The sequence below is a fragment of the Macrotis lagotis genome, chromosome 5 (assembly GCF_037893015.1).
Source record: "Macrotis lagotis isolate mMagLag1 chromosome 5, bilby.v1.9.chrom.fasta, whole genome shotgun sequence".
NCBI classification, from domain to species: Eukaryota; Metazoa; Chordata; class Mammalia; order Peramelemorphia; family Peramelidae; genus Macrotis; species Macrotis lagotis.
This window is the reverse complement of record NC_133662.1, coordinates 206,873,428-206,945,516: the sequence shown is the minus strand read 5'-3', so window position 1 is coordinate 206,945,516 and position 72,089 is coordinate 206,873,428. Positions and strand designations below refer to the sequence as shown.

At 34.0% G+C, this 72,089-nt stretch overlaps 1 pseudogene; it reads left to right on the top strand.

The window, feature by feature from the left end:
- The first annotated feature begins 12,755 nt into the window (after positions 1-12,755).
- On the top strand, positions 12,756-53,557 carry LOC141489458 (ubiquitin conjugation factor E4 A-like; annotated as a pseudogene).
- Positions 53,558-72,089: the final 18,532 nt, after the last annotated feature.

Genomic DNA, 72,089 nt, shown 5'->3' with positions numbered 1-72,089 from the left:
TGGAAGAACACAAAAAAGATTTTGAAAATCAATTAAAGGAGGTAGCAGAAAAATTGGAAAGAGAAATGAGATCAATGCAGGAAAATCAGGAAACCAAGTCAACATTTTGGTGAAGGTGATACCAAAAAAATACTGAAGCAAACAACAATTCAAAACTCATTTTAGGTGAATTTAAAAAAGTAATTCAAAAGAATAAGGAAAAGAATGGCTTAAAAAGCAGAATTGGTCAGATGAAAAAGAAGGTAAAAAAGATCTAGGAAGAAAATAATTCCTTCAAATGAAGAATAGAGCTAAGGGAAACTGATGACTTTGTTAGAAATCAAGAAAAAATACAGACTTCTGACCAAGTTGGCCAAAAGTAGACAGGCACTGAGATAAGATCTCCTGGTTGCCCCTCAGAAATAATATGAAACAAACATCTTAACAGAAATCTTATTGACAAAACCCAGAAATAGAAACTAAGAGAAGAACATCTACCAAAATTCTTGACTCAAGAGTCAAGAACATGGGTGAATCAGGGACAGAGAGCAGAGTGCTAGTGGGGGTGAGTTGAGAGTGGGACTAACCTAAGATCAGCCTTGGAGCATTTCACTGTGGGAGCAGAGGTCTGGGGAGCCCCAGCACAGAGAGATACAGAGTGCAACTGGACATCGATCTGCTCATCTCATACCCTGAGCTCCATACTTTCAGCAGAGTGCTGTTACCAGAACAAATACAGTAACAGCACCCCCCCCCCCCCAAGGATCAGTGGGAGGGCAGCAGAGTTCCCTTAGCTGAAATGGAGATTAACATTCTTGTTCCAGGGCACAGTCCACATTTTTCAAGGATAATTCAGACACTGTTACCCCCCACCCCACCCCCCTGCAGATGTAGGAAGAGGGCCTCAGATCAATGCCACAGACACTCCAGAGAAAGTAAGATACTTCTACTGACCAACCCATGTGGAGTAACTAAACCCAGTGAGTAAAGCCTCTCGGGATTTCAAAACCAAATCTCTGTGAGCCAAACACTCCCCACTGCAATACAAGATCTTAGGAAAATGAAGAAAGGCCAGCTCAAAGGGGGGGCCCATAGACAACTACCTAGAAAGTAAAGACCCTGGCTCAGACAAATCTAGAACATCTGAGGAGAATGTGAATTGGTCTCCATCCCAGAAAGACTTCCTAGAAGAAATCAGGAAAGAGATTAAAAGTCAACTGGAAAATTTGGGGAAAAAGGAAACTTAAGAGAAAAATAGTACCTTGCAAGACAAAATTAAAATCTCAAAAAAGAAAAAAAATTCTTGGAAAATACAATTGGACAAAGGCAAAAAGAAAATAATTCTCTCAAAACTACACTTGGTCAAATAGAAAACTCCCTCAAAGATAGAATTAATCAAGTGGAAAAGGAGTTGCAAAAGATAAATGAAGAAAATTCTTCTCTCAAAAAATGAATGGAATCTGTGGAAACTAATGACTTCATGAGACAAGAGTCTGTTAAACAAAATGAAGAAATTGAAAAAAATAGAAGAAAATGTAAAAAAAACCTCATAGGCAAAACCACTGCACCTGAGAATAGATACAGGAGAGACAACCTAAGAATCATTGTACTTCCTGAAAACATTGAAGAGAAAAAAAAGCCTGGTTTTAATATTACAGGATATAGTGATGGAAAACTGCCCGAATACCATGGAACCAGAGGGAAAATAGTTATTTTTTTAGGTTTTTGCAAGGCAAATGGGATTAAGTGGCTTGCCCAAGGCCACACAGCTAGGTAATTATTAAGTGTCTGAGACCAGATTTGAACCCAGGTGCTCCTGACTCCAAGGCCAGTGCTTTATCCACTAAGCCACCTAGCCACCTCCTGGAAAATAGTTACTGAAAGAATAAATTGATCCCCTCTGGAAAGGGATCCCAAAAGGAAAATCCCAAGGAATATTGTGACCAAATTCCCGATCAGATAGAAGAGAAAATCCTGCAAGCAACCAGAAACAATTTAGATACCAAGAAGCTACAGTAAGCTTTACACAGGATCTGTCTGCATCAACAATAAGGGATCAAAGGTCCTGAAATGAGATATTCAGAAGAGCATGGGGACTTGGAATGCAGCAAAGAATATACTATTCAGCACAACTTAGTCTTCTTTTCCAGGGCATAAGATGCACATTTAATGAAATAGGACACTTTCATCTCTTCTTGATGAAAAGGAGAGCTCTAAATAGACAATTTGGACATCTAACAGGAGACTCAAGAAACACATGAAAAGGTTAAAAAAGGGGGGGTAAAGAAAAAAACTAATATTCAATAAAATGAAACTGGCTATATCCCCACCTGGGAGAAAGATTCTCATAACTCTTGAGAATTGTAACTCTATTAGAGAGAATAAACTTAGCCAGAAGTGATGGACACTCATAACTTATCCATAACATTGATAGAATGATTTAAAAAATATCTCCTTAAAAAGAGGGAACAATAAAGAGACAGGGGGAGGGAGGAGATTGAATGGGGTAAATCACATTACATAAAGAGGTATAAAGTACCTATTGCAATAGAGGGTAAGAAGGGAGGAGGTGAGAACTGCCTGAATTTTATTCTCCTGAGACAGGCCTAAACACACTCAGTTAAGTTTAGAAGCTTATCTTACCTTTCCAGTATAAGGGGGGAAATGGGTAGGGGGGGAAAAGAAACTAACAGAAGGAAGAAGGGCCAAAGGGAAAGGGGAAAGGAAGGGGTTAGATGCAAAGGAGAAAATATCCTGAAGGTTGTGGTATTCAAAAACAAAATACTGGGTAATATGGATAAAGTGAAAAAAGGGGAAAAAGATAAACAGATGGAAGAATTCATGGATGGCAATAGAGTCATTATAACTTCGAATGTGAATGGGATTTATTCTCCCATAAAACATAAGTGAATAGCAGAGTGGATTAAAAAACCAGAATCCTACATTATGCTGCTTACAAGAAACTCATTTGAAGCAGAGACAAAATACACAGTAAAGGTAAAAAGGTTGGAGCAAATTATATTTTGCTTCAGCTGAAGTGAAAAAGCAGGGGTAGCAAACTTTATCTCAGACAAAGCAGCTACAAAAATAGATCCCATCAAAAATATGAGGAGGGGCAGCTAGGTGGTGCAGTGTATAGAGCACTGACCTTGGAGTCAGGAGGACCTGAGTTCAAGTCCGGCCTCAGACACTTAATAATTACCTAGCTGTGTGATCATGGGCAAGTCACTTAACACCATTGCCTTGCTAAAAAAAGAGACAAAGAAGGAAACTATATACTCCTAAAAGGTGGCATAGATAATGAAGCAATTTCAATATTAAATATGGATGCACCCAAGTGGTATTGCCTCCAACTTCTTAGAGGAGAAGTTGAATGAGTTACAGGATGATATAGACAGCAAAACTCTATTTGTGGAAGTTCTCACTTTCCCACTCTCAGATTTATATGAATCTAAACATAAAATAAACAAGGAAGTTAAGGAGGTAAATAGAATTTTAGAAAACCTAGACATGATGAGACCTTTGGAGAAAGTTGAATGGAGACAGGGATATACTTTTTTCTGGTAGTACATGGCAAGTACACAAAATAAAACACTGATCATATACTAGGCCATAAAAGCCCAACACTCCAATGCAGAAAGGCAGAAATAGTGGATACATCCTTCTCAGATCATAATGCAATAAAAATCACATGTCATAATGGGCCAGGGAGAGATAGACCTAAAACTAATTGGGTAATGAAATAATCTCATTTTAAGAATGAGTGGATAAAACAACAAAGTATAGAAAGCATTAATGATTTCATCCTAGATAATGATAACAACAAGACAACATGCCAAAACTTATGGGATACAGTCAAGGCAGTTGACAAGGAATATATTATATCTTTTAAATGCTTACCTGAATAAATTGGAGAAAGAGGAAATCAATGAACTAAACATACAACTGAAAAAAATTAGAGAAAGAATAAATTAAAAACCCCAATGAAATGTCAAATTAGAAATTCTAAAAATTAAACAGGAAATTAATAAAATTGAAAGAAAGAAAACTATTGAATTAATAAATAAAACCAAGAGGTGGTTTTATCAAAAAACCAATTAAATTGATAAACCTCTGCTTAATTTGATAGAAAAGTAAGTAGAAAACCAAATTATCAGTATCATAAGTGAAAAAGGTGAACTCACCACCAATGAGGAGGAAATTAGAGTTACAATTTAGAATTATTTTTCCCAACTGCATGCTAATATATTTGATAATCTAAGTGAAATGGATGGATATTTACAAAAATATAAGTTGCCCAGGTTAAATGAAGAGGAAATTAAATATTTGAAAATCCATCTCAACAGAGAAATTCGATAAGCCATTATTGAACTCTCTAAGGGAAAAAAAAAAAACTCCAGGGACAGACAGATTCACAAGTAAATTCTTTCAAACATTTAAGGAACAATTGGTTCAAATTCTATATAAACACTTTGGCAAAACAGGTGAGGAGAAAACTCTGCCTAACTCTATGACACCAATATTCCTGTAAGGGCTTGTTGTGTGTGGGAGTACTAAGTAAACTTTTGACACCTGGTGTCTACAGATACTGGGGCATTATTTGACTTATAATTTGAGAATACCTTGGGATTGGAAGTGAAAAAAGATATTCAAGTACTTGCGTGGGGTTGAATAAACAGAGAACTTTTCATCTTTGTCTCCCATCTCTTCAATGTTTGTCGGAGTAAAGGATAAACTAACCATCAAGGACACAACAAATGGTACCCCATGTGGGGCACAAAGTCAAGGAAAAAAATTGATTTTAAAGTTGTCTGATCAGAGTTCAGGATAAGGACCAGTAGATTCAAGCAAGCAAAAAAAAAAATGCAGGCAATATCCTGGAAAAAAAGACTTTGGAGAGGTAACAAGTTACCATGGGGTAGGTATTAAAGAAGTTCAAGCAAGGAAGTGTGGAGGAAAGCAAAGGTAAAGGTAAAGTGTATTCACCTCCATGGTTTGAGGAAGAAGAAATAAATAAGTATTATCAAGAAAAGCCTAGGCTTATTCCTACATCACCTAGTGAAGAAACTTCAGCATTACAAAAGGCCATTGAAAGATCGCAAGAGAAGGGAAAAATTTGGGAGATTAAGGAGATGAGTTTCAGTCATATCCTGTTATTGAGGAGCCAGATCCTTTTACTCCGGGAAACCTTAGGAAAAGATATGAACCAGTAAATATAAAAGCAGTCAGAGATTTAAAGCAGGCAGTGGAGGAATATGGGGCAAGATCACCTTTTGTCTGACTACAATTTTATACTCTTTCCTTCTCCATATTAACATCTAATGATTGGAAACAGATAGAGTATGTTTATCACATGGACAATATGTCCTTTGGATGACAGAGTTTATACACCAATGGAGACACATGACTTTGAGGCATGCAAAAGGTCCCAATACCACCACATATTATATTCAATTAAGTGCCACAGGTCAATTTTTCAACAATGCAGACAAACTAACTTATGCATTGGAAACATGAAAGAATTGCTACCCATGTAAAGAATGCTTGAGGACATATTCCAATACACAATGAAAAGACAAAAAGATTTGCACTTATCAGACAAAGAAATGATGAGACTTTTGTAGATTTCTTTACCAGATTGCATGAAGCAGTAGGAAGAATTTTAGGAGATGTAGCAGGAATAGATTTATTAATATAACACTTAGCATGGGCTAATGCAAATGCTGATTGTCAGAAAGCAATGATTTGCTTAAGAAAGGGTGCTACCCTTGAGGAAATGATTCAAAGATGTTGCAGACTAGGATCTCAGGTGTATCATACAGAATTAATAGCATAAACATTTGCTAATATGAACATGGGAAATCAAGAGAAGCAGACTTGCTTTGTTTGCGGAAAACTTGGACATTTAAAGAAATATTGTTGGAATGCCCAAGCAGCTAAACCTAGAAAGATCAGGACACAACATCCTAAACCTCTATGTCCAAAGTTTAAAAAGGTAGGACACTGGGCATCAAAATGTAGTCAAGGAAATTTAAATGGTGAAAGGGGCCTTATACCAGGGGCTTGTCAAAAACAATCATAGGGTATAATAGTTCAAGACCAGCAGGAGATGGAGTGGAAAAAACAGTATGCAGCTTTGGCAGCAAGCTTGATGGTCAAAAGTGCTGGGAAATTTAGGGTGCCTCCCCATGCTTCTACAAAAGTGCCTATTCATCCTTCATGATTAATGGATGAGGAGTTCGCAATCATTTTGGCTCCACCAAATCCAGAATATACTCACATTATACCTTCAGTAAACATGTCAGTGGAGAAATTTTCTCTATTGTTATAGTGAATGTTAATGATGATGATAGCTACATAAATGAGAACCAATGCATAACTAAGTTATGTGTTTACTCAAGATCTGGTATAAATTGGAAGGAAAAGGAGTTGACGAAAGGGGCCAAAACTGAGAAACAACAAAATTATGTTTACTACTATGATTTCTTCAGAAAAACCTCTTTGTGTTATCCAAGTACGAGGAATTGCTTTTCTAGTCTTGATTGACACTGGAGCAGATCAGACTGTGTTCCCCATATAGTGCTGGCCACAAGCATGGCCTAAACAAACTGCCTATACTAATCTAATAGTCACTCAAGTTCCACAAGAAACAGAAATTTCTTGTAAATCTGTGAAATGGAGAAAAGATAAAGTAGGGACTATCACTCCTTTCATAGTTGAAGGATTCCCTATAATATGGGAAGAGATATATTGTGTCAAATAGGGGCAAAAATTAGTATGAATTCTTTGATTGGGACTGTTGTTGAGTTGGGAAGTGAAGTCTCTGAAGTGGAAGCATGGGGGGCAGAGCTTGCTCCTCAGTGCCAGTCTGTCGCCAAGCACCAGGGCCAAGAATGGGATGTGGGGGACCTGCTGGCCACTGCTTTTGGTTGTTGCTTCCTGCCTGGCTGCACTATACGTGCTAAGCACAACCCAAACCCCTAAACCTTCTGCCCATTTCAGAGACTCCTCATCGGTGCTACTGACCCTGACATCCACTCTAGTACTCACAACGAATTCCACTCCCCAAACCACTTCAAATTCCACTCTCCAGCCCACAACAAAGCATGCCACAACCCTTGACCCAGCGTCAGAAAGCTGTGAAGTACACACTAATTGAACTTCCTGTGTTGAAAACAAAAATGTCACATGATATCAGACAATTTGCAATGGTGCTTGCTACTGTTCAGAAAATGTGATAACTCCAAATTGTACTATTGTTAACAATGTTCTCTCTCATTTTCTGCTGCCCCCACCCGCTGCAGAGGGAAGGAGGAGGGAGAAGGTAAATCTTTCTTTTTAGAACTTGAAACACAAACCTATGTCTCAGAAGGTATGCATGCTTCACTGCAGGAAGGGTAAGACCCTCCCCACCAAAAAACTTATTTTATAAATCAAGGGACCCCCATGCCGTCTTCCTGTTTTGGGGAAGGGGGGCATTGGACAATGACCAGGTTTTTCTTAGGCTATTGATTGGGAAGCTTCGTGGTCAATTAGTATGAAAAAAAGGGGAAGAAGACTTTTTTTTTCTGGGATTTACATTTTATCTTTTGAATGAAGCCTGTGCTTATGGCTAATATTTCTGTAATAGAATATTTAACTTTGAATTTTGTGAATTTGCTCAAGGATGTATCCAAATTTTTTGACTGGCTATTTCAAGATTTTAATGTATGCACATACACACACACACACACACACACACACACACACACACACACACACACATATGAGTTTCCTCAAGAAATTCTGATTCATTCCAAAAGTTATTTTTCTTTACAGGCTTAATTGGTGCATTATGTGTGTGTATGTGTATTTAATCATCAATAGGACATTTTCACATCTCTCTAGGGGCCTGGAGAGGTAGTAAAATGTTTTTATATTCTGAGATCTGGTACTGGCCAAGGTACCAATCTCAGCTTGGTAAATGTGTTTCAAGAGAGTTGATTCTGTTGTTTGTGCCTATGTCTGTCTCTCTCTCTCTCTCTCTCTCTCTCTCTCTCTCTCTCTCTCTGTGTGTGTGTGTGTGTGTGTGTGTGTGTGTTTGCATGTGTGTGTGTTTGTGTGTGTGTATGTGTATGTGTAATTTAGAAGGAAACTATATTAGGATAAATTTTATTTCTAGGATTTGGGGAATATTGAATTATATCATTTAGTGATTTCGTTTGAGAAATATATATATTTGTACTACCTGGTCTGTTTTGATGTAAAATTGACATAAAGGCAAGATAGTTACTTATGTTAAATATTACTCCTTTTGGTTTGGGTTTTGAATTTAATTAATTTAGGGGAAAATAGCAAATTGATAATGCTTCAATACAAGATCATACTCCTGATCATGCTGAATATGAAAATAATCTGTGCTTTTGTGGATAACTTACAGGAAATTCACCTCAAAAACTAAAAGGGGGAATTGTAAGGGACTGTTGTGTGTGGGAGTACTAAGGACGCTGTTTGACTGGTAATTAGAGAATACTTTGGGATTGGGAGTGAAGAAAGATTTTTAAGTACTTGCTTGGGGATCAATAAATGGAGAACTTTTCATCTTTGTCTCCTGCTTCTTCAACACTAGGAGTAACAGATAAACTAGCTGGCAAGAACACAACACATTCCTAAACAAGGAAGAGTCAAAACAGAGAAAGAAAATTATATTCCTATCTTCCTAATGAATATAGATGCAAAAATCTTAGATAAATCTTAGCAAAGTGATTACAGCAAGTTATCAGTAGGATAATATATTATGATCAAGCAGGATTTATCCCAGGAATGCAAGACTGGTTCAATACTAGGAAAAATGATAATGTAATTAACTATATCAATAACAAATCTATGAGAAATCATATAATTATATTAATAGATGCTGAAAAAATCCTTGGCAAAATAAAGCCCCCATTCCTACTATAAACACTAGAGAGTGTAGGAATAAATAGATTCTTCCTTATCATTCTGATAAGCAGTATCTATCTGAAACCATTAACAATCATTATATGCAATGGGGATATGCTAGAGGCATTCCCAATAAGATTAGGAGTGAAACAAGGATGCCTGTTATCACCACTACAATTAAATAATGTTTTAGAAATGTTAGCTTCAGCAATAAGAAAAGAGAAAAAAATTGAAGGAATTAGAATTGGGAAGGAAGAAGCAAGACTTACACTCTTTGCAGATGAAATGATGATATACCTCGAAACTACTAGAAACTACTACTAGAAATAATTAGAAAGTTGAGTGAAGTCATAGGATATAAAATAAATCCTCATAAATTCCCAGCATTTCTATATATTAATAGCAAGTTATAGCAGAAAGAGGTAGAAAGAGAAATTACATTCAAAAGAACTTCAGACAATATAAAATGCTTGGAAGACTACCTGCCAGGGAAGTCTCAGAAATTCTATGAAAACAACTACAAAATACTTCTCTCACAAATAAAATACGATTTTAAAAACTGGTCAAATATTAACTGTTCATGGATAGACTGAGCTAATATAATAAAAATGACAATGCTCCTGAAACTAAACTACTTATTTAGTTGTCCTACCAATCAGAATTCCAAAAACCCACTTTAATGAGTTAGAAAAAATTGTAAGTAAATTAATATGGAGAAATAAATAGTCAAGAATTTTCATGGATTTAATGAAAAAAGTAGAAAAGAAGGTGCCCTAGACCTATTAGATTTAAAATTTTATTATAAAACATTAGTCACCAAAAGTGTTTAGTATTGACTAAGAAATAAATTGGTGGATCAGTGTAATAGACTTGGTGCAAGAGCAGGAAATGATTATAGTACTTTGTTGTTTGATAAGCCCAAGGGGGCCAGCTATTGGGATAAAAACTCTCTCTTTAATAAACACTGTTGGGGAGCGGCTAGGTGTTGCAGTGGATAAAGCACTGGCCCTGGAATCAGGAGTACCTGGGTTCAAATCTGGTCTCAGACACTTAATAATTACCTAGCAGTGTGGCCTTGGGCAAGACACTTAATCCCATTTGCCTTGCAAAAACCTAAAAAAATAAAAATAAAAAAATAAATACTGTTGGGCAAATTAGAAGTTAATATGGCAAGAACTTGGATTAGACCAACCTTCACACCTTATACCAAGTTAAGATCAAAATGGTTACATGATTTAGAAATAAAAGACAATATTGTAAACAAACTAGGAGATCAAAGAATAGTTTACCCATCAGATCTATGGAAAGGGAAGCAGTTTATGACCAACGAAGACATGGAGAACAACTTTAAAAACATACTAGATAATTTTAATTACCCGAAATTAAAAAGCTTTTGTATAGACAAATCCAGTTATCTAAATCAAAAGAAATGTAGAAAACTGTGAAACAAAATTTATAGCTAGCATTTATGACAAAGAACTAATTTCTAAAATATAGAGAGGACTGAGTGAAATTTATTTTAAAAAAATCATTCCCCAATTGACAAATGGTCCAAGGAAATGCAAAGGCAATTTACAGATGAGGAAATCAAAATGATCCATAGTCAGATGAAAAATTCCTCTAAATCATTATTTATTAGAGAAATGCAAATTAAAGCATCTCTGAGGTGCCACCTCACACCTCTCAGACTGGCCAATATGACCAGAAAAGGCAGTGATCAATATTGGAAGGGATGTAGGAAATCTGGGACTCTAATGCATTATTGATGGAGCTATGAACTCATCCAACATTTCTTGACAGCAATTTGGAATTATGCTCAAAGGGCAATAAAAATATTCAAAACCATTGATTCAGTAATACCACTACTGGGTCTATACCTTGAAGATATCATGGAAAAGGGTAAAAATATCATTTGTACAAAAATATTCATAGTAGCTCTATTTGTGGTAGCAAAGAATTGGAAATTGTGTGAATGTCCATCAATTGGTGAATGGCAGAACAATGTAGATATACATTATGGAAGATAGGTTTCTTAACTTGATTAAGTTTATCTTAGTTAATTAGTTAATTTTAAGCCAAATCTGATGAGATGAAGATTCAGGTGGTTCTCACTTCCTCCCTTCTTCCCCTCTATTACAATAGGTCTTTTGTACCTCTTGATGTAATGAGATTTACCCCATTCAGAATCCCTCCATCCTCCCTTCTCCTTATTGTCCCCTTTTTAATGATGTATTGTTTTAAAGTCATTCTATCTGAGTCACAGGAAAAGTTATGAGTATCCATCACTTTTGGCTATGTATATTCTCTCTAATAGAGTTACAATTCTCATGAATTATGAGATTCTTTCCCCCAAGTGGTTATATCTGATTGCATAGCAGGTTTTTGTTTTCTTTAACCTTTTCGTGTGTCTCTTGAGCCTCCTATTTTATGTCTGAATATTCTATTTCACTCTGGTCTTTTCATCATGAAATCTTGAAAGTCTCCCAAGTCTCCCATTTCATTAAATGTCTGTCTTTTCCCCTGGAAGAGAAGGCTCAGCTTTTCCAGGTAGTGGATTCTTGGCTGCAATGCAAATTACCCTGCTCTTTGAGATATCTCATTCCTGACCCTTCAATCCCCTAATGCTGATGCAGAGAGAGCCTGTGTAATCCTTACTGTACCTCCTTGGTGTTTAATTTTTTTTCTTTCTGACTGCTTACAGGATTTTTTCTTTTATCTGATAGTTCTGGAATTTGGCCACAACATTCCTTGGTGTTTTCATTTTAGTATCTCTTTCTGGAGGGAATAGATGTATTCTTTCAGTGACTATTTTGCCCTCTGGTTCCATGATATCGGGGCAATTTTCCATCTCTAAATCCCATAATATTAATTTCAGCTTTTTTTCCCCCCTCTTCAATGTTTTTAGGAAGGCCGATTATTTGAAGGTTCTCCCATCTTGATCTGTTCTCAAGGTCAGTGGTTTTGCTGTTGAGTTATTTTACATTTTCTTCTATTTTTTGATATTTTGGTTTTAACACCATGTTGTCTCAAGAAGTCATTAGTTCCCACCAATTCCATTCTTTTATGTTAGAGAAGAACATTTTTCTTCGTTTACCTTTTGCAACTCCTTTTCTAGGTGTTCAATTCTATTTTTGAAGGAGTTTTCCATTTGCTCAAGTGTAAATTTGAGTAAATCATTTTCTTTTTCCATTTGCCCAGTTCAAGAGAATTATTCTCATTTTGCATTTGTCCAATTGCATTTTCCAAGGATTTGTTTTCTTGTTGCAAGATTTTGATTTTCTCTTGCAACATGTTATATTTCTCTTGAGCTTCTTTTCCCAATTTTTCCAATAGATTTTTAAATTCTTTCCTGATTTCTTCAAGGAAGTCTTTCTGAGCTAGAGACCAATTCATATTCTCCTTAGCAATGCTAGGTCCCTCTGGGTTACAATCTGTCTCTTCTAAGTATTTCTCCAGGGGGCCCCCTAAACTCTGGCATTTTTCAACTTTCTAGGGTCTTGTTTTTTGGGGGGTGGGGGGGGAGAACTGGCTCTCAGAAGTTTGCTTTTGAATATCCTAGAGGTTCTGTTCACTTGGCTTAGTAAATCCAAATGCCAGCCAATAGGGGGCACTGGTTTCAGTCTCTGGAGTATTTGAGGTTCTCAGCAGCAGGGTCTCAGTTGTTCTTGAACACTGGACTGGGCACTAGGGTAAGGAGTTAATCTCTTCACTTTGAGTGAACTCTGTTGCCCTGAGTGGGCTATTGTGTGTGAGGGGGTTGTTGATTGGTTGCTCTGGGCAAAGGGCTCTGCTGAAAGTGTGGAGCTCGGGTCCCTGGCTTAGCTGCTTTTTCTCCAGGAGTGCTCTGAGACTCTATGCTGGAATTCACCTTCCTGTACCTCCTCTCTGCCGCAGACAAAGACTCCACAGTTAAAGTTGTATCTTACACCTGCCGCTCACCAATGTCTCTACAGTTGAGCCTGGCCCTTTGGCTTCTCCCAACTGCTGCCCCTATGCTGATCCTTTGCTCTCGTCTCCTGGTTCACCCATGGTCCCCTGAGACAGACCTTCTTGGTAGGTACTCTTCTCCTAGCTCCTCTTTCTGGATTATGTTCATCAAATTTCTGTTAAGAGGTTTCTCTCATGTTATTTCTGAGGGGAAAGAGAGGGCACCTTTCACAATGCCAGTCTTCTCTCTGCCATCTTGTCTGGAAGACCTAAAAAATTCTATCTTTCTTTTTCTCAAGGATATGATTTCTCTCTCAACATGTTTAATTTAGATCATTGTATAGCATGGAAACAATGTAAAGTGTAACAGACTGACTTCTGGGGGGGTGGGGGGAGGGAAGAAAGATTGGGGGGAAATTGTAAAATTCAAAACTAAATAAATAAATTTATTTTAACATTAAAAACAAATAATAGACCAAAAACAAAACAATGAAAAACTATAAGAAAATGTGAAATATCTTATTTGAAAAACAATAGACATGGAAAACATCCAGGAAAGACAATTTCAAAATTATTGGGGTACCAGAAAGTTATCACCAGGAAAAGAACACTGATTTCATTTTCAAAGAATTTCTCTGGGAAATTTGCCCTGATTATCTAGAAACAGAGCAGCATAAAATAGAAATTAAGAGCTTCTACCAAATACCTTCAGAAAAAAATTCCCTCCAAAAAAATTGCAAAGAATATTATAGCCAAATTCCAGAACTCCCAAGTCAAAGAGAAAATATTCCATGCAACCAGAAAAAAACAATTCAAATATTGTGAAATTACAATCGGGATATTCAGGATTTAGTAACATCTACATTGAGGGCTTATAGGGTTTGGAATATGATATTCTGTAAGTTAAAAAGCTTGAATTACAGAAAAGAATCAACTACCTAGCAAAACTGAACCTCTTCTTTTAGGGGAAAAGATGAACATTTAATGAAATAAGATCCTTTCAAACTTTTCTGTTGAAACAAGCAAAACGGAAAAGAAAATTTGATCTTTAAGTACAGGACTGATGTGAATCACAGAGAGGTTGAATCAAAAGGACAAATTACGAAGGTGTTGACGTTCTTGTGTTCCTACATGGGAAGATGATACTGATAACTCATATGAATCTTCTCATTTATTTGGGCAATTAGAAGGAGCATATGTAGGCAAGGCATAGGAAGGAGCTGAATGTGAAGGTATAATATAACATAAACATGGACTTGATTATCAAGAAAAGAATGTGTTGGATGAAAAGGAACGGAAAGCTAGAATGGGCTAAGTTATTTTACATAAAAGAGACAAGACAAAGGTTTTGCAATTGGGTGGAAGGGGCAAAGGTGAAGGAGGAAATAGAGCACTTTCATTTTCATCAGAAGTGGTTCAGAGAGGAATTAACATATGCACTCATTTGGATATAGAACTCTATCTAACCCTAGAGGAAAATAGGAGAAAAAAGGAGTGGGTGAAAGAAGCCAAGGGGAGAGAAGGGGTAGAGTAGGGGATAGAAGAGAGCAAGATTGTGGGTGAGGGTAATCAGATAGAACATACTTTTGATGAGTGATAAAGTGAGAGAAGAGAGAATAGAATAAATAGGAGTGAGGAGGACTTGGAGGGACGGAAATACAGCTAGCAATAGCATTTGTGGGAAAAATTATTGAAATAATTTCTCTGATGGACTTATGATAAAGAATGCTATCCATCCCAAAGAAAGACCTGATGATACTGAAGAAGGTTATTTTTTCCTCTCACTTTATTTTTCTTGAGGTTTCTCTTTTTTGCCTGGGGATATGTTTGCTTTTAGAACATTACTGTTGTAGCAATGTTTGAAAATAAAAACATATTAATAAAATAAAAAAATAAAGTGACCAGTATGATATAGGTTATTCATTCAATATTAGTCCTGAAGCAGAACAAAAGGGACAAAAACACTGAGAAAAAATACAACTTAGAAATGCAGGAGATTAATTTGGTTTTATTTTATATTCTACAAATTTACTGCAGTTCTTATTTATTTCAAGTAGTCTTCAAGTCACATTCTCTAAGTATAACATCATATCAACAGCAAAGATTAAGAATTTTTTCCGATTGCCTATTCTAAATGCTTCAACTTCTTTTTCTATTCTTATTGCTAAAGCTAACATTTTATTGCAATTTTGGATAATAGTAGCGATAATGGTCATCCTTCTTTTATCCCTGATCTTATGCAAAATGCTTCTAGCGCATTCCCATTATATATAATGCTTGTTGATGTCTTTAGATAGACTTATCATTTTAATGAAAATTTTGAATATTCTTCTTTCCTCTAATGTTATTAATTTAAATGTATACTGTTTTGTCAGAAGAATTTTAGTGCCTATTGAGGATATCAAATGGTTTTGTTATTGCTATCTCAATTATGTTGCTTGTTTTTCATTGGAACATATTCTATGCAATGGTGGGATTCAGCTGGCTTGCACCCATTCAGTAGAACAGATACCTAATTTCATGTTGAATGCAGCAAACTAGTTGTTGAAATGGCACTTGAAATCAGGACTCTCTCTAAGGTGGACACCTGAGCAGATGCCTAATGTGGAAATCAGAAATTTATATTCCTTACTTTTTTTAATGTTCAACAGGTGAATCTGTACAACAATAAATATTCATGGGGGAAATTTGTCTATAATTTTCTTTCTCTGTTTTAGCTCTTCCTGGTTTAGGTATCAGCAGTATATTGGTATCCTGACAGAACTCCTTCATCATCATTTTTTCAAATAGTTTATATAGAGCTGGAATTAGCATATCTTTAAATGCTTAGTAAAATTCACTTAGGAATCCATTTGGCCAAATAGATTTTGTTTTTAGATTTTTCAAGGAAATGGGGTTAAGTGGTTTGCCTAAGGCCACACGGCTAGGTAATTATTAAGTGTCTGAGGTCGTATTTGAACCCTGGTACTCCTGACTTCAGGGCTGGTGCTCTATTCACTGCACCACCTAGCTGCCCCAACAAACAGATTTTTTTAGGGAACTCATCGATGGCATGTTCAATTTCTTTTTTTCTGAAGTGGGGTTATTTGATTATTATTTTTTCTCTGATGTTAATCCCTGAGAAATATATATTTTTGTAAATATTCATCGATTTTCCTTAGACTGTCATTTCATTGACCTATAGTTTAGTAAAATAGTCCCAAATTGCTACTTTCACTTCCTCTTCATTGGTGTTAAATTCCTATTTTTCATTTTTAATGTTGGCAATTTGTCTTAATTCTTTATTTAAAATTAAATTAACAAAATATTTATTTGTTTCAATTATTTTGTGAAACCAACTATCAGCTATATTTATTTTTTCAAGAGTTTTTTTACATTTGGTTTTATTAATCTCTCCTTTGATTCTCAGAATTTAAAATTTGGTATTTCATTGGGGATTTTTAAAATTTTCATTAGCTTTTTTACTTATATGTCCAACTCATTGTTCTCCTCTTTCTATATTTTATATAAGCATTTAGAGATATAGAATTTTCTCTAATAACTTCTCCAATTCTATTGATTTCTTTAATTTCTTTTTTTCCTTTTTTTGCATGTTTAGATTTCTCTAATTCTGAGAGAGATAGGTTAACTTTTCCTCCACTAATATAGTTATTTTGTCTATGTTTTCCTTAACTCATTTAACTTCTCTATTAATTTGGACACTAAAAAAAAGAATTTGGATATTGCACTGCTTGGATTTAGCACAGATATTATTTCATAGTCTATGGAACCCTTAGGAAAATGCAGTTTTTTTCCTTATCCCTTTTAATTAGATCTATTTTGACTTTTGCTTTATCTGAGATCAAAATTGCTGTCTACAGCTTGTTTATTTTTTAACTTCAGCTGAAGCATGATATACTCTGCTCTACCTTTTAACTTTTCGATAATATATCTCTCTGCTTCAAAAGTTTTTATGAATTTGGTTTTGTTTTGGTTTTGAGTTTTTCCAAGACAATAAATTTAAATGAATTGTCCAGGTCACACATCTAGTATCAAGTGTTGGGAGCCAGATTTGACCTCATCTTTTCCTGGCTCCAGGATTAGTATTCTATCCACTGTGCCACCTAGCTACCTCCTAAATGCATTTAATGTAAAAATATATTGAAAAATTCTAGGTTTTTAATCCACTCTCTGATCTTCTTACTTTCTATAGATGAATTCATCCCATTCCTATTCAAAGTTATGATTACTAACTCTGTATTGCCCTTCAGTCTAATTTCCCCATTTCTACTTTTCTCTCCCCTTTGACTAAAACTTTCCTCACTATTTTTTCCTTCTGACTACCATCTCCTTCAATCATTTCTATGAGCCACATTTTATTTTCCCCTTTCCTCTTACTAATTCCTTACTGGGTAAAATAAATTTATAAATACAACCGAGTATGTCAGTCCATCTTTGAAACACTTCCCATGAGAATAAGATTAAAACAATTCATGTCTTCTTTCCTTCTTTCCCTTTTCTGTAGCAGGTCTTGTAGGCCTTTCCATATTATATAGTTTATTCTGTTATGACTTTCCCTTCTTCTTTTCTCCATACAATTCTTTTGTCTTGTCTTTTTTAATATTATCATACCAAATTTAATATAAACACTCTGCCTCATAATATTGCTCTAATACTCCTAGCAATTTTAAGTTACAAGTATAATTTTTTCATGTAGGCATGTGAGCAATTTTGTCTTACTTAAAATTTCTTGTTTACTTTTTTATGCATCTCTTGAATATTGCATTTGGAGATTGAATTTTCTGACCAACTCTTTTTTGTCAAAGAAGTGTGAAAGTCCTCCATTTGAAAGATGTTGTTCAGTCTATTGTTTTTTAAAATCACAACTTCCAGATATATTGATAATTTTTAAATTATCTCTCCTGGATGCATTTTCTAGGTTAGTTATTTTTTTGTTTCTGTTTTCCTCTAGTAGGCATTTTACATTTTTTTTATTTATTAATTTTTTGACTGATTATTGATTTCTCATAGCCATTAATTTCCCTTTGTACAATTCTAATATTTAAGGATTTATTTCAGTTAATGTTTGCATCTCTTTCTCCATTTGACCAATTCAATTTTAAGGAAGTTATTTTGCTTTTATTTTTTATTTGCCCAATACTATTTTTGTTTGGTTTTGGTTTTTTGGCAAGGTAGTGGGTTAAGTGATTTGTGCAAGGTCATAAAATTAAGTACATATTAAGTGTCTGAGGCTGGATTTGAACTCAGATCCTCTTAATTCCAGGGTTGGTATTCTACCCACTGGGCCACCCAGCTGTACTCCCCACCCATTATATTTTTAAAGAGTTTTCTTGTTCCATATGACCAATTGTATTTCTGAAGATTTTTCTTCAGTCAATTTTTGAGCTTCTTTTTACAAGTTATTGATTCTCTCATATACCTCTCATTTCTTTTCCTAAAATTTTTTCTTTTCTACTAATATTTTATTTTTCCAACTACAGCTTATGAAAGTTCATCAACATTCATCCACATGCATATATATGTTACAAATTTCCATCCACCCTTCCTTTCCATTGCCCTCTCCTCAGCAGTAAAAATCTATTGAATAACGTACATGTACATTTGTGTTTAACATGTTTACATATTACTCATTTTCTGTATGAGGAATTATGACGAAGGGAGAAGAAAGAAAACCATGAGCTAGGAACCAAAACATAAGAGAAATTTTTAACAGTGAGCATTGTGTTCATTCAGATTCTGTAGTTTTGCTTTGTTTTGTTTATTTTCTTTTTCTGGATGTGGATGGCATGGTCCATAACAGATCGCCCAAGGTTCACCTAACTCTTTGAACTGCTAATAGGAGCTACATTTATCAAAGTTGATCAACTCACAATGTTGATGTTAAGGTGAAAACTTTGGTCTGCTCCCTTTACTCAGCATCAATTCCTATAATTCTTTCCATGCCTCTCTATAGTCTAACCATTCATGCTTTCTTATGAAACATAGTCCATCACATTCCTACATAATAACTAGTTCAACCATTCCCCAATTGATGGTCATGCCCTCAAATTCCACTTCTTTGCCATCATAAAAAAAGCTGCTGGAATATTTTGGACCCTGAGGAACTATTCCAGTATTTATGATTTCTTCTGGGTATAGGCATAAAATAACTATTTCTGGGTCAAAAGGTACAATCAGTTTTTTTTAATTTTTATTAAAGATATTATTTGAGTTTTACAGTTTTCCCCCAATCTTGCTTCCCTCCCCCACCCCCACCCCACAGATAGCACTCCATCAGTCTTTACTTTGTTTCCATGTTGTACCTCGATCCAAATTGGGTGTGATGAGAGAGAAATCATATCCTTAAAGAGAACAGAATTCTCAGAGGTAACCAGATCAAACCATAAGACATTTGGATTATTTTTTTCTGAATTAAAGGCAATAGTCCTTGTACTTTGTTCAAACACCACAGCTCCTTATCTGGATACAGATGGTACTCTCCTTTGCAGACAGCCTAAAATTGTTAACAATTGTTGTGCTGATGGAATGAACAAGTCCTTCAAGGTTGAACATCACTCCCATGTTGCTGTTAGGGTGTACAGTGTTTTTCTGGTTCTGCTCATCTCACTCAGTATGCGTTCATGCAAATCCATCCAGGTTTCCCTGAAATCCCATCCCTCCTGGTTTCTAATAGAGCAATAGTGTTCCATGACATACATATACCACAGTTTGCTAAACCATTCGCGAATTGAAGGACATTTACTGGATTTCCAATTCTTTGCCACCACAAACAGGGCTGCTATAAATATTTTTGTACAAGTAATGTTTTTACCCTTTTTCCTCATCTCTTCAGGGTATAGACCCAGTAGTGGTATGGCTGGGTCAAAGGGTATGCACATTTTTGTTGCCCTTTGGGCATAGTTCCAAATAGCTCTCCAGAAGGGTTAGATGAGTTCACAGCTCCACCAACAGTGTAATAGTGTCCCAGATTTCCCACATCCCTTCCAACAATGATCATTATCCTTCCTGGTCATACTGGCCAATCTGAGAGGTTTGAGGTGGTACCTCAGCGAAGCTTTAATTTGCATTTCTCTAATAATTAATGATTTAGATCATTTTTTCATATGGCTATGGATTGCTTTGATCTCCTCATCTGTAAATTGCCTTTGTATATCCTTTGACCATTTGTCAATTGGGGAATGGCTTTTTGTTTTAAAAATATGACTCAGTTCTCTGTATATTTTACAAATGAGTCCTTTGTCAGAATCATTAGTTGTAAAGATTGTTTCTCAATTTACCACATTTCTTTTGTTCTTGGTTACATTGGTTTTATCTGGGCCAAAGCTTTTTAATTTTATGTAATCGAAATCATCTAATTGGTTTTTAGTGATGTTCTCTAACTCTTCCTTAGTCATAAACTGTTCTTCCATAGATCTGACAGGTAGCTTAGTCCTTGATCTTCTAATTTGCTTATAGTATTGTTTTTTATGTCTATGTCCTGTAACCATTTGGATCTTATCTTGGTAAAGGGTGTGAGGTGTTGGTCTAATCTCAGTTTCTTCCATACTAACTTCCAAGTATCCCAGCAGTTTTTATCAGAGGGAGTTTTTATCCTGCTGGCCTGACTCTTTGTGTTTATCAAACAGCAGATTACTATAATCCTCTCCTGCTTTTACACCTAGTCTATTCCACTGGTCCACCACTCTATTTCTTAGCCAATACCAAACAGTTTTGATGACTGATGCTTTATAATATAATTTTAGATCGGGTATTGCTATGCCACCTTCGTTTGCTCTTTTTTTCATTAAGCTCCTGACAATTCTTGACTTTTTATTTCTCCATATGAATTTACTTACAATTTTTTCTAGCTCATTAAAGTAATCTTTTGGAATTTTGATTGGTAGGGCACTAAACAGATAGTTTAGTTTGGTAAAATTATCATTTTTATTATATTAGCTCTACCTTTCCATGAGCAGTTGATATTTTCCCAGTTATTTAAATCTGATTTAATTTGTGTGAGAAGTGTTTTCAAATTGTTTTCAAATTGTTTTCAAAAAGATTCTGAGTCTGTCTTGGCAAATAGGCTCCCAAGTATTTTACACTGTCTGAGGTTACTTTGAATGGAATTTCTCTTTCTAGCTCTTCCTGCTATTTCTTGCTAGTCATATATAGGAAAGATGAGGATTTACAGGGGGTTATTTTATAACCTGCAAATTTTCTAAAATTGCTAATGGTTTCCAGTAGTTTTTTAGATGATTTCTTGGGATTCTCTAGGTAGACCATCATGTCATCTGCATATAGTGAGAGTTTTGTCTCTTCCTTCCCAATTCTAATTCCTTTAATTTCTTTTTCTTCTCTAATTGCTGATGTTAACATTTCTAATACAATATTGAATAGTAGTGGTGATAATGGACACCCTTGTTTAACCCTTGATCTTATTGGGAATGCCTCTAGCCTCTCCCCATTGAGTATAATGCTTGTTGATGGTTTCAGATAGATACTGCTAATTATTTTAAGGAACAGTCCATTTATTCCTACAATCTCTAGTGTTTTTAAGAGGAATGGATGCTGTATTTTGTCAAAAGCTTTTTCAGCATCTATTGATATGATCATACGATTTCTGATAGGTTTGTTATTGATATAATTGAGTATACTAACAGTTTTCCTAATATTGAACCAACCCTGCATTTCTGCAATAAATCCTACTGGATCATAATGTATTATCCTAGTGATGATTTGTTGTAGTTGTTTTGCTAAGATTTTATTTAGGATGTTTGCATCCATATTCATCAGGGAAATAGGTCTATAAATTTCTTTCTCTGTTTTAACTCTTCCTGGTTTAGGTAACAGTACCATATTGGTTTCATAGAAAGAGTTACGCAGAGTTCCATCTTTCCCTATTTTTCCAAAGAGTTTATATAGGATTGGAACCAATTGTTTCTTAAATGTTTGGTAGAATTCACTTGTGAATCCATCAGGCCCTGGAGATTTTGTTTTTAAGGAGTTCAATAATGTCTTGTTGAATTTCTTTTTCTGAGATAGTGTTGTTCAGGTATTTAATCTCTTCTTCATTTAACCTGGGCAACTTATATTTTTGTAAATATTCATCCATTTCACTTAGATTATCAAATTTATTGGCATAAAGTTGGGCAAAATAATTTCAAATTATTACTTTAATTTCCTCCTCATTGGTGGTGAGGTCACCTTTTTCATTTATAATACTAGCAATTTGGTTTTCTTCTTTCTTTTTTTAATCAAATTGACCAGAGCTTTATCAATTTTATTGTTTTTTTTTTCAGAAAACCAACTTTTGTTTTTATTTATTAATTCAATAGTTTTTTGATTTCAATTTTATTAATTTCTCTTTTAATTTTTAAAATTTCTAAGTTGGTATTTGACTTGGGATTTTTGATTTGTTCTTTCTCTAATTTTTTTAGTTGCATGTTTAGTTCATTGATTTCCTCTTTCTCCAATTTATTCATATAAGCATGTAGAGCTATAATATATCCCCTGAGAGTTGCTTTGAATGAATCCCATAGCTTTTGGTATGTTGTTTCATTATTATCATTATCTAGGATAAAATGGTTAATTCTTTCTATAATTTGTTTTTTGGTCCACTCATGTTTTAAGATGAGGTTATTCAGTTTCCAATTTGCTCTGGGTCTATATCTCCTTGGCCGAGTATTGCATATGACTTTTATTGCATTGTGATCTGAGAAAGATGTATTCACTATTTCTGCCTTTCTACAGTTGATCATTAGGTTTTTATGTCCTAGTACATGGTCAGTTTTTGTATAAGATCCATGTACTGCAGAGAAAAAGGTATATTCCTTCCTATCCCCATTCATTTTCCTCCATATGTCTACCTTATCTAATTTTTCTAACAATCTATTTACCTCCCTTATTCCTTTCTAGTTTGTTTTATGATTTGATTTATCTAGATCTGATAGTGGGAGGTTGAGGTCTCCTACTAGTAGAGTTTTGCTGTCTATGTCTTCCTGTAATTCTTTCAGATTGTTCTCTAAGAATTTGTGTGCTGTCCCAATGGGTGCATATATATTCAATACTGAAATGATTTTATTGTCTATGGTACCTTTTAGGAGGATAAAGTTTCCTTCCTTATCTCTTTTAATGCTATCTATTTTTGGCTGCTGCTTTGTCTGAGATAAGGATTGCTACCCCTGCTTTTTTGACTTCAGCTGAAGCAAAATATATTTTGCTCCAACCTTTTACCTTTAATCTATATGTGTCTCTCTGCTTCAAATGAGTTTCTTGTAAGCAGCATATTATAGGATTCTGGTTTTTAATCCACTCTGCTATTTGCTTACGTTTTAAGGGAGAGTTCATTCCATTCACAATCAAGGTTATGATTACTAATTCTTTATTGCCCTCTGTGCTATCTTCCTTCTGTTTTTTTATTTTTCCCCCTTACCCCCTTTTATCCATATTCCCAATGTTTTCTTTTTGAATACCACTCCCTTCAGTGTGTTTGCCCTCCTATATCACACCCTCCCCTTTCTTTCACCTTTCCCTGTTCCCTTCCCTTCTTTTTGTTATTTCCCCTTATTTCCTCCACTCCCCTTCTCTTTCTCTGTCCCCCCCTCCCATTTTCCCCTTTTATTTCTTGAAAGGTTAGATGTTTTATAAGTTAACTGAGTATGTGTAGGTTGACTTTAAGCCAAGTCTCATGAAAAGAAGATTCAGGTGTTTCTCCTCTACTCCCTTCTTCCCCTCTATTACCACAGGTTTTTTGTACCTCTTAGTGTAATGAGATTTGTCCCATTCAATCCCCTCCCTCCTCCCATCTCTTTCCTGTTCCCCTTTTTAGGGAGATAGTGTATTTTCTTTTAGATCATCTAAGTCATAGAAAATTCTGAGTGTCTGACCCTTCTAGTTCAGTATATTCTGTTGAATAGAGTCAAAATTCCTGAGAGTTATTAGAGTCTTTCTCCCCAGTGGAGTTCAAGCCAGTTACATCCCATTAGATATCAATCTCATGGATAGGTCATGGATGTCCATCATTTCTGGCTAGGTATATTCTCTCTGTTAGAGTTACATTTCTCAGGATTTATGAGAATCTCTATCAACCCCCCCCCCCCCCCCCCCCCCGCCATGCCAGGATATAGCCAGTTTCAACTTGCTCGATTGCATTTGTTTCCTTTTACTCCCCCCCCCTTTTTTAATTTTTTTACCTTTTCATGTGTCTCTTGAACCTCCTGTTTGATATCCAAATTTTCTGTTTAGCTCTGGTCTTTTCATCAGAAATTTTTGGAATTCTTCCATTTCATTAAATGTCCATCTTTTTCCCTGGAAGAGAAGGCTCAGCTTTGCAGGAAAGTATATTCTTGCCTGCATTACAAGCTCCCGTGCTCTTCGAAATATCTCATTCTAGGTCCTTCTATCCCTTAAAGTTGATGCAGCCAGGTCCTGCGTGATACTTACTGTGGCTCCTTGATATTTAAATTGTTTCTTTCTGGCTGCTTGCAGGATTTTCTCTTTTATCTGATAGTTCTGGAGTTTGGCCACAACATTCCTTGGTGTTTTCATTTTAGGATCTTTTTCTGGTGGGGATCAATGTACTCTTTCAATAACTACTTTGCCCTCCGATTCGATGATATCAGGGCAGTTTTCCATCACTAGATCCTGTAATATTAAGTCCAGGAGTTTTTTCTCTTCAATGTTTTCAGGAAGTCCTATAATTTTCAGGTTGCCCCTCCTCGATCTATTCTCAAGGTCACTGGTTTTGTTGATGAGGTATTTCACATTTGCTTTTATTTTTTCTAATTTTTGATTTTGTTTAACTGACTCTTGCTGTCTCGTGAAGTCATTAGTTTCAGTAGACGCCATTATTTTTTGGGGGGAGGAGTTTTCTTCATTAACCTTTTCCAATTGGTCAATTCTACTTTTGAAAGAGCTTTCCATTTGACCAATTGAGGTTTTGAGGGAATTAATTTCTTTGTGCATTTGCTCATTTGAGGATCTGAGAGAATTATTCTCAATTTGTAATTGTCCAATTGATTATCTGAGAGATTTATTCTCCTTTTGTGTTTGTCCAATTCTACTTTCTAAGGTTTTGTTTTCTTGTTGAAGGTATTGATTGTCTCCCCCAAATTTTCCAGTTGATTTTTAAACTCCTTCCTTATTTCTTCAAGGAAGTCTTTCTGTGCTGCAGACCAGATTGTATTCTCCTCAGATGTTCCAGGTCTCTCTGGTTTGGGGTCTTTCCCTTCCAGGAATTTTTCTATGGATTCACCTTTCCACTGACCCTTCTTCATTATGCTAAGACCTTGAGTTGGAGGGCGGGGCTGGTTCAACTGGGCTTGGGATCTCTAAAGGCTTTACTGAGTGCAGCTTTCCTGGCTGGCCAGTAGGAGGTGCTGGTTTCCCTCTCTGGGGTGTCTGTGACCTTGGTTGCCAGGCCTTCTCCCTTTGCTTTAGGCAAGGAATTGGAGCTATTGAATTCTTTTGCCTTCAATCAGTGGTGGGCTTTACCCTGAGGTGATTCGTCAGCTGAGCTGGTTCTTTTGCTCACACACCTGGGCCTGAGGCAGAAGTAATTTGCTTTTGTTTGGGAGGAGGCCTCAGTGCAATGGAGGCATGGGCTCAGAGTTTCTCAGACCTGAGGAGCCCAGGGATGGTGTCCGCAGCTGTACTGCACCAGACCTCTCCCGGCAGCCCCTTCCCCAAGCTCCAGGGAGACAGCACCAACACCAGCTCCTCTGCTTCCCCATGGAACCAAGCCCCCTTCATCCAGCCCCACTGCTGATACAGCAGGTCCGGCTCTCAGGCCATCAGACTCCCAGTTCTCACTCAGCTGTTGATCTGGCTGATCTTCCCTCGAAGCTCAGACTCACCTGCCCAGACTCACCTGCCCATACTCAGCCAAGGATGCCACGGGAGACAAATCCTGAGGTAGATTTTGCTCTCCTGGCTTTTCTTTCTGGGTTTCCTGGTTCGGATTTCTTTTAAGAGGTTTGTTTCATGTGATATATGGGGAAGAGATCAGGAGACTTTAGAACTGTGCCTGTCTTCTCTCCATCATCTTGGCCGGAAGTCAATCAGTTTTATTGCCGTATTTTCTCTTTTTGAGAATACTGGAATTTGGCTATGATAGTTCTTGGGGTTTTTATTTTGGGAATTATATATATATTATTTCAAGGAATCCTGTGTATTATTTCAAAATATATTGTCTTTTTGATCTAGTATATTGGTAGAGTTTTCCCTGATAATTTCCTGAATATTTTCCAAGATATTTTTTTTTGATCTGGGCTTTCTGGTAGACAAATAATTTGTAAATTTCTGTCCTGCATCTATTTTGCATGTTATTTGTTTTACCTAAAAGGCACTTTATACTTTGTTCATAATTTTCTTCAATTTTTTTCAGCCTTTTGATTTTGCTTGATAGAATCTTGGTAGCTTAGAGATACCTTAGTTTCTATAGTCCAATTCTAATTCTTTATGGTTTTATTTCTTCATTTAGCTTTTGTATTTCCTTTTCTGGTTGGTTAATTTTACTTTTTGGTGATTTACATTCCCATTCCAGTTGATTTATTTGACTTTTAGATGAGTTGCATTCCTTTGCCAGCAGTTTTATTTTATTTTCTGATGAATTGCATACTTTTTCCAGTTGGTTATTTTCACTTTGAGAGGAGCTGATTTCTTTGGTCAGTTTTTCATAATTTTCCTGTATTGCTCTCATTTCTTTTTTTCCCATTTTTCTTTTTCCTGTCTTCTTTGGTTTTTAAATTCTTTTTTAAGGTCTTCTATGAGGTTTGAGATTTGAGCTCAATTCAAAGACTCCTTTGAGATTTCCTCTGCAGATTATTTGTCACTGTTTTCTATTTCTGAACTAGCATTGTTATCATTTCTATCTTCATAGAGGCTTTCTATGGTTAGAACAATTTATTTTAGTTTTTTTCTTTTTTTTTTCCTTTTTTGCTGAGTTTGATTATTGAGTTCCACTCCTTGATAGTAAGGACCTAAACTTTTTGTGCTGGATCTAGTGGCTGATTCCTGGTTTATCATGGTCAAGACATTGGCTATGAACCCCAGACATAGCCTATACAAAGTTTTGTTTCTTCAATTGTTTCCAGGCTCTGCCTATGCAATGGTTTGCTCCAAATCCAGTCAAGTCTTTTGTCCCATTGCCCCCAGGGTTCAGGCTTTGTCTGAGGTTGTGACCCTACTTGCTGGCTTGCTATCTAGTTGCCTGGACCTGTGCTGCTGACTAGCTGTAAGGATCTGGGCTTCACTGTGGCTAAAATCCTTCCACTGCCTTTCCCTCTCTCCTGCCTAGTTGAGCTTTACTCCTCCTTTCCCACCTTAGCCCCACAAAGAGAGAAACCTTCCCTAAAGATCCTCCATGATGTCTCCAACTGAAAACTTATTTAGATCCTATAATTTTGGTGTGATTTCCAGCTTTAATGTCAGTGTAGATAATTCCTTTATCATCATGTAGGGAAAAGATCTGTCATCATCCTTGCTTCATGCTGCCACCTTGACTCCATCGCAGAAGTCCTTCCTAATCATTTTCACTTCATTTTTATATTCATTTTGAACTTCATCAAGAACTGTTTGGGCTTGAGAGCAATTCCTATTCCCTTCTGGGGCTTGACATGTGGGCAATTTGCATTGTTTCTTTTGAGATGATGCTTTGATCTTCCTTGTCACAAATTGTAGCTTTCGGTGGTAATGTTTTTTCCTTGTTTCTTTATCATTTTTACCTTCATTGCTTTAAAAGTTCTTTTCTGCTCCTGGTCCAAAGGTGTCATTGTCCCTAGCTTCTTATGCTGGAGGTCAGAAGCCTTGCTCACAGACATTTCTTACTAAGGTCTCAGGTGCAAGCAATTTCTCCACTGTGCTGAGATGGCTTTTCAGGGGACCTGGGGGTAACAATTGCCTTCCCTTCTGAAGCTTTCCTAGCCCAGACACAGGGGTCTCAGTTGCTCACCTCTGCTGTAGCTGAGAACCTTTACTGCCTTACCCTTCAACTCTCTGTGCTGGTCCATGCTCCCCCTATACCCAAGGCAGACAAACCTTTCTTTATAAGATATCTTAATTGAGGAAATTGGTCCATTCTGTCTTTTTGTGTGTTCTGTCACTCCAGAATCCATTTAAAGACTTTATTGATGTTATTTGTTAGGGAGACTGGGAAGAGTTCAGATAAGTTCCTGACTTTTCTCTTCTGCCTTGGCTCCTCCCTTAGTATAATATTTATAAGACAAAATATTTTAGATTTTCAATTGCCCTCCATCGGGTTACAAATCAAATCATTTTTTCATAAACATATTCTCTAAAGCATAAAAAAGTTTAAATGGCTTTGATAATGTGAGTCTTCCCAAAATGTGGAACTTTTGACCTGTTGGAAAATAAGTATGTGTAAAATAAGTTTCCCAGTGTTAATTAAGAATAAACATTGCCAGAGGTTTTGACCCTAATGAAGAGCAAAACAGATTTAGTTTAACAAAAAGATTTTCTCTAAGTCACACACTGCCAGTGTGCATGTGTGTGTGTGTGTGTGTGTATGGGGAGATTGTGGGGATCTGACTAGTAAACTAGATTCCTTCCCCCTCGAAAAAAGGGGGATGCACACTGTTGTCTTTAAATAGTCTCATCCAGCAGAAGGAGATTTATAACGTCACTTCCAACTTGTCCAATCAAAGGGTATGGTCTCCCAAGATCTGGTGAAGCATGGGTAAGGTAGGAAGAGAGAGAGAGAGAGAAATGACATCAGCTAATAAACATTGAAGGCAAAAATATAACTGGAGGGGGTTCATAATTGAAAAGACAGGACACTGTTTACAATTCAGGGAGCCCTCCCTCTCTAAGCATACTTTTGAATTGATAAATTTACTTGCTTAAAGGTAGGGAAGTGAAAATTGGATTATCAGCAAGTTTTTTGGTTTCCAATGTCAACTTTTTATAAAGGATGTTTTCTGGGAAAGGTGAATTTTCAACCTTTGTATTACAGAAATGTAAATTTATAAATAAATATATATATATATTTATATATTTATATATACATATGTATGTGTGTGTGTTTATGTATGTGTCCGCATGCAATATGCCACTCCAATACTCTCCATGGGATTTTCCATAGATGAAAACTCTGTTCTTTATAGCCAACTTTTCACTTTGTTACCCCATTGCCTTTTTTTGACTAGGCTTTTCAAGTGGTTTGCTAGTTCTTTCTGCAGTATTTTAAGGCAAACAGTGGTTAAGTGATTTGAGTGGAGTCACATAGTAAGTGAGGACAGATTTGAACTCAGGTTTTCCTGTTTTCCAGGGCAGCTAGGTGAATTGAGTCAGAATGACTTCTTTTTCTCTTTGATCCTGGGCAAATCCCTTAACTCTGTTAGTTTCAATTTCTTACTGTAAAACCACCCCAGTCTCTTTGCAAATTAAAAAAGAAAAGAAACAAAAGCTGAACAAGTTTTTGAGAGGTTCAGCCAGGCCTAGTGTTTTATTCATTGAGCTACCTAGCTAGTTCTTTCAATCTAATTGCCATATGTCTCATTCAAACTTGACACTATCTACCTTGGACTCGTTTCCCCTTTCTTTAATGGACAGGAAGGTCAATTAAAAACTCCAATTTTTTAAAAAAATATTTATGTATGTATTTATTTATTTCATAGAGGGCAGATTCAAAACTTTGAGCTCACTATACTATGCAAATACTTTTCTGCCTGGTAACAGTTTCATGGGAAAAAAGGCCCCCCAAAGCAGGTAATCTTTGGCATTCCCTCCTTTTCTGTATCCTTTTTCCATATAGTTTTCTGCTAATAAGTTGCAAATTTCTTGAGAGAAAGGATTGGAATTTCTTATTTGTATCCCTAGTGCTTATCAGAATGTCTTGGACATAGCAGTCAAGAAATGTTTAATAAATTATTGAAACTATTGATTTAGATGTAGATTCCCCAATTGATAAATGGTCCAAGGATATGAATAGACAGTTTTCAAATGAAGAAATTAAAGCTATAAAAATCATATGAAAAATGATCCAAATCATTATTGATTAGAGAAATGCAATTTAAAACAACAATGAGGTATCATCTCACACCTATCAGATTGACCAAGATGAGATAAAGGGAAAATCATCAGTGATGGAGTGGTTGTGCGATGATTGGGACCTTAATGGATTACTGGTGGAGTTTTGAACAGATCCAGACAGTCTGGAGAGCAAAACATAACTATGCCCAAAGAGCAATAAAACTGTTTAAACCTTTTGACACAGCAACTCCAATTCTAGGACTATATCCAGAAGAAATTGTAAAAAATGGCAAAAGTCCTACATCTTGGAAAACATTCATAGCAGTTCTTTTTGTAATGGCAAAGAATTAGAAATTGAGCAGATGCTCATCAATTGAGGAATGGCTAAACAAATTATGGTATATGATATGAATATTATGAAATATTATTGGTCTATAAGAAATCATAAATGATCAGACTCTAGAGAGGCATGGAATGATTTACAGGACCTGATACTTAGTAGAGGGAGCAGACCAAGAGAACAATATACACATCAACAACAAATATTGTGAGATGATCAACCTTAATGGAAGCAGCTCCTTTCAGCAGGTCAGAGAGCTAGGACAACCTTATTAGACCAGCTATGGACAATGCTATCCCCATCCAGAAGAAGAAAAACAAAATTAAAAAAAAAGGAAAACCAACCCTTCAGATCTCTCTAATGTATCTCTTTCCCTTAGTCCTAATTTTTCATACCAAAATGACTAATTAAATACATTTACCAAAAATATGTATGTACAATGCTAATTTGACTTGTTACTGAGGGAAGGGGGTTGGGAAAGGAGGGCAGAAGGAACCTTTGTAACTTAAAAATATACATGTACATATGGATGAAAACTAATTAATTAATTAATTAAAAAAGAAATAGATGTAGTTTGACACCGTAATATCTGACCTCCTACCAATCTTGAACTTATCCGTTCCTCTCAGACTCTCAAGTTTCCCCCAAGATCTTTTTAGGCAATCTCTCTATTTAAAAAGAAATATTTATTTATTTTCATCCATATACACATGTAAATTTCCAAGTTATAAAATTCCTTCCTCCTCCCTTCCCACCCCCTCCCCTCAGCAGGGAACAGTCAGGTTAGCATTGTACGTACACATTTTTGATAAACATGCTTACATATTAGTCATTTTGGCATAAGGAATTAGGGTTAAAGGAAAGAGATGCATAAGAGATAATTTAATAAAAGTGTTCATTAGATTCATAAGGGTTGTTTTCTTTATCTGTGCGTGTTTTTTTTTTTCACCTGGATGAGGATAATGTAGACCATTACCAGTCTAATACAATTGCCCTAGCTCTCTGGATGGTTGAGAGGAGCTGCTTGCATCAAGACTGTTCTCCTTATAATGTTGTTGATGTGTACATTGTTTTCTTGGTTCTGCTCCCATCACTCAGCATCAGATCCTAAAAGTCATTTTATGCTTCTCTAGGGGCCAATCCTTTGTGGTTTCTTATAGAACAATAATATTCCATAGTAATATATATATATATATATATATATTATATATATGACATTGTATTATTTAAAAGTGAGAGAAATTAGTAACATCTGTATATCTATGTATTGTACACAATTATAGTTATCTGATATGTTCTCATTATTAATCCAAATATTTAATGACATGCACATTCAGTTTTAGATAAGAAAGAACAATTGTATTTTTTTCTTGGCACAACATAGAGGTAGAGACTTCAAAATTATTTTTAATGAATAGTTGAATGGGGGTATGTGATGAAATACAAGAATGTTCTTTCTATAATATGGAAGCCATGATTTTTTCCTGTAATTTTCTGTGTGGGTATATTCTTTTTAATATAATGATTGTACCTTTCAAGATTTGACTAAAGTCTAATATTCTTCTTTTCCTCTCCTCATTTAGCAGTGATACTCATAATGACAATGATTAGCTGGGATTCTAAGAGCAGATTTCTAAAACCTATGAAAATAAAGCTTTCCATGTGGAGAACTGCACTGTAAAAAAGAAAAATATAACCACAAGTTGAAAAAGAGTAAAACTGTTACACTTAAAAGTCCCTTTTGCTTTCTCAAAGGTCTGTAGGAGGCTTCTTTGTAGAAACTGTATAGCTTTTCAAATAGCTTTTCTTTTTCTTTTTAAAAGGCATTTTCTTCTCCTGAGTATTGGGACTTTGTCCTTGTATTTCTTTATGTAGAAAGCTGTTTAAAATAGTAACAGTTATCTAAGCCTTTGAAAGTTGTACATAGGGTTATTTCCCATAGAACTTAGAGAAATATATTCCCCTGTGAGGCAGCCTGGAATAGTGGATAGAGATACTGACTCACAGTAAAAAAAACCTTGGCTCCTATTCTGTCTCTGAACTATATTGACTGCCAGACCATGGCAAAGAGCCACTTAACCTGCTAATATACACAGGAAATCTTCTAAAATGTAGATATGCAAGAGATGCCTGTTTACTTTTTTAAAGGAAAGTAATTAAATCAGACTTCCAGATGAGTTTGCCTATGAGTAAAGAGAGAGAGGTGCAAAGAGAAACAGGGAGAGAGAAAAGACAGACAGACAGAAACAGAGGCAAAGATTGGAGAATTAGCATGTTTTCCCCCATTTTCTGAAAAGATTTTTGGTTCAGAGTAGAGTTTAATTGTCATTTTCTGACAGATACAAACAATGTTATGTCAACTGCTTAATAACAGTGAGAATAAAATACACTTTCTTTTATGAGACCTGATTTGAATTTAAATTTCTTGTTCTATCACTTTTTTACAACATATATTAAAAATGAACATTGATTAGTACAAAGTTAATTTTGTGTATTTCTATGCTTTTTAAAAGTTTTTATATAGTAATAAATGCAAAAATGTATACACCCATGTATATAATATATGTATATATACATATATGCATGAATACATACATGATTAAAGTTATGGGATAAGGACGCTAGTTCTGGTTGTCAAATAGAAATTTGTAATGAAACAGAATTAAACAATAGCAGCATGTTTGAAAAGGAAATGCTACTTTAAAGATAAAGAATTTCTCCTGTTAACTTTTTAAAATCCTATAGTGTACAATGAAGATTATTTGAAAAATCTATTCAAGAATACTATGCTTATATTTTACCTTGCTATCTATGGATTTGAAAACCATGGGGATTATAATTCAGCATGAACAAAGTGTTCAATAGTACATAGAAGGTAATTTATTTTATGCAAATATGCAAGCTTATACAGGAAATATTTCCACATATTACATTTGTTAGATAATTTATATGTAATATTATATGATTTGACATATATGGTATAATATAATGAAATGTGGCATGATATAACAGATATACTATAGCATGACATTCTGTAATAAAGTTAATATAATAAAATATTGCTTAATAGTGTGATGATTTATATGTGACATGATGATTTTCCAGTTCAGTTATTTCAATTGTGTCTGACTCTTCATGATCATATTTGGGGTTTTCTTGGCAACAATACTAAAATTATTTCCTTCTTGATTTGAGTTCAGATACCACACACAGATTACCCCCTTCTATACCCCCAAAATCCTAAAACTCTTCTCTTTCCAGATAAAGAATAAAAAATTTCAATTAAAATAAAAACAGAATTAAGTTACTTGCCCAATTTCTCACAGCTAGTAAGCTTGTAAAGCCAGATTTGAGCTCATGTCTTAGTCTTCCTGACTTTACTGCTAGTGCTCTATCTACTTTGTCACTTAATTGCCCCCTAAGAGATGAGATGAAAAAATAGCATGACAGTATCTTTACAATATAATGTAATATAGTAGAGTGTATAGTATAGTATAGTATAGTATAGTATAGTATAGTATAGTATAGTATAGTATAGTATAGTATAGTATTACAAATAACAATACCTTTATAATGATATTTTGGGATTTAATGTCAAGCAAGTCCTAAAACAGACACACTTTTTTTTGCTAAAGATATTTATGACTGTCCAAAATTATATATTTCATAGTGTATAAATAAATTATATTCCCTATGGATGGGGAGGCATTCAGATGCATAAATGTAATCGTGCATTCTTGTAAACATAAATATGTGTATATGAGTAGGCATAGAAACATGAGCAAATGTGTAGACATACAAATATTCTGTGATTAGATACATATCTATCTGTATTTTCTCTGAATTCATATATCTAAAGGTATTTGGGAAAATGTTTTTGTTTAACATCATGCATACATGAATAGGACCAAACTAATATTAGTGCTTTCCCTTGATCTCTAAACCAGTATGAGATGATATCCAGGAGTAAAGGACATTCAAGTTGGTTCATAGGAGTGTGATGTACCAAATATCAAAACATAATATAAATATGAAATTTTTTGTGATTATTTGAGTACCAATTTTTTTGTATTGCATGTGACTGAGAAATATCAAATTCCTGGAAAAGAAAAATTTCTTGGTATCATATATTTTCAGAAATTTCTGTCTGATAGATTTGTGATATGATTGAAAAGGCAAAAACTACTCATTAGTAAGACACTAAAAACACTTCTTTGTTATTACATATAAAATAAATGCTATTACAAATGAAACAATCTATTTTCATATAGATTGACTAAAAATTATAGTTTTCAGATTATCCACAAGTCAGCTTATGAAAGGTAGAGCATAGTTTCAGGTATGAATCCAAAATGGAAGGCAAATTAAGATTTCTTAAAAAGTGTTATAAAGTTGTTGCATCCAATCAATCATATGAGAGTATCATTAACTGGTATAGCCTAAGGGATCTGAAATATTTTGACCAACTTTCTCTTCTTTCAATTAAGAAGAAAATCATCCATAGAGGTAAAGGGACTTATAAGAGGCAACATATCTAATTAAGCACAAATCTGGGGCTTTAATCAAATGGAGTATTTTTTTTCCTAGTGGAGAGAGCAGTGAGCTTAGATCAAGAAGCCTTGAATTGAAACACAGCTTTAGAATCTAACTGTTTGACTTAAGGTGTGTCATTGATGTTTGTCCTTCATTCTTTAAAAAGATTACACAACAGGGAGTTGATACTCTGGCAAGCAAGTGAATTGGATTTGAGTGAGGGTGGGTTGCTATGTTAAATTATCAGTCTCACTTTTTCCCTCTGGAGACATCTGGGTCCAATGGCCAGATAGGAATCAGGACAACTGGAGATGGCCCTGAATGCAAGGAAATTAGAGTTAAGTGACTTGGCAAAGATCATACAGTTAGTGTCAGGTGGCAGAGACTGGATACAAACTCCTGTACTCCTGACTCCAAGTCCAGTGCTTTATCCCCTGTACCATCCAGGCATTCAATTTAATTTCAGCTTGACCCTGTTTCCTCAATTGTAAAATGAATGATGAAAATGCACCTAATTCACATATTTATTGAATTATAATTAAATAAGCAATGTACAATATTTAGCAAAATATCTGGGACATGATTGATTAGTTGGTTAGCTACCTTCTGTCATTCTTGAAGAAGACCAAAAAGACCAACTCACTATGTTGGTGTCAGGGTGAATTAGGAACATTTTATTAGAGATTAGACACAAATAGTCCATGTAAACATTTGGACTATAGATATCTCTAAATTTGTGAATCTTACATTTCTTTTGAGGCACTGCAATTCTGCTTCATAAATAAAACCCAGGACTTTCTTTGATGCAGGCATGTCATATGAAGAAACATTATGCCAATATCTTCCATGTCATGTAATCAATTCCAAAGTACTTCATAGAGAACATGAGAATATCCTTATGCTACTTCTTACCTCCATGGGAGCACTTACCTTGTAAATTCTCTAAAAATATATTTTTAGAAAAATGTACTTTTGTTTTCTGAATAATATAGTAAATACATTGAAGTTGTACTTTCTGCAGTAGAGTTTGAATGCTTGGCAGTTTATCTCAAGAAAAAAAAAACTCAGTGTCTGGTATCTATTTTGTCAAGTGATCTTCAGAATCATCTTAAATCAATTCAAATGAAAGCAATTCAATTTTCTAGCATGGTACTAGAATACTATCCAAGTGTCACAGGAATACAACAATGAAGAGACCACGGTGATTCTGAAGACCTTTAGTTTGCAGGGCAGTATACTAATTCGTCTCTTTCACACTTTCCTTCAACATCTCACAAACCCTGAACTAGCTCTGGCAATGTGTATATCAACACTATCATCTATGTGTACATTCTTAGAATTTATACTTGTCTAGATAAGTAAATTTGTTTATAGCATTCAATATTTCTTCATTTACTATAATTAGTGGTATGATATAAAAATGCTATAAAGTTGGATAGAAAAGAGATTAGAGATATTCTTGGTGTAAATTATTAGATAAAATTAGCATAAACAGTAAAGAATCATATCATATTTTTCACATCTCATCCTCAGAAGCTACAGTGAGTGCACAGTCATCTTCTGATTCACCAACATTTTTCACACTGACAGTAAAATATTTAATTAAAAAAAAAAACTACAATCCAACACTAAAGTGGAGGAAGAGTTGGTGCATGGCATTTTGTTTGCAAATGATTGTGCACTCAATACATCCCCTGAAACTTAGATGCCTCAAAGTATGGATTAATTTACTTGCTTGTTCTAATTTTGGTCTAACAATAACATGAAAAAAGTTATTTTCCATATGAGAAATCATTAGTTACACCCAATGGGAATATTGAATTCTGTGCATAGGTTCACTTACCTTTGCAGTCCAGATGATGATTAATAATTGTCTGATAGAATTTGAACTTAGATTTCTTATTTCAAGTACTCTTCTCTATACTCTGCAACGATTATCTGCCCCCAAATCATCACTTTCACCATATCAGAACTTGCTTGTCTCATTCTATATTCCTAGTCTTTATACTCCCTGGTGTGAGATCACTGGTGTTCAAAAGACATAATACTCAAAATCTATCATCTCTTAAAGGCCAAAGCCTTTCCTGTCCCTCTCTACTGCCACATTTTCCTTCCAAATTAACATATTGAGTTTCATTGCATTAATTCATTTGATATATATGGTACATATGCCATATATTCACACATATGTGCACATATTATCTGTATAAATCCCCTGTTAGAATGTAAAGAATTTGAGTAACAATTGTTTCCTTCTTTATACTTGTGTCCCCAGCACAAGACCTTACATATGCTTAATAATTGTTCATGAACTGATTTAACACTATATTGAACTAGGGCTATATCCAGAAGAAATCATAAAAAAATGGGAAAAGTCCCATGCATTCTACAATATCCATAGTAGCTCTTTTTGTGGTGGCAAAGAATTGGAAATTGAGGGCATGTCCATCAATTGGGGAATGGCTGAACAAATTATGGTACATGAATACTATGGGAGATTATTGGTCTAAAAGAAAACATAAATGGTTTGCTAGAGAAGAATGGAAGGAATTACAGGATCTGATGCTTAGTAATGGGAATAGAACCAACAGATCATTGTACACATTAACAGCAACATTGGGAATTGATCAGCTTTAATGGATGAAACTCCTCTTGGCAGTTCTATGGATAATGCTATCCCCATGCAGAAGAAGGAAAAAAAACACTCTTGAATCTGAATGAACATTATATTCACTTTTTAAAAAATTTCTCATGTATTTCTTTTCTATTTCATGGCTTTCTTTCTTTTCTCTTAATTCTAATTCCTCATAATGAAAAATGATTAATCTGTAAACATGTTTATCAGAAACCTGAATGTACAATATTCACCTGACTGTTCACCACTGAGGGGAGATAGGAAAGGGAAGATCGAAGGAAATTATGTAACTTAAATATGCATATGCATGTGGATGAATTTTGAAAAAAATTTATAACATGTAAATGGAATAATAAAATAAAATGTCAATTGATAAAAAAAGCAAAAAAATGGCACTATATTTATTACTGAATTATAAGATTTTTTTGGTCCTATAAAGTTATTTTCCCCTGAATCATTCTTATGGTCCTTTTCTTTTCAATCTACAGCAATTCATACAAGTCTTCCTAAGTGCCTCTGAAACTATTATATTCTTCATTTCGTACAGCCATTCTTTAATAGATGTTAACTCAATAAGTTTTCAATTCCTTGTTAAAACAAAAAGTGCTGTTTTATGTAATTTTGAATACTTTCCTTCTTTTTAAAGTTTTAAAACTGATAATTATGGAAAATTACAATCACAGCAAACAGATTTAAAATATAGTTAATCATAAAGATTTTATGATCTAAACTTGATAATAAAGCATAAAGCAGGTCCAATAAATGCATTCATCAGACAACCCCCCCCCCAGATTAAGGTATAGTTCTTTTTCTATTCTTAAAACAAAAAAAAAGAATAGGACAGATGCAGAAATAATGCAATTGATTACAGAACTGGCAACATTATGAGGGTGAAGACAACATGATTGGTTTTAGAACTCAAGAGTGAGTAACAATATAATTGGTTAAAATCTAGAAAACAGGTCTTAGCTTTAAATTCCTCCTTCCCTCCTATTTCTAAGAAAAGTTCAGCATTTGAATCCACCTGCAAGGTTAATTTTCTTTGGATCCCAGAGAAAACATTCTTTTTTTTTAGGTTTTTGCAAGGCAAATGGGGTTAAGTGGCTTGCCCAAGGCCACACAGCTAGGCAATTATTAAGGGTCTGAGGCCGGACCTGAACCCAGGTACTCCTGACTCTAGGGCTGGTGCTTTATCTACTCTGCCACCTAGCCGCCCCTGGATCACAGAGAAAATATGCTTGAAGAGTAAGTGGAATAAAAAAAAATTAGATAATATTTCCTAATATTCACCTTCATCCCTCAAGGATATCAGTTAAATTCCAGGCAAGAATACTATAGTGACTAGCAGGAGAACTGAATTTCTAAATTTAACTGATTACAGTTCAGTTGAATTTGTTTACTAAGATGAGAGACAAAGAATCTTGGCTTAGGCAGTTACAATACAGAGTTCATTAATTGTAAACAGGATCAATATTGTCATGAGCTATAGTGAAGCTTCAGAAGAAGACCTGAGTTATAGTAGATAAAGTTGCAGTGCAATCTAGAGATTGAATAATTATAAGATTATATATCAAAATATGTTTTATTGAAGTTGATTATCTCAAATTATGTCAATCACATCTTAGGAAGAATAGCTATTGTTGTTGCATACATGATTTTTATTTTGTTTGCTTTAAGTAATCCCAAGGAATCATTGCACTTTACACTTAAAATTGGCTCAAATTTAATGTGGGTGTTATGATGAATAAATTTTTAATGAAAATATGGTTTAAAAGATATTCAGAAACTTAAATTCTCTCTATTCATAGACAATTCAAGGTGCCTAAATTAAATAGAAGATATTTGCAATGTTTTACTGGTCTAATTTTGTATTTTTCAAATTTTCAAAATATAAAAATATAAAGCAAAATTATCTTTAAAATAAGAAGATAAAAGAAATCTTTAAAGTAAAATGTAAATATGGGTTTATGTTCTACTTTCACCTTAAGGAAAAGAAAAAAATTCCTCTTTTCCTTCTAATTTATATTGCATTAAAGTTTCTCCAAGCCCTACTATACTACTTTTCTACAATACCCTTAATAATTCTGCCTAAATTTGTTGAACATGTTTTTTTAAATAAATAATAAGTAAATAAAGGGGAAAACAATTGATCTGATTCCTAATATTCCAATACAGAATGGGATTTAACTTCCTAAAAATTCATGTACAGTGGTTAAAAAAACTAGAATGAAAAGGGGCAATTTACGTGATGGTTGATAGTAATTTTAAACTTCAATATAACTGAAATATCCTATAATGTCTTAAATGTAGTTTTATTGCTCTGGTGTTAGTTTATATTTGTGTATCAATTACCTTTTGGTTTCTTTTTCTCTACAAACTCTAAAAGACTGAATTCGCAAATTATTTGTTCTACATTTCTCTTTCCTTTCACAGTCAAACTTCTAGAGGAAGCTATCTGCACCCATAGTTTCAATTTCTTATTTTACATCTTGAATTATTCAATCTAACTTCTAATCTCATCAATTAGCACAAATCTCTGTCTCAAATATTTTAATTTTACTTAATCTAACACATTTTTTTCTTCAAAACACTGAACACTTTTTTTGAGTTTGGTCCAAGATGTTCAAGCTTACTAGAATTCTGAGCTTCTATTCCTTCTCTGTCTCATCTTAAACATTTCTCCATTTTTCCCTTTCAGTTTCTACCCCTGTGCCAGTGTTTATGTCAAGAGACAATCATTAAATCCTAGAGATGTTGAGAGAAATAATGTATTCCCAGCTGTTGTGACAGCTCAATTAAAGTAGACTTTGCTCTTTCTTCTTAAAGTATTTTCTTCCAGATTGTGGAAAAGTCATTTGAAACCATTCCAGCATAATTCAAGTGTGCCTTGTAAGTCATAGAATATGAAATTCCAATTGTTTACAGAACTAAGAGTTAATCCTTGTCCCTCAGAACTGCAAATCCTATGATGTGGTCAATTCTTAATATCTCTTTATATTTTCCCTTGCAAGTTTTCATTCTTTGCAAAATTGATTGTTTCATTTGACAAATGGAATTATAAATTTATATGTCAGTTTTCACCCATTCCTTACCATGTGAATTTGGGTAGTTCTTTTCTGGAAATTCAAAAAATCTATACTCCCAAATAAGTTGATATATGGAGTACAGACTCAAGATGTCTCTTTGATGTCCCATAGGTTGCTAGGGGTTTCATGATGTATTATCACAGTTCACCCACATGAAATTGGATCTCTTCAGCCTTGGTAATTATCTCAAAGACAATTGTCTTTATCACCTTGAGTTGCAGCTAAGATTGAGAGGAGAATAATATTATTGTAAGTGAATTGTAAGTGTAAGTAAATTCATAACCATAAATATGTAACAAAATAAAAACAGAAAAAAATATTTCAACAAATTAATTTTAAAATTATATGATATATCTATTTTGTAGTTTTTGCAAGGCAATGGGGTTAAGAGAATTACATGATATATTAATGAGAAAAGAAAACAGCGATTATTCAGTGATCACCTTCTGAAACTTAAACAGCAACAACTACAAAAAATGTCATTGAAAAAATCCAGAGATACTAGATAAAAATGAATATCAAAAGATAATTAAAAGAAGTAATTACAAACAATTTTACAAGGAAGGACTGCTTTCCATCTAAGGCAGGAAGGAAGGAGTGATAAAGAGATTTTTAAAAATTCTAATGCGATAACATGTCAGAGAGCTGGTGAAATGAGAAAAACTGTTAGACGTTATTTTGTCCTGTGTTGATGGAATATTGAGAAGAAAGAAAAAATAGATGGTGTAAAATACACTAAGGGAAAGCAGGTAGGAAAATTAAGAAATTTATTATCACATATAATCAAATCAAATGTGGAAGGAGTTGGGGAATGAATATGACTTTCCTCTAAATGCACATGGCACCATTGCATTGAAATATTTAAAGAATACACTAAATAAACTAAGAAATAAAGTCAGTAAAACTAATGGGAATACTCAATGTATCTTTAGCAAACCTAAATTAAATATATAAAATATTTATAAAAAGGAGATAACCTGAGTATGATTCAATATTATTGAATGGAATTGGACAAAAGCAATTATTCATGGTTATGATCTGTCATTATAATATAAAAAGCAGTAATTCCACCTACACTGACTTATTTATTCAATGACACATAATAAAAGTAATAAAACATCATTTCAGATAAATACAAAATAATAATAATGAAACAATATAGACAAAAATGGCAAGAATCTCATGCAAAATGATGGAAAATATAATAAACAGAAATCAGTGGTACAATATCTTAGACAAAAAGACAAAACTCCAGTAATTATTTTTTAATTTGACTTTCAATAGCATTTTATTTTTAATACATTTAAAGATAGCTTTCATCATCAATTGTTGCAAACTTTAAAGTTGCAAATTTTTCCTCCCTCCCTCACTTGCTTCCACCTCCCTAAAACAGCCTGCAATTTGATATATAAAAAATATGTATATATATAATATATGTATATATTTATAGATAAAAACAGGTACAATAATGTTACATAAATTTCCATATCAGTCATTTTATAAAAGGAAGATTCAGAACAAAAGGAAAACATCACAATAAAGGAAAAAGAAGGAAACAAATTTTAAGAGTTCAAATGGCACGATTTGATTTGCATTTTGACTCAATAGTTCTTTTTCTGCTTGTGAATGGCATTTCCTTTCACTTTTGAAAAGTCTTTCCTTACTGTATCACTGAGATGAATTGTCTTTAGTGTTGATGTTTGATCATCACACAGTGATTCTGTTACCATGTACAACATTCTCCTGGTTGTATTCATTTAACTCAATAAAAGTTCATGTAAGTTTTTCCAGGTTTTTCTGAAATTGGTCTGCTAATAATTTCTTAAAGAACAATAATATTGCATCACATTTATATGACAAAATTTGTTCAACTATTCCTCAATTCATGGGCATCTTCTGAGTTTTCAATTCTTTGCACTAGAAAAATAACTTCTATAAATAATTTTTGGGGTGGCTACGTGGCACAGTGGACAGCGCACCAGCCCTAGAGTCAGGAGTACCTGAGTTCAAATCCAGCCTCAGACACTTAATAATTACCTAACTGTGTGGTCTTGGGCAAGCCACTTAACCCCATTTCCTTGTAAAAACTAAAAAAATAGTAATTTTTATATTTCAATATAGCCCATTTTCTGTGATTTCTCTGGGATACAGATATAGTAATGGAATTGATGAATCAAAGGGTCTAATCAGTTTTATAGCCCTTTGGGCTTAGTTTTCAACTGCTTTCGGAATAGTTGGATCAGTTTACAACTCTATCCAGACTTTTTAATGTGTCTAAGTTTCCCAAAATTCCCTCTAACTTTTATCATTTTCTATCATATTAGCCTATCTAATTGATGTGAGGTGTTACCTCAAAGTTCTTTTAATTTGCATTTCTCTAATCAAAAGAGAGCAGGAGTTTCATATGACTATAGATAGCTTTAATTTCTTCTTCTGAAATCTGCTGTTGATATCTTTTTTGTTATTTGGGGAATGATTTGAATTTTTATAAATTTGCCTCAGTTCTCTACATACTTGAGAAATGAGGTCTTTATCAGAAGAAATGACTATAAAAATGGCTTCCTAGCATTCTTCTTTCCTTCTAATCAAGATTTAATTGATCTTATTTGTGTAAAAAACTTTTTTCTTTTCTTTTCTTAGGTTTTTTTTTCCTTTGCAAGACAATGGGGTTAAGTGTCTTGGCCAAGGCCACACAACTAGGTAATTATTAACTGTCTGAGGCCGGTTTTGAACTCAGGTACTCCTGCCTCCAGGACTGGTGCTCTATCCACTGTACCAGTTAGCCACCCCTGTAAAATTTTTTTAACCTAATTTAAACAAAATTGTTCATTTTGCATTTCATAATTTTCTCTATTTTTTATTTGGTCATCACTTCTTCCCCTCTCCATAGATTTGATAAATAATCTATTCTTTGCTTTCCTAATTGGCTTATGGTACCACCTTTAATATCTAAATCATGAACTAATTTCAACCTTGTCTTGGTATTGGATGTGAGATGTTGATCTATGCTTAATTTCTACTATACTATTTTCCATTTTCCCAGTAGATTTTGTCAAATAGGATATTTTTATCAAAGGAGCTGGAGTCTTTGAATTTGTCAAACAGTAAACTAAAATAATCCTTTAATACTCTTTCTTTTGCACCTAATCTATTCTATTGAACACCATTTTGATTCTTAGCCAGAATTAGAGAATTTTTATGTCTGTTCCTTTATAATATAATTTTAGAACTAGTATGGCTAGGCTACATTCCTTAGCATTTTTAAAAATTTATTCCCAGAGCATGGACCCTGAAGTCAGGAAGACTTGAGTTTAAATCTGCCTCAGACACTCAATAACTGCCTAATTGTGACATTGGACAGGTACCTTAACCCCCTTGCCTTGAAAAACAAAAATAAAAACAAACCAAAAAAACCAACAGAAACAGAAAATTTAGTCCCTTGATTTTCTTGACCTTTTATAAGCACAGATGAGTTTTGCTATTTCTTCTAGTAATATAAAATAATTTTTGGTTAATTTTATTGGGATGTCACTAAATAAGTAAATTGGTTATTTTAATTGTCATTTTCTAAAATTAAATTACCATATTTCCCTCCCTGTATAAGATGCACCTTAATTTGAAGGTCCAAAACTTGAAAAAAATTACATAAGGTCATTGAATTCAAGTTTTATTTATCATGAAATTCAAGTCTGTTGCAAGGAAGCATGCCTAGTTTATTCAATTTCATGAACCTGAAGCACCCATTGTATACTCCTTTGAAATCAGTCACTTCTTTTTCATCAGCAATTCTTTTTACCTCTTGCTGAACCATCTTTGTGGTCACAGGAATTCCAAGTGCCCTTTGATCTTCAGTGTATCTCTTCAATTCCCTTTCTAACGCAGGTAATTAATGACTTTCTTCTGCAGAGGAATTTTCAGTAGGGTTTCGTCTTCCCTGTCTCAGATTGTTTTCTCAGTTGAAGGGGGACCAAACTGATGTTCAGCAGTGCAATTTCCATTCTCTTTTGGAAACTGGATCCCTTTGAACTTGAATTCAGCACGGTATGAAAATCTTTTCTGAGCTGTTTCTGGGAAGAATGTAGCAAAATGTAACCTATATATGGGTAACAAATATGAAACAATGAGCACAAAGACAACAAGCATGAAAAAAAAATGGAAAATACAAGTAAAAAATCTTCAACAATGAGCACTAAAACAACCTCAAAAAGTGGGAAATGTAAGAAAAAACTACAACCACTGTATAAGTTGTTCCCACTTTTTAGACCCCACATTTTTCAAAAAAGGGTGTGTCTTATATATGGGGAAATACGTTAACTCTGCCCACCCATGCCTACTTGACATTTTCCCAGCTATTTAGATCTGACCTCATTTGTGTGAAAAAAGTTTTGTACTTTGTTTATATAGTTTATAGTTTTGTCTAGGAAGGTGGAATCCAACAATAGACTTTGTCTTCCCATGTCTTGCTGTTGGGCTTTGTGGACAACATATAAAAAACTGTGTGTTTATTTCATATCCTGCAACTTTGCTAAAGTTGTTAACTTTTTCAGGTGTTATTTTAGTTGATTTTTTAGGATTCCCTAAGTATAGCATCATGTCATCTGCATATAGTGAGAGTTTTGTTTCCTCATTGTCTATTCTCATTCCTTCTTTTTTTAATTGCTACAGCTAAGATTTTTAGTATACCATTAAATAATACTGGTGATAACCTTGATCTTATTGATGGTACTTCTAGCTTATTCCCATTGTACATAATGCTGCTGATGGCTTTAGATAGATAATACTTATCATTTTAAGGAAAACTGCATTTCTTCATCTGGTTTCTATTATTTTGAAAAGGAATGGATGTTATATTTTTGTCAAAAACTTTTTAGTATCTGTTTAGATAATCATATGATTTCTGTTAATTTCCTAATTAATATGGTCAACTATGCTAACTATGCCTGCATTTCTGGTATAAACTCCACCTAATCATAGAGCACTATCCTAATGATAATTTGCTATAATGTTTTAGCTAATATTTAAATTTTTGCATCAATATTTACTAGGGAAATTAGTTCCTAATTTTCTTATTCTGTTTTAGCTCTTCCTAGTTTAGGTAACAGCAGGTTATTGGTGTTATAAAGGAAATATGGCAGAACTCCTTCTTCACCTATTTTTTGTGACAATTTCATTTATTAATTTTATATTATTTCAATAATCTTCTGAAAGTAAACATAAGTCCTCCTCACCCCTAAATGATGGAGATGCATCAAGAATAGTGAGAGAAAAAAACAGTTTATTTCAGTCTGTGTTCAGATTTAAATGGCTCTGTCTCTGGGATGAGTTGCCCTCTTTATCATAAGTTTATCATAGAGCTGCTTCAATATTTTTCCATAGTTGCTATTAGTAGCTGTATTTCCCTCCACTCTATTCCTCCCAATTCTCATTTATTCTATTCTCTCTGTCCTTTCACCTGTCCCTATTCAGAATTGTTTTGTATCTGAGTAGCCTCTCCCATGATCTTCCCTCTCTTCTATCACCTATACCCCCTTCCCTCCCCCATTCCCCCATTATCTCCATCCCACAAGTTTTTTTTTAGGTTTTTGCAAGGCAAATGGGGTTAAGTGGCTTGCCCAAGGTCACACAGCTAGGTAATTATTAAGTGTCTGAGACCAAATTTGAACCCAGGTACTCCTGACTCCAAGGCTGGTACTTTATTCACTACGCCACCCTGCATCCCACAAGTTTTGATGAGTCTCCCATTATTGTCATTTTTCTTAAATGAAATTGTTGCTTATTTCTATGATTTTTTTATCTACTCATTCTTTAAACTTAGTTTATTTAGTCTCCAATTAATTTAAGTTTATCTTTGCATGACCTTTTAGAGCATGTAATTTCTATTCCATCATGACCTGATAAGGATGCAAAAATATTTCTTTCTTTCTCCATCTCATTGTGAGGTTTTTATTGCCCAAATACATGATCAATTTTTGTTTAGGTATCATGTATCACTGAGAAAAAGTCAAATTTCTTTCTATCATCCTACAATTTTCTGTAGAGATCTACCATATTTAATGTTTCTCACATTTTATTTATCTCCTTTAATTTCTTTCTTTGTTTTGTAATTAAATTTATTTATTTAGGAGAGATGGAAGCTGGGGCTCCCAAATAGTATAATTTTGCTTTCAATGTCTTCCTATAATTCATTTAACTTCCCCTCTAAGAATCTGAATGCTATACCACTTGGTGCATTTATCTTTAAAATTGATAAATTTATTCATTCTCCATGATACCTTTTAGGAAAATACAGTGTCCTTTTAATTTGACCTATTTTGCCTTTAACTTTTTCTGACAATATAGCTCCCCTAGCTTTTCTGTTACTTCACCTGAAGCATAATATACTCTTTTTGAGTCTTTTATCTTTACTCTGTTTTCATGTATCTGCTTTAAATGTTTTTCTTGTAAACAATATATTGGATGATTTTTTTTAATCCACACTGCTATCCACTTCCATTTTATGGGAGAGGCCCACCCATTTATCTTCACAGTTAAGAATATCTACTCTGTATTCCTTTCAATCCTATTTTCCCTCATTTGTACTTTTATTTTTCCTTTCATCCAATCCCTCCTTATCTGTGCTTTGCTTCTGACCACCACTTCCCTCAATCTGCCCTCCCTTCAATTAGCCATCCTCCCTTTTTCCTCTGTTCTTGCTAATTCTTCACCAAATGAATATAAATGATATCTCTTTGAGTTAAATCCAATGAGGGTAAGATTCAAGCAATTCTCAACCACTCTTTCCCTCTACTGCAATAGACCTGGAATAGAGGAACTACTGTTCCAAGTTTTAGGGTTTTTTTAAAACCTGTTTTCCGATATTATTCTGATTACCTTTAAAGTTTTGGTTCTTCTAATATCACATGAAATATATTTTCTACTTTCCTGGCCTGTTCTCTTTCCTTTGAAAAATCATAAGCACTCTTTTATACACCAATTTGTAATTTCATTTTTGATAGTTTATTTTTTCAACATTCATCCAGATGCATATATATATATATATATATATATATATATATATTTTTTTTTAAGTTACAAAATTTCCCTGCACCCTCCCTTCTTACCTTACCTCTATTCAATCAGATGGGGTAAAGAGTGATATACAAGTGGGATGCTCGGTGCACATTGTGATTCCCTGGAAGAAAGAGTAGGGACCCAAATTGGAATTTCAGTGTATAGAGAAAAGCAAATTAACACAACTCTGAAGTATCACCTCATTCCTATCAGATTGACTAAGATAAAAAAAAAACAGAAAATGATCAATGTTGGGGAGCTTGTGGGAGGATTGAAATATTAATGCATTGCTGGTGGAATTGTGAAGTGATTCAACCATTCTGGAGAACAATATGGAACTACTTGACCTAGCAATTCTAATTCTAGGCCAATATTCAAAAGAAATAATAAAAAAAGGGGATAAGTCCTATTTGTTTCAAAATGTTCAAAACAGCAAATTTTTCTGGAAAAGAATCAGAAATTGAGGGGATGCCCATCAATTGGGGAAGGTTAAACAAGATATAGTATATGAATGTATGGTTTAATTTACTTTTCTTTATGCACTGAAACTTTGACTTGGGTCTCTACTTTTTCTTTTAGGGAATCACAATGTACATTCAGCATGCCATTTGTATAGCACTCTTCACCTCATCTATTTTTATTTTTTAAATGAACAGAAATCTATTGAGTATTCCCTCTTACATGCCACTTCATTGAAAAAAGGAAATATATGTTTCTTGAAACATTTATTATTATTATGTATATTTGTATATGTATATGTATTTTATATATAAACAGAAAGATTCCATGAGAGATAATGATGTGAGGATGTCTTGAACATCCAAGCATCAGACTCCAACATTTGACCCCAACAGAACAAAACAGACTGCTCCTTGGCCTTTCTTTTCAATTTTAGGTGAACGATCTAGACTTTCCCATTGTCCTCATATCTCTGTATTCTTGGATCTCTTCATAATATTCCAGCATTGAAACACAAAGTCATACTGTCTTAAACTATACAGTGGCTTTTGGAATACAACTCAATTCACAGTTGAGAGACTTGTATACGTGCCATGCAGGAAAACATTTGTTTGATGGACCCACTTTTACATAGAAGATGCAGTGAATGAGCAAACACTTCCCAAGGTAGGGGAGAGTGTTTTTATACAGTTTGAGGGAAGACAAATGTTTGTCCATTAGTTCTTGCTATACTTTCGAAATTAATATCCTTTGATGAAAATCATCAAATAGAACTGCACTCAGAAGTAGGAGAAATACAACCACTGGGGGATGTGATAATTTGATAGGGAAAATACCCCAAATTCCAAAGTCTTACTTTATAGAACTTTTGAAGTTCTCAGTATTGCAGCCTCTATCCCATTTGCCTAAATGGGAAAGACTAAACAAAAGGCAAGGACCAAGGTATTAGAATTAAATGTCAGTCTTAAAGAAGGAAAGACTTAAGCCTCTATTTTTACAAGATTGATGAAGAGAGACATAAAGTGAAAACAGAGCAAGATGAGAATCATCACATTCTCATTTACTATCTGACTGCAATGACTTCACCAAGCCCCCCAGTAAACTCATATAATATGACATTCCATTATTTTGTAAGATCCAATAAACCTTTATACTCTCACCAAATTTGTATCCTCTGCCCCAAGGCATGAGCAAGAAGTCAACCTCCAAATAATGAGTGGACACAAGAGAGACAACTCATTTCCAACTAGGTTGCACTCACTTTGGACTTCTTTGACTTTTCTGGATGAATTAACTTTATACTTCATGAACATCTCCAACATGCCTAAAGCTAAATATTTCTCCACTTCCACTATAAGATGATAAGCTCTTCATGGCAAGAAATGTCTTTCTTTTTTCACATTTGATTCTTCAGAATTTAGCATAATGCCAATCACATAGTAAATATTTTAAATATTTTTATTGATTAGTGACTATATGGCTTTATCTTAGGTAACCTAAAGACACAAAGATATTGAGATCTTAAGTAAGTTGGAGATCATCTACAGTAAATGTTTTTAATTGGCCTTTAATTAGGTCAAATTTCTTTCAAAAAATTTTAAAAGTCATAAAATTGGAGAGTTGAGAGTCATAGAAGTCTATGATACACTAATAACCAAACATATTACTAAAAGGACAGTGTGAATATACATAGTAAATAATTACAGGGTACAATATATGAGAATTTAGATTATAATGAAACAGAAGAAAGACTAAATCATCAAAGATTGTATGATTATAAAAGATTGTATGATTATAAAAGATGATCAGATTAGATCAAAAAACAAAGGATATCTATCAGAAAACATATACATTCAGTTGATATAATCATACCATTGGCAGAAAGTGAGGAAGGAACTCTCCTTAGTAAGTATAACTACTATACTAAATTTTGATATGAATTACCTATCAAGAATCATATGGGATGGGACTCAAAATCTAAACTCTTACTGATGTGAACATCAAAAGAGGTGAGGTCATGGCACATTAGAACATCATTATGTTTCAGAAGTAACCTACTTTCTAAAGCACACATGGTATTGCACAATTCACAGTTTTTGTAGAAATTAGCATCTAAAAGTTCTTGTATGTCTGCCCCTCAAAAAAGTCAACTATTTTAAAATAGCATATTAAAACACTTTTTAAAATGTACATAATTTGATTTTGTTTTTATCAATATTATTTGTAAGTTCTTCACATTCTCAGCCCTTCCAACAATTAACATTTTGATGACATATTTTAGGTTCATTGATTATACATTCAGAAAATGAGATGTGTTTGTCTTTTTCTGTCTTTCTTCTGTTCTCAGGAAAGATAAAAATATTTCTCCCATATGGAAAAAATACTTTTCAAAGGGAAAGTAGAGGAATTTTTGCCTTATAGTATTGCTCACAAAAGTAACATTGAATATATGCTATGCATTTTATTGCTTTTTCATAAATTTGAATCACAATTTCATTTAATTTAAATAATGGTTTTATTATTTTTGGTTTAAATTTTATTAATCTCTCCTTTGAGATTAATGCTTTCTATTTTGATGTATGAGGAGGGATTTTAATTTCTTTTTTTAGTTATTTTAATTATCTGACAAATTTATGGATTTGTTCTTTCTCTTTTTTATTGATCTAAGCTTTTAGGGATGAAAACCCCCACTTCCCCAAATGCTGGTTTCATCCAATATTTTTTTCATTCTTATTGTTATATATTATTGACTGTTTCTAAAGTTTATCTTTTAACTAATTCATTCTATAAAATTATCTTCTTTAGTTTCCAATTTTATTCTATGCTTCCAAGGTCCTTTATTGAAAGGAAATTTATTTCTTTGTGATTTGGAAAGGGAACATTCATTTTATTTCATTTGAATTTTTTTAAACTGGCAGGAGATTTGGAACAGGATGGCTTTATATAAGCAATATTGAGCAGGCCCTCTTTACCAAATTGTTACTTCAGGGTTCAAGCAACCACTTGATTAACATGACCTTTTCTGCAACATTAAGACTTTGCATATTTAGATGAAGGGGAGAAGCACATATTTCCTATGTTTATTCTTATTGCACAAAACCAAAAGAGGGGATTACCAAAGTGCCAGAAAGCTTGCTGTCCTTTGTTGTATATTAAAGTTTGTTTAATATCCAAACTCTCCTCTTCATTCCAAAGATTTATGTTGACCAGAGTCGTAGTACATCTCTTGTTAGATGCAATTCATGAGGTCCATTTTGATGATGTAATTAAGTACCTCAAAGAGATCTTTGAATACCTGACAATGGTCCAGGAAGCTTTGACATTTCTAGAAGTCATGCTTCCAATATCTGACATTTTTTTAAAAGAATAAATGTCTTAGAACCATGTCAAATCCTGCTATACACATATCTAGATATGTTTTTCTAAATCACAAGGCAAAAGGGCAATGCAAGAGTTTTTGTAGAGTCCATTTAACCCAAGAACCCCCACAATGGACAGTTGGTCTAAAAAGTCCAGTTAAAAAAAATTACTAAGGGAGTAATCCTGGGTATCTCCTGTGTTAAAGACTCCAATGGAAATTGAGAATCATGGCTATTTCTTGAATCCATCCCAATCCAGTCCTTAGGTGATCAAACTACAGGAAGTCAGCTTCCATCATTTCATGGCTTGTTTTAATGAAAAGATTTACCAGGTACTAAAGACCTTGCTCCAGCTCTCTCCAGACACCAAGAATTAAATCTTGGCTTAGAAACTGTCTATGTGCAAACACAGAGTGCACCAGATCTGGGCCATTCAGTTACCAGAAATCTTTCAGATATTTATCTCACATGTATTTTTCCCAAATCTGTGTGTATGCCTCCTGAAACTGTGCTAATAACTGTGCAAAACTAAATTCCTGAGAGTACTAACCTTCAACCCTTCTTACTGAGCCCTTGGAGAGTTGAATTATGAAGATAAAAGGATAAAGAATGTATGTGCAAAAGGTTTGGATGAAGATGGCTGTTTGATACCTAAAGAGATTGATCGTGATGCAGCTCACCCAAAACAACAAACTGGCAATAGGGAACATAGTCTTGCCAGAGTACCCCTTGAATAGGGAATTTACAAGTTGCATGTCCAGATGTTAAAAATCAACAAGAGCTTTCACTTACTGCTGGTTACTTTGGCATGGGACTCAGCAAATCACCAGTCCCAGTGTAGATAGCCTTTGAGAAAAGTTTGAGTACCTGAGGTCCAGCTATCACTTCACAAAGAATGAAACTCAGATGCCACAAAATTGTCTCAGTTTATAGGAGTTCATTACATTCTTCTGATTCAACCAGTCATTGGCAACCAAGATACAGAGTCTATAAAGCTGACATTTCTTTTGTTGGTTCAGTACTTCTCTTTAGCTTAATTGCTGGATTTTTTTGCTGATAGCGTGGGAAATTTTCTTATTTTCCTATAGCGTTTTAATGATAATATCCTGGCAATGTCAACTGAGCCATTGGAGCAAGTTCTTCATTTTATCACCATTTGCACTTGGAGAGTAGAGAGAATACCTCTCATACACACACACACACACACACACACACACACACACACACACACACACAGACACGGCTAAACTGGTAGAGGAGCTGGAAGCCACACCTGGACTGAGTTCCAAATCTCCTGGTGTCCAGTATGTTTGACCATATGTGCATGTTCTGCAAATATCCCTATGCAAACCAGCTTGATGGAGCACTCATTGTCTTTGTAGACATTAAACTTAAAGAAGACCTCTCCCCTCTCCATGGGTTTGAGCAAAAGTTTTAAATACTATCAACTAATGTATCCTATCTTAAATATCATGTGGGGAATAGATATCTGCAGAGAAAGCATAACAGGTCAAACTGAATTTGCCTCTGATAATTCTTCATTTTCTTAATCTGTTGATGAATGATGTTATCTTCAGATTTGATGAATTCATATAGTAATTACACAAGATATTCAATAGACTGACAGGAAAAAATGAATAGGATAGATTGTCTCCAGAGGACTGCTAAGAAAATGAGAAATAGTTAAGGCAGCTATCTCAATTGCACAACATCTTGTCTAATGAAAGAATTGTTACCTTGATCCTCCTAACATAGGACTTCAAATCTTTCTTTCCTGGATGAAAAAAATAATTTCTATGCTAAATTACTACCTGCAGCACCTGGTTAAAAAGAGCGTCTTAAAAATCAAAGATTTCAGCAAGTTTGATTTCAAACCCCAGCAGTTTGTTTAAGATATCTGCACATCTACTTAAATCTTGGAAATTAGGAAAATTTATATTGCTGTGCCAAAGAATGAGTGATCTTATTCCTGAATGCTTTTTGCTCATAGCTCAAGTCCTGAAGAAAATAAACAATGTGATTATGGTTTTTAGCAACCTGGCAAAGAAGATCAAGGCTCTGCTAGATCTCCACCAAGAAGAATCAGATGACAATGTGAGTTTCTAGGTCTCATCATTACACTGATGTCAGAGCCATCATTCACAGTCACTGTAAATAGGTCCGCAATAGCCAGGCATCTGCACATAAAATTGATCCATTTAACCATAGACCTTTAATTATTGACCAGATCCAGAGTGAAAGAGAAAATCCTAATAGTGACCTCCTGAGAAGAAATTACAAAAGAAACAATGTGAGTTAATACTGCGAATTCTATTTCTCAGAAGAATATTTCATTACTTCATATACTAAACTAATTCTGCCATTCATGCTTTAAACATTGTATACATTTAATAGCAAAATTGTGTGAAGATCAACTATAATAGACTTAACTTTTCTCAATAATACATCAGTCAAAGACAATTCCAAAAGATTTGAGTGGGAAATATCATCCACATTCAGAGAAAGAACTATGGAATCTAAATGTAGATTTAAAGCCTTATATTTTCACTTAAGTTTTATCATTTAATTTTTTTTTTACTTTTTCTTTCTCATGACTTCATCTTTTTTATCTGATTATTCTTTTTCAACATAACTAATATGTATATATCTATTTAACCAGATTGTACATGTCTAACTATTTCATGTTACTTGCTGTCCTTAGGAGATAGGTGGAAAGGAAAAAAAATGGAAATTAAAATTTTCCAAAAATAAATGTTGAAAATTATTGTGAAATATACTTTGGAAAAAATATTATTAAATTATATTACTAAAAATAAAATAAAATATGGGGAATTTTAGTCAGCAGTAGGTAAAAGATTTTATTGTAATGTTTTAATCATTAAATATGTTGTTATACTTCTTTGTGTTTTCCATTTACTTGTCACACAGAGTAACACAAATAATCCTATAAATTAATTTTGTATTTAACCGGAATGCTGTCATATATTCCACATAACTGGTTAGATTGCCCTCAAAAATCAATTTTCAATTTTTCATATGCAGTTTGGTATCTTGGTCAATCTTCTAAATGTGGGTGTGCTCTATTATATATATATATATATATATGTAAATGTTTAGGTGTTCTGAAATAATGCAACAATGTGTACCCTTGGTACACAATAAAATGTAATAAAATGAAAATGAAGATCATTGCCAATCTGCACTAATAACTATTGATAAAAATTTTCAAGGAAATTCCTATGATAAGTCAAAGATTTGGCACCTGGGGATCAGAAAGCATTAGAATCCTAATTTTATAGCAATTTTACCTGACTGAAGTTCAGCAATTCTGATTTCATAATACAGCTTTCAATAAATACGAGAATTTATCCAAAACTACTAAGAATAAAAGACATAAGGATGGAAGAACCTGATTTAAGTAGAAATAATTTATAGATATTGAACTGATGCCAAAGTGTCATATAATATAATCATTTTATCCATCATTTTTGTTTTCATTTATGCATCATAATTGTTTCCTATATTACAAAGAGGGCTTTAATAATTAATATCAGTAAGAAACATTCACAATTAATTTTTCCATGTTCATTATGTTCAAAGTGACCAATATTAATTAGTTTTGATAGCTCTTATTTTAATAAGGTTTGCCCCCAAATAGTCATTAATTTCAGGTCCCTTGTTTTTTAGTTCAACCAACAAGCATTTGTAAAATGCTCACTATCAGAAGACCAATTAGGTGCTACTGAAAAAAAGACCAAAAAATAACCTTTGTCCTCAAAGCTACATTCTAGAGGAGGAGATATTTGATTCAAGTTGGATAGCAAATTCTCCACTTTGCAACAGAAATTTCTTCATCCTGGAAAATCATTTTACTTCTGAAGCATTTATCTCAAAATCGTTCTCAGTCTTTCAAATCATTTTTCCTTTGACTGAATGGATCTTCTCAGCAGCTCCATTTTAGGTGACATTACCTACCAAACTGCAACGCAGATTCTCCATTATATCCAAACACTTTGTACCTTTTGCTTAATATGCTGCTAAGCATGGTAAATAATGAGCTATAGAATATATTACATATCTATTAAGCATCTACTATGTACTATGTACACTTTAAAAAGTGGCAATGTGTGGAAGATATAAATAAGAAAAAGAAAGGCAGTATTGAGATATTAGAAGACACTCTGCTTTCCAGAGCTAAGGCAAACTGTGTCCTGAGTTTAGCATAACAACCTTTTGTACTCACTCTCTGGATGATTTCATCCTCTCACCAAATATATTGCACAGGTGTTCTCTAAGGGATTCGTGATTCTCATATTATTTGATTGCTATTTATATTTGTTGACATTTCCTGATTTCTTAGGGATTAATAGACAGAAGTGGCCAATATGCTAAGGGAGAAAGTAATTGTTCACTTCTGACACTGGACAACTCTCAGCAAAGTGAACTGAACTAGGGGATGCATTGCTGTTTCCACCATTCCAACTCTAGTTTTGTATGCATACTTGTACATGAATGCATCTTGTATTGTCATATGTACGTATATATACATACATATTTGCAATTGGGCATGGGTATGTATCTATCTACAATCTACCTACCTATCCTCTATTTATCTATCTATCTGCTATCTATCTATATATCTATTAATCTACCTATCTGTTTGAACTTATCTCTACAGATATAATTATATCTATGTACACTATGTTAATTGTACAGTTAAAGGATAGTCTCTAAATTTCCCAATTTCCTCCTTGAAGTTATAAATCTCAGTTATAAAATGGATGTGAAAGTCATTATTATCTAGTTTGCATTAAAACACTTCAGTCTTTCAGTTTTATATGCAAGAATCTTTATTTTTTTGAAGAAATAGATATAAGATATCCCAGGTGCCTTTGAACTAACATAATGGCAATTTTATGCCTCTGTTTATTCAATTGCCCCACTCCAAAACAAAGTCTTTCTTTAAAAAAAGAGGAAATACACTGCCATGGATGGGAATATGTAAGAGTAAGTCCTGGAGAAAGTCTATTTGAAGTGAATAGGGATATAATCTAAGTTAGATTTCCTTGAGAAGGAAGCGAGAATATACTGATTTACAGAACCTGCACACATCAAAATACTTTGTCTCTTCTGATTTAATCTTTCTGATAATCAGGCTATCATACTAACTGTACTGGGGTTGCTCAAGCTTGGTCTTCAATGCTCCTTTCCCTTAGGCTATTTCTGTCTAATTTGAATGGTGCCAAGAAGGTCTTGCCCCAAATGACTACAGGACTTAGAAATATGAATAAATGCTGCAAGTGCTGTGAAGCTAATTTTAAAAATGTAGTGTTGACATCTGCTTAATATATGTAGTAATTCCAGAAGTTCATCGCAGACCACCTCCAACTTGTTAGGGTCGGAAGCAGCCTCTTTAAATAAAGTAATTATAAAGTGGAGGGGGTATGAATATAAAACTTGGAGAATATCCAAATGGAGTCATAAAATGTACTAATTGGTACTGAGAATTAGAATGCAGTAAAACTCAAATTTACAACACTGACTATTTTACAGTAGAATTAACTTTTCTACTCTAGAGGTTAAAAAAAATCCTAAGTATTAGCAAAGAAAGTTACTAGATTACAATGCTTTTGCAAAAATTCGAATATATAAATGCTTATTTATTGTATTTTAAATATGTTCTAATAATATATTAAATCTCGGCATGCATAATTCATATACACATATAAACCAAGCTCAGTTTTATGGATATATCTTGCATAGCCTAATTTACATATTTAATCAAGAAAATTGAATAGTAATATTTGTTTGGACAAATGAGTAATTAGTAAGGTCAAGCTTGAAGCAAAAAAAAAGTGGAATAATGATTTTCCTGAGGAACTACTAACAGATCAGAATATAGTTGATTGATTCTTCCTACACTTATTTAATCCAAAATAATGACAAGTTAAAACAGCCCTTATAGTTTTTTAGCTATACTTATAACAAAAAAGAATGTTTGGGAAAATATGTAAATTAATACTTAGAGAATATATTGTTGATTTGTACATCTCTAATTTCTATATTCTGTACTACAAATTAAAAATAACAAGAAATCCATTATGAAAACTAAATTGTTGTTTTATAATGATTAGAGAAAATTAAATGTTTCTACTAAAGTTCTATTCTAATTGCCTTACCATGGCATACAGTGGTCCTATGTTCTTAAAGATTATTATCTGCAATGGGTAAGTTCTCAAGATTCTATGCCTATCATCAAAGTTCAAACTAATCAGAAGGTCATGAATATTTCAGTCATAGAAAGCTTAGAAAATTTTTCTACTGACATTATAATCCAAAGTTTGTTCCATACTGGACTTGGACTAAGAGGTAAAGAAAAGATAAAAATAATAATGTTTGTCCTACATTTTCGAAGAGGACCATGATATCAGCGAGGTGATGCCATGACAAGCAAGTGAATTGGATTAAAGTGAGGGCATGCTGTGCTAAGTGACCAGCCTCACTTTTTCCTCCAGTCATGTGGGTACAGGGGCCAGATATGAATTAGGATGACTGGAGATGGTTCTGGATATAAGTCAACTATGGTTAAGTGACTTGGCCAAGGTGACACAGTCAGTAAGATTCAAGAATTTGAAATCACATTCAAACTTCCTTCCTCCTGAGTCCAAGGCCAATACTCTACCCATTGAGTCGCCCAGTTACCCCTAAAGAAAAGAAAAGATCATCTGGAAGGATGAATTAATCAGTGTCCATATGTAACATATTTTATTACAATTTCCACAAAATATATTATATTTTATTTTGTTTTTATCTAAAAACAAAATAATTTTGATAAATAAATATATCACAAATATGGAGATATCAAAGGAAAAAATCTTAGACTTCCATTGATAATACTAAGAAATAGGGGCGGCTAGGTGGCATAGTAGATAAAGCACCAGCCCTGGAGTCAGGAGTACCTGGGTTCAAATCCGGTCTCAGAAGCTTAATAATTACCTAGCTGCTAGCTGTGTGCCCTTGGTCAAGCCACTTAACCCTGTTTGCCTTGCAAAAAAAACCCTTAAAAAAAAGAAAAAAAGATAATACTAAGAAATAAATACTGAAAAACAGTGTCCTTCACCATGAGTATCCTTATGCAAATATCAAATTTCTTTTAAAAGCATTGTATAAAAAATTAAAACAGAAAAGTAAGGTCCATGAACTATAAGTAAAGATCGTAATCAAATGTAGAATTAATAATACTTCTGTTCATTTCAAATGATTGCCTTATCCCTTCCTTTGAAAAAATTAGATTTGTGACACCTAAAGGCAGAACCTCTCTCCTTATACTAAAAATGGATTAGTATATTGATTAGAAAGTGACCTCTCTGTGATTACATCTGGAGGCAACTAGAAAAAAAAGTGTCTAAGGAAAATAATTCCCTTATGATATTGTGAAAAGAAAAAAAAAAGATTGTTGTTTTATTAGATGGACTATAATGCTAATTCAACATGTGTTCATATTCTGATATTTTTCATCTTTTTGTAGGATTCTTACAAATGTTGCAACAAAAATGCGTTAGTAAGAATATTTGAAATCCTATCATGAGCATAGCAGACATTGCATTCCAAGTAAAATTATGCTTAAATTTAGAATAATTCTCCATCAGATATATGTAAAGGGAGAAAATACAGGACCAAACAAGAAACAGTAAAATGAATGTTTTTGAAAAATGAATGATTTTGGCTATATTAACTTAAAAAGTTTTTGCACTAATAGAATCAATGCTGCCAAATTTAGAAGGAAAGCAGAAACCTGGGAAACAATCTTCACAATTAGGAGTTTTAATAAAAGATCTCATTTCTAAAATGAATATAGAATTGAATCCAATTTATAAGGTTACAAGTTATTCCCCAATTTGTAAATGGTAAAAGCTTATGAATAGACAGTTTTCAAATGAAGAAATGAAAGTTATATATGGTAGTATGAAGTTATATATAATCATATGAAATAATGCTCCAAATCATATTTCTTAAGAAATGCAAATTAAAACAACTATGAGATATTACCTCATACCTAATAGGTTGGCTAAGATGACAAAAAGTGAAAATGGTCAATGTTGGAGAGGTTGTGGGAGGATTGATACATTAATGCATTATAAGTGTAGTTGTGAACTGATCCAGCCATTCTAGGGAGCAATATGGAACTATGCAGAGAAATCAAACTCTTCATATCCCTTGACCCAGTAATTTCAATTCTAGATTTATATTCATAATGGGAAAAATCCCACATTTTCCAAAATATTCATAGCAGCTCTTTTTATATGGAAAAGATTTGGAAATTGAAGGAATGACCATAAATTGAGGAATGGCTGAATAAGTTATGGTATATGAAGATTATGGAATACTATTGTTCTATAAGAAACCATAAATGGTCAAACTCTAGAATGGAATAAATTACAGGGCCTGATGCTGAGTGAAGGGAACAGAACCAAGAGAACATTCTACATATCAACAACAACATTGTGAGGTGATCAGCAGTGGTGGATGTAGCTTCTCTCAGCAGGTCAGAAAGCTAGGACAATCCTATTAGATCAGCTATAGACAATGCTGTGCCCTCTAGAGGAAGAAAAAACCAAACCAAACCAAACTAAAAAAAAATCCTTCAGAATCTGATGAACACTAAATGTACTTTATAAAAATTTCTCTTATTTGCTTCTTCCCCTTAATCCTAATTTCTCATATTGAAAATGTTTAATACAAATGTGTATGTACAATATTAACCTAACTATTCACCACTGAGAAAGGAGTGGGAAGGGTGAGTGGAAGGAAATATTGTAAGTTAAAGATAACATATGCATATGGATAAATGTTGAAAAACTTTTATAATATATATTTGGAAAAATAAAATATCAATTAAAAATAAAGCTACAATAATTTTGAATTTTAAAAAATCTAGAGCAGATATTCTTAAAACAAATACACTATTCATATTTTTACCATTTTAAAGACAAAATCTATAAAATATGACTAATACAAGGAAAAGAAAGATAGATGGAACAAGAGATAATAATAAAAAACACAAGCATATATTATGTGCCCAGACCTCTCCCCATTAAATATGCATTATTTTTGTAGGATTATAATTATCAAAATATTTACTATATTTATCATTGAGATTTTAAGACTATTACTATCAGAAAGAAAATATTAATGCATTGTCTTCATACAAATATTTTTACTTTAAGGAGAATGAATAATTATAATCACAAAGATAAGTTTCACCTTATTTTATAAGGGCCTACATACTTGAGGCAATATAGACACATAATTTAATGCAATGTGATTTTATGAAATGAAGACTTTCATCATTAAGACAGTTGCTTTTGTTTCAAACTTTAATATATTTTTTAGTTGTTCATGCTCTGGTTTTAAGTAAAGCCAATGATTTCAGGTGTAATGTCTTGACTTGCATGTAATTAAGATTTAACTGAGACAGAATTGCAGAAAGTCAGATTATCATTTTCTCATGATCAACAATTATCTGAGATTCATTGACTGACCTTGGTGTCTTTGATGTCTGACCAAGCTTCAAATACTCCACAGTGCCCATTTCCGCTACCTTCATTGGAATAAATTGTTCTCAATTGCCTATTCTACTGGAGAAAATCTTCACATGCTTGGGTAGATATTTCACTAACTCATTGATGGATTTGAAGAATCATATTCTTTTATATGTCTCACAAAATTATTCATAATATCATGAATATATGTCTCATGTAAATAATGGACCTCTTTATTCTTACCAGGTTACCATAAATCTGCCTTGATATTCATGAGTAGGGAATATCTAAGTACTACTATTCATTTTTACCTCTATTTTTTAATGAATGATATCTGTGAGCTTCTGGGGCTCCTTTGCCTATTTTTTTTGGAAAACAAACATCTTCTTCCTACTCTGAATAACCATTGCTTGCCTTTTTAGAAAAAGTTACTATTTTTCTTCCATTATCTTTTTCAAATTCCCTTTTTTGTTCACTTCCTTTGTATTTTTTCTTCTATTTGTTTTAGGAATGATTAATTTTTTCCTAATTAGTGCAATGAGTTCCTCTTTGTCCCTTAATCTTTTACTTCAGGAGAGGGAATCAACCTATATTTGAAGCACAAAAAATAGTTATTATAGCAGAAATTCAAAGATCACATTCTACATACATCACAGTCTACATACTCTAAATAAGCTGCCATTTATGTATTTGTATGTATGTGTTTATGTGTGTGTGTGTGTGTGTATTCAAATCAAGTCAAATCCTTTCCTTCTTATCTTAAGTGGATTAATTTTGTTTGTGCAGAGGCTTTTGTTCTGTTATTCCCCAAATGATAGACAAGCCCTCAATTTTCAATTCTTTGCCATTTCAAAATGCGTTGGAATGAATGTTCTTGTACATGTGTTCTTTTATTGTGTCATTGGAATACAGACTTAGTAGTGGTATTCCCGGATGAAAGGGCATGCACAGTTTCATTACCTTTTGTATATAAACTAATATTCCTTAACTGAAAAAATTATATAAGAGGTATACCATTCAAAATAAACCTGGAAATTAGCAAAAATAATAGAAGATGTCTACAGTCATGCATTGCTTATAAGAAAGTAGCCACATTAAGGCATTGTTAGTAGAACAGTGAATCAATACAAATATTTAGTAAAGCAATTTGCAATTCTGTGAAAGTTAATGATTAAATATGTATACATCTTGATATAGAGATTCAAATGCTAGGTTTATACCAAAACAAATTCAGTGATCAGGAGAAACTTCCCATTCACATCAATATAGATTTTATTATAATAGATGGATAAGAGGCAGAGGGGAAATAGATAGTAGGAAAAAAAGACATCAATAAAAAATTTATTTCAAAAATACAGGTACCTGGAAACAGATATAAGCCTTTTGAGTCTTTCTAAATGGTACATTCAGTCTCAGTATTTCACAAAAAATAGGATCTTCACTCTCTTTAACCCAGTTAAAAGAAAGATAATAGATTACAAAGTTAACAACAAGGGATAATTGTCTTAAAGGAACTTTATAGAAACAGGTGCCATTTTACAGCATTTTAACTGCTCAAGTATGTTGTTAGTTTAATATCTATCAGTTAACAGCTGTGAAGCAATTACCCTTTTAAAATATAGTTATGGAATGACTAGGAAAAGATCTTCAGAAGCTGAATCTTTTTGGTATTGCTAATTTGATATCCATGTCACTCCCATATGCCCGGAACAATACAAATGAGCCACATATGCAGTTAAAAGGCAAGAAACACAGTTGACCATTAAACTGTATAGATTAATATTATCTGTAGCACTTGAGCACAAGTACTTACCCAGTATTCAGAAACAGAAAAGAAATTTATATACCACAGTTGGGAAAAAGGTGAAATGTTTCTGATTTAGGGCATCATACAAAAAGGAGGGGGGAAATTTAAATGATAGATGATGGAATCATTGATGAATGGAGTCTAAGAAATAACGTCAAAGGATTGTAGATTAGACAAGGAAGAAAAGTGTTTCTAAGATCTAGCTCATGTCCTTCATTTTACACCTGAAGAGAAATCAAGGGGCAGAACGTTCAAGGGTTTTGCCCAAGATGAAACAAATTGGCTTCTAATACACCCTTGCTGTCATTGTCATAAAGTGTATTGTCTCCTTGAAGTTAATTATACATATGAGAAAGCAAAAAAAGGTAATAAAATGCTGTTTATGTTATATAAGGGAGGAAATATAAGACATTTTTATAGAGAATCATTTGTTTTTATTTTCTTCCTTTCATATGTTACTATGAAAAAGTAAACTAAATAATTCAGAAAATTTTAAAACCCATAATGTTCGTTTTCATACTGTTAAGGTCTTCTTTTAGTCTTCATTGTGGAAAAGACTATTGAAGGAGAGATGTTAAAACCCTAACTGTTTTTCAATAGTATGATAAGGATTATTTGCTTGAAATAAGTTTTAACTCTGAACAATGTGAAAGAAATCACTAATCATCAAAACTGTTTCAAGAAAGAAGTAGAATTTAACTAATGAGTCTATTTTTCTTGATAATACACAACATCATGCATTGCAAAGAACAATGTCACTAAGGTGAAAATGTTATCCATTCAAAAATAAAAAAAACCCCTTTAAAAACCTGCCAATTCAAAACCTGTGCTCTGAAGACATTTATTATTATTTTTTCCTTGCCATAAGAGCATTATTTTTTCTTATTAAGTTATATTGGAAAGTCAAAGATAAAAATATGGACAATGATAGATTTAATTTATTTTTCATTGTCCTAAAGACTGAATATGTTAAGTCAAAGAAAAACCTGATGAATATCTTGATAATACAAACCTCTAGCTTATCCAAGATTTTTTGATTTGTAAATTACATCAAATAGTAGATATAAAGTGAGAACTCAGACCTTTTTCACAAGATTTTCAAGTTTGTGTTTTTTTGAAAAGGAAGAGTCTGTTTTATTACTTAAATATTCTTATTTCTGACTTCAACAGTTCATAAGATTATAGATTCAGAGCTAAAAAGGGTCTATTTTTTGAATCATCTGCTTCAAATTTTTCATTTTACAACGGAAGTAATTGAATTTTATTGATTTAAGACTAAGTTTATGTTCTTTTTAGAATGCATTGTTCATCTACACATTTTTATTTCAGGCAGTATAATCATTTTGTTTGCGTTTTTTTTTTTTATTTTTCTCAGTTACACTGAATTCGCTTCTAAACAATCTAAAACAAACCTCATATCAAGTTTTTGAAATGCCAAATCAAGGAAAGGTTGGGCAAAAAATTGTCCAATACAAGAAAGATCTCTCTTATCAGGAGGTGGTAGGCTCATGGAAGGAGTTTAAATAACGCTTCATTGGCTTCATTGGCGACTTTGGCTTGACTTCATTGCCTTCAGCAACAATTTTGGAGCTCTCAAACCATAGACTTTTAGGATTGTGGTTGCATAACTTTTCAGAAGGAGATTGTAGAGTTAAAGTCCCAGGGTGAAAAAGGAGAAAAATGACTTGTGACAAAGGGAAGCAGGACCCAAGTCACAGTTTCAACTAAGGAAGAGTGGGTGTAGCCACACACAAACCAGTAGGTATTCTTTTCTTAATTCCAAGACAGAGTAGAATTGTGGCTGCCAGATAGTGAAGGATCTACTCATAGCCCCAAGATCAGAAGGAGGGGTAGCATGGACGGCTAAATGGGCACAAGGTCTTTTCCTGAATATATATCAGAGCACAAAACAGAAGAGTCAATAACCAGACCTCTCCTTAGATCGTGGAACCTTGGAAACACTGAAAACCTATAGATTTCCAGGGCTACCTTTGAAAATAGCAACAAGAGAAATTCTGATATGGCCACTATGATAGCCAAGTAATAGCATGGATTAACCCAAGCTCTCATGCAAACCCCATCAAATACCTTTAAATAATGACTTTATATAGATTCTGGAGTGGTAAAATCATAAAAAGATGTAATAAAGCAATTTTCCAGGACAAGAGAACTTAGAAGGTTGGCAGGAAAGATCAGTGGTACCAGGGTGAGAGAGGAATGCAATGCAGCCTAGGTCAACCTAGCAAAGAAAGTTCCCCAATAATCCAGGAAAAGTCAGCAGACTAACTAAATCAATGGCAGCAGTGCCAGTTTCCAGACCTCTCAAGCATCAGATGCCAGAGACAATGTGGAAGGTCAGCAAGAGATCTCCACTCTATGCAGCCCACGTACCAGAAAACAGGAAGAATGCCCTAGGAATGATTGAACTATCTGATGCTGCTTCAGCAATTCTTATTCCACAGACAGTAAGGGGATCAGAAGGAGATTGCAGGTGTCTCTTAGCTATCATTGAGGTAGGATTCTATCACTTTGCCCAGCTCTGGGTTGGAGTCCTGGGCTGCAGATCTAGGAAAAGGAAAAATACGAGTTTGTGGTTGCAGGGGAGAAGGATCCTTCTCACAGTTATGGGCAAAAGTGATGGGAGAGGAATATCCAGGGAGAAAGGGGAAGGGGAGGTAGGATGGGGTAAGTTATTTCACATATAATAGATAAAAATTTTTTTGAAGAATGGAAGAGGGGGAAGGAAAAGGTGAATAAGTAAGCCTTATTCTCATCAAAATTGGCTCAGAAAAGGAATACATACATATTCAATTATGACCTGTCTATAAATACTCCTTCTAATTATCCTAATAAATGACAAAGTATATGAGTTAACTCAAGAAAGAATATATCTAGTACAAAAACATGAATTTCCTTCAGACTTCCCTGCCCACAGGAATGTTTCATTTGAGTCTCACATTTGAAGATCAAATATTCTATTCAGCTATGGTCTTTTCATCAGGAAAGTTTGAAAGTCCCCTATTTCATTGAATGTCATCTTTTCTCCTGAAAGAGTATGCTCATTTTTTCTGGGTATTGAATCTTGTTTATAATTCAAACTCTTTTGTCTTCCAGAATAGCATACTCCAAGCTTTGCATTCCTTTAAAATGACTGTCTCTCCATGATCTTTGAATTATTTCTTTTTAATCACTTGCAATATTTTCTACTTGACTTGGGAGCTCTAAAATTTGACTATAATATTTCTGGGAATTTCCTCTTTGGAAATTCAGGAGGTGAGGGATGAGTTCTTTCAATTTCTATTTTACACTCTGGTTCTAGAATTTCAGCGCAGTTTTCCTATATAATTTCTTGAAGGGTGATGTCTGGGCTTGTTTTTGTCATAATGGATTTTAGGTAATCAAATATATTATTTTAATTATCTCTCCTGAATCTACATTTTATTCCTCCTGAATCTAGTGAGATATTTCACATGGTCTAATTTTTTTTTCTTTTGCTTTTATTTTACTGCTGCTTGATTTCTCATGAAATCATCAGCTTCTCTTTGGTCCTTTCTAAATTTTAAGTAATTACATTTTTCAGTGAGCTGTTATACCTCCTTTAAGGCATTTTTCTCTTCAATAATTTTTGCATCATTTTTTTTATATTTGGCCCAGTCTGATTTTCAAGATTTTATTTTCTTCAGTATTTTTTGTGTCTCTTTTACGAAGCTGCTGACTCATTTCTCATTATTTTCCCACATCACTCATTTTTCTTCCCAAATTTTTCTCTACTTTCCTTATTTGTTTTTCAAAATCCTTTTTGAACTTGTCCATTACCAATTCATATTTTTTGTGAAGGCTTTGGATGTAGGAGGTTGTACTTTGTTCTCTTCCGAGTGTGTTTTTATTTTCACTATTACCATAGTAACATTCTAAGGTCAGATATCTTTTCTTTTGCTGTTCACTCATTTCTCCATTCTGTGCCTTTGTTAGGGTAGGACAACTTAAGTAGGGAGCAGGGCACACTGTCCCAGGTTTTATAGGAATTTTTTGCAGTTGTCCTCAGAGATATTTCTAGGAATCTGCAGGTTTTCAGTTCTTCCAAGTTGGTATGATAAAAGGACAGAATTTTACTCTCTCCTAGTCTATCTTTTGGTCTGTGGATGACCACAAACAATCTGTTTTTCTCTAGAACTGTGAGGGGAATGACTCTTCCCCTAGAGCAGAAAACTCCATTGTTTTCCTGCTTCTCCTCTTCCTGGGACTGCAACCCAGGACTATGAACTAAATCTCAATGTGGGTAAAGCCACAGAATCCTGCCACAGTGGTATCAAAGATACCCCTGTAATATCCTTCTGAGCATTTTATTATCTGTGGCCTGAGAGCTGTGGAAGCAGCTACCCAGACTGCTGATTCTGTGGCTCCCAAAGACTATTCCTGGTCTGCTAGGGCCAGGATTGTACTGCTGAAACCTCCAAAAGAATGTTTCCATTCTCACTCTGGTTGAGAGACTTTCCCAAGTTGTCCTTGTCAAACTCTGGACTGAGGTCTGGAAACTTCCACCTGTGCCACTGACCCAATTATTCTGATGCCTGTTCCTGGATTACTGGGGCTGGTACACTGCTTAGCCTGTGTTGCATGTTGCCTCTTTCTCACCCTGGTGCAACAGACTTTTCCCATCGTTGTTTTGGTTTGAGAAATTCGTTCACTCCATGTTTTTGTGGGTTCTACCCTTCTAAAATTGTTTCAATCCAATTTTTTGGCTTTTGCAAGACAATGGGGTTAAATGACTTGCCCAAGGTCACACAGCTAGATAATTATTAAGTATCTGATTAATTAAGATTTGAACTCAGGTCCTCCTCATTCCAGGAACAGTATTCTATCCACTGTACCACCAAGCTTCCCCTCAAGTTATTATTTAAAAGTATTTGGAAGGAATTGAGGGAAAGTTTGGATAAATCTCTACCTTTACTCTGCCATCATGGCTCCACCTATAAAATTCTGCATTAACAGAGAATTAAAATCAAGGCATAAGTTGGGGAAATGCACAACAGAAAATATCATTTTGATAGTGACATGGAAAAAGAAAACACCCACTCAGAAAAAAAATATGAAGTCAAAGACATTACATCCAAAATCTTCAATAAAATCATGAATTGACCTGGGACCATGGAAGAAATCAAAAAGGATATTGAAAAGCACGTGAGAGAAGTAGAGAAAATAATGGAAAGAGAGAAGAGTGTGATACAAGAAAATCATGAACAATGAATTAACAGTTTGATAAAGGAGACAATTATTAATGAATAAAATAGCACCTTAAAAACCAGACAAGTCAAAATAATATGTACCAAGAAGCTTATGAAGAAGAGAAGCTTTAAAAAGCAGAATTGGAAAACTGTAAAAAGTGGCACAAAAAAATTCTTAAAAAGTACAATTAAAAATAGAAAAACAGGTACCAAAGCTCAGTGAAAAAATAATTCCTTAAAATTTAGAATGAACAAAATAGAAGTAAATTATTTTTATGAGATATCAAGCAACAATAAAACAAAATAAATAAATGGAAAAATAGGAGTCAATGTGAAATATCCCATTGGAAAAGTAACTGACCTGAAAAATAGATCCAGGAGAGATTATTTTAAAAAATATTACAATACCTGAAAGCCAAGATCAAAAAAAGACCTTAGAAATCACCTTTCAATATATGATAAAGGAATGAGAGGATCCACCAATCACCTCCTGAAGAAGATCTCAAAATGAAAACTTCCAGGAAACTATAGTCAAATTTCAGAGGTCCCAGATCAAGGCAAAAATATTGCAAGCAGTCAGAAATAAATAATTAAAGTATCATGGAACCACAGTCAACATCACACAAGGATGATAGTACATGAAATCTGATATTCTAGAAGGCAAAAGACTATAAATTAAAATCTAGATCAACTACTTAGAAAAACTGTAGAAAAGGAAGACATTAAATAAAATAGAGGAATTTCCATTTTTTTCTGATAAAAAGACCAGAACTGGAAAGAACATTTGATATTCAAATACAAGTCTCAAGAGAAATATAAAAAAATATGATGTGATGATCAAAAGAGAACACATTATGTAAAGTTTATAATTTATTACACCATAATGATCTAATTAATTTTATTTTCTCAAACTATTTTTTTTTTGTTTTTCCAAGGCAATGGGGTTAAATGTCTTGCCTAAGTTCAAACAGCTAGACAAGGATTATATGCTTGAGACCAGATTTGAATTCAAGTCCTCCTAACTCCAAGGCCAGTGCTCTTACCACTGCACCACCTAGTTGCCCTTCCTCAGACTATTCACACTGGTTACAGAGTCTGTCTCACTCTCTATAATAAACATGTCCAAGTAAGGTGTTTGTGAAATGAAAACTGAAACAACTCAGCTATTACCTCATATCTATCAGAATGGCAAATTTAACAGAAAAAAGAAAAATGATAAATTTTGGAAGAGATACAAGAAAAATGGGATTCAAATCCATTGTTTTTGTGTGAATTGATCCAACCATACTAGAATAGGATTGGAAACTATGCTCAAAAAGCTATAAAATTGTGGATGCCCTTTGATCCAGCAAACAGTTGGCAAATCACTGGAGCAGTAAAGTGTAGATTTCAGAGATCTTGTGTATAGTACTGCATTTGCTTATCTGGGCCAGAACACTTGCAAACACCAAGACTGGTTTGATGAAAATGATGGGGAAATACAGAAGTTCCTAAATGAAAAATGAGAGCTTCACAAGGTTTACCAGGATAGTTCATACATTTCCAAGAAGGCACCATCTAATTCCATCAATAGTACAGGCCTAGCAAGACTTAGAAAGATACAGGATTCTTGGCATAGTAAGAAGGCAGATGAAATTCAATGTTATGCAGACAGCAAAAATCAAAATACTTTTATGATGCTCTGAAGGCTATTAATGGGTCAAAGAAATATGGTGCATTTCAAATACTCAGTGCTGATGGATACATATTGATTGGTGATAGGGACATGATCCTAGAAAGATGGACTGAACAATTTCATAATGCTCTTAACAGACAATCATCAATCAATTTAAAAGCCAATGACCCCTTACCTCAAGTTGAAGTTAATAAGTGCTTAGCTGAAGTTTGAACTGAAGAAGAGGTTTTGAATGCCATTATGTTCCTTTCAAATGGCAAAGCACCTGACGCTGATTCTATTCTAGCTGAGATCTACAAGGTGGACAGTCCATTGCTCATCCCAAAACTGACTGTATCCCTGGTGCTTAGCACATATTAGGCATTTAATAAATGTTTATTAAATGATTAATATTATCTTACATTTATATAATGTTTATTGTGTGCCTGTGTTCTGGATAGTGGAAGATGTTCTCGAGATTTCCTGTCACCAGTGGAGTAAAACAAGGATGTGTCCTTGCTGCCATGCTTTTTAGTATGATGTTTTCAGCCATATTATCATATGCCTTTACTAACAATGGACATGGCCTCAAGGTCAGCTATAGAACTGATGTCAAATTTTTCAACTTGGAAAAGTTACAAGCTAAGACCAAAGTATTGGTGCTTGATCTTCAGTTTGGAGATGATTGTGCCTCAATGCAGTCTCTGATGCTGAGATGCAACAGAGTATGGATTGCTTCTCTGCTGCTTCTGCTAATTTTGGTCTAATATTAACATGAAGAAAACCCAAGTGCTCCATCAGTCAGAACTACATTATCCATATGTGAAACCATTGATTACAGAAAATGGAGAAGTTTTGAGTACTGTGAACAAGTTCACTTACCTTGACATTGTCCTTTACAAAGAGGTACACATGGACAATAAGGTTGACACATATTCCAGAGATAGCGCAGTATTTGGAAAGTTCAGAAAGAAAGTATGGGGCATAAGAGGTATTAGACTTACTACCAGATTGAAGGTCTACAGAGCCATTGTGATGACCTCATTGCTAAATGTCTGTGAAACTTGGACATATAACCAGGGCCATGTCAGGAAACTGAATTGCTTCAATTTAAATTGTTTTAGGAAGATTTTGAAGATCACTTGGCAGGAGAAGATACCAGGCACTGAGGTCCTTTCTTGAGATAAACTGTCTGGCATTCCAACATTACTAAACAGAGCACAATTTGGCAGTCTGTTAGAAAAGACATACACTTGCCAAAAAAATTCTATTTCATGGAGAACTCACACAAGGAAAACAAGGGAATCAGAAGAAGATAACAAGATTGTATCTTGAAGTTCTCATTGAAGTACCTTAGAATTTATTTTACAGCATGGGAGACACTGGCACAAGACCCAAAAGCACACTCATCAGTGAGGCTGCTTCATTCTAAGAGGAAGACAGAATTGAAATAGCCCAAAGGAAAACGTGCCATCCATAAATGTAGAATACCCACCCCAGGTATTCACATGGACTATTTGTGCCCAAATTGTAGTGGAGCATTCTGAGCTCATATTGGTCTGATCAGCCACAGGTCGCTCACATTGTAATTTGTCTCAGACATAGTGATGTCCTTTTGGTCTTCTTCAATGATGAAGGACAAGAACCAACTACTAGATGTGTTTCCCAAAGAGACAATAAAAAAGGAAAAAGGAACCATATGTACAAACATGTTTCTAGCAACTCATTTTTTTTTTTTGTGGTGGCAAAGAATTGGAAATTGAGACAATGTCCATCAATTAGGGAATTGATAAAAAAGTTGTGGTATATGAATGTAAGTCACTATGCAATTTAGATAAGAAATGATGAAGAGGCTTATTTCAGATAACCCTGGAAAGACTTACGTACCCTGAATCTGAGTGAAGTAAGCAAAATAAGAAGAAAATTATACACACTAGCAAGCATTGTAGGATAATGAACTTTGATAGACTATTCTTTTCAACAATAAAGTGACTGAAATCCCAAAAATTTGTGATGGAAGATGCAATCCATATCTTTATGAAGAAAAATGGGATCTGAATTAAAGTCAAAGCCACTATTTTTGCTTGTTTTAAATTAGTTTTTTTGTATTTCTTTCTCTTGGTTTGACCATGTTGTTCTAATTCTTCTTTTACAATATGATTAATATGAAAATATGTTTAAAATTATTGTATATGTAAAACCTGTAACAGATTGTTTGCTGTATTAAGGGGAAATGGAAATGTGGGGGGGGGAGAAAAATTAGGAATTCAAAATTTTGCAAAAATGAAAAGTTGTCAGCTTTCTTTACATATAATTAGAAAAAATAAAATACTATTAAGAGTATAAAAAAGAAAAAACAAAGTTCTGACACTTGGGACAATGCACACCTCACTCTAAAAGCAAATTCCCACAGGGTAAATAGGTAGTACAAAGGATAAAAGCACGGGCCCAGGAGTGAGGAGGACCTGTGCTCGAATCCAGCCTCAGACACTTGATACATAATTAGCTATGTGACCTTTAGGCAAGTCACCTAACCCCATTGCCTTGAAAAAGCCAAACAAACAAACAAAAATATTAACATAAAATTGAAGGTCAAGAAAGAG